Source organism: Antechinus flavipes, chromosome 5, assembly GCF_016432865.1.
Source record: "Antechinus flavipes isolate AdamAnt ecotype Samford, QLD, Australia chromosome 5, AdamAnt_v2, whole genome shotgun sequence".
In the NCBI taxonomy this organism is placed as follows: Eukaryota; Metazoa; Chordata; class Mammalia; order Dasyuromorphia; family Dasyuridae; genus Antechinus; species Antechinus flavipes.
Window position 1 is genome coordinate 74,947,590 of NC_067402.1, and position 72,089 is coordinate 75,019,678.

The window sequence follows — 72,089 nt, forward strand, 5'->3', positions numbered from 1 at the left end:
TGAAGAGTGAAATGAGGAGGACCAAGAGAATATTGTATACAGTAATAGCAATTGTTCCAAGAAAAATTATGAACTACCACATTATTCTGAGTTTTAAAAATATTCAAGTCAACCACAAAGGACCTATGAAGGAAGATGCTATCCACCCCCAGAGGAAAAAACTGACAAATAGAAATATGCAAAGAATAGTTTTACAAACATATGTTTGTATATGTGTGTGTGTGTGTCTGTTTGTGTTCCTATGAATATATTTGTCAAATTGTGACCTTTTCTACTGGAGGTGGAGATGGAGGAAGGAAGACAGTTTAAAACTTAAAATGTAGCAAAAAAATATCAATTAATTTTTTAAAAAATCCATATTTTTTATTGCTTTTAAATTTTGTCCTCTGTGGCCACAGGTATTTATTTTTTGAAAAGAACAAGTTGTATGATTTTTAACACAAATCCAAACACTCTGTAGAGTATAAAAATTTATCTTCACAGATCTGATTCTCTGTCTTCATTTAACACTTACATTAACATTATGCTTTTTTTTTGTCTTGTTTTTCTTTTTTCACCTTTATTAACTAGAAACGCTACAAAATGTAGGATATATTTGGTTTGACTCCCCTCAGTTACCTCTAAGTCTCCAGTACCAATGGAGGAAAAATCAATCCAGAACTCTAACCCACTCACTGAAATCTGATATATATATATATATATATATATATATATATATATATATATATATATATATAACAAAGCAAGATGATAAATATCACATGAAATCTAAGCAAAAATATTCATTTTTTAAAAGGAACAAAATATAGAAAAAATAAATAAGAAATTAAAAATCTCTATATATATATTATATAATAAATACTTTATATGAGACCTAACATGAATTCAAAGCAAAGAAATTTAATTAAAATAGAAAAGTAACATAATAATGAAGAATTGGATAAGGTATTAAAATACTCTCAGCACCCATTTTCAAATGGGTGCCAATCCCATACATCTCTTCTGAATGCTAGCTAACTGCCTATTAATCTGTCTGGATCCTCAGTATAGTAGGAAAGTGCTACATTAATTAGCTCATGGGAGTGTACTAAGGAAACTCACCACAGGAACATTTTGGGGAGTACTAACTTCTCAGCTTAACAAGTATAGACTTCTCCTGGGATCCCAAAAATGTGCTCAAGAATGTGCTCATCTCTCAGATTACTATTATATGGAATACATTGACATCTTCCAGTGCTTCAGTTGCTTCTGTAAGCCTTGCTCGTTCTGATATGATCTAAGTTTGGTTGTCATATTTCTTCATCTCTTCTCTCACAGTTTAGTCCCATAGAAGATTTTCAACTCTTTTAAACTATAAATGTGAGAAACATGCCTATCCAAAGGGAATAACATTGTTAAATTATAGAACCCATGTAAAACTCTTGGAGGGTATAGTCTAAAGTGAACTTTACACACTGAGTAAGGTTTTATGGAATCAAAGTGTTATAGTCCTATGGGGTCCATATACAAGACAAAAGTATAATAACATTTAAATAAAATTTTATTTTGTCTCCATGTGGATAAAATAAGCAAGAATGGGTGTTATCTTATTGGGCTAACAGAAAAGAGATTTAAATGTTTGAAATGGACAGAGAAGAACTGATGAAATCCTACTGTGTATTCTCCATCATAGGCATTCTCACAAACTAAAAATGATCTGTAAAAAGCAGAGCTATATATCCACAAGAAGTATCATTTCTTGGTTCTTATAGCATATTTATATGGCTTTCGATTGCTCCTTAATTAATTGAAAGATATAGTGATGGCTTTAAAGATATAAAGGATCTTAGAAACTTTTTATTCCAGCCCTTTCTTTTTACCTGTAATGGACTGTGACTGAGAGAGATAGCAGCAAGTGATTTGCCACACACAAGGAGTGGATAGCTAAAACTCAGTGTACTTTAAACCACACCATCACTTATTTTTTTTTTTTTTATTGTATTGTTGGCAAATTTAGCCCACTGATAGTTTGGGAACCAATTCTTCCTAAATGACTTGGTTTCAAAAGAGTATAAAGCAAATATAATTGGAGAGATATTCTTGGCCTGAAACATACATATATAAACACACACACACACACACACACACACACACACACACACAAGCTCCTTCATCTTTTTTTTTTCATAAGAGGATGTCCTTCTTGCCAAGGCAAATCCTGTCTTCACCGATTATCCAATCTCTTCTTTATCTAGTGCCTCTTCCCTACTACCACAATGACTTCTCCATCTACAAAAAAAGAAAAAAACAAAACTTCATTTAGCTATTGATCCTCACTAGTTTTTGCTTTGTATCTCCTACCTTTTATGACTAAACTTCTGTAGAAGGCTGATCACTATTAGTGCCTCTCTACTTTCTTTCCTCTGACTCTCTTCTTAATTCTTTGCAGTCTGGCTTGCAAACTCATTATTTAATTAAAATCTCTGTTCCAAAGTTACTAAGGAACTCTTAACCGCCAGATCTAATGGCTTTTGCTTAATCTTCCTTCTTAACCTGTCTGTAGACTTTCACATTGTCAATAGTCCCCTTCTTCCTGATACTCTTTTATCTCGAGGTTTTTATAATACAGCTGTCTCTTGGTTCTCCCCCTACCTGTCTCTCTCCTTTGTCAGATTTTCATTCATCTTATTATTAAGAATAGGAGTACCATGAGACTATGTCCTGGGCTCTTTTATTTTCTCCCTTTATGCTTTTTCATCATCAACTCTGTAGTTTAAGTTATAAGTTCTATGAAGATAACTGACTCTCAGATCTATTTGTCCAGCCCTAATCTCTACCTTGACCTCCAGTTTTGCATCGCCAACTACTTTTTAGACATCTCACACTGGATATTCTGTATTCATTTAAAACTCAACATATCCCAAATAAACTTATTATCTTGCCCCTCAAGCCCTTCTCTCTGCCTAACTTCCTTATGTTTGTTGAAGATCTACCAGTCTCTAAATCATCCAGGCTTACAACTAGAAGTTATCCTTGAAGCAAGCTGGTATTTCACGAGGCATATGTGAGGATGTGAGGAGGAGAGTACTTGAGATATGGAAGGCAAAGAATTGCCTCTTGCTAAATCAGTATGCTCTTATCTGATGTGTCATAAATGTCTGAAGACCATTCCTGACTCCTCAAAAGTAAGAAGACACTAAACATAAGATAGAAATTCCACTAAAAAAAAAGTTAACTTATGTGATCACGCAAAAGACAGTGATTTCATATTTCTAGCAAGGATTCAAGTTTTGGAAGTCTATGTAACTTTAACCATACAAAAGTATAGGGGCTTAAAAGTTTACAAAGTTCTTTCAAAACATTATCTCATTGTTTCTTTAATCCTATGACATGTAGTAGTATTCATGATATTTTATATCTCCATTTAATAGATGAGATTCAGAGGAATTGAGAAAGAAGTTAATTCCCATAATCATATCAGCTTGAAAATGGCATAATCAGAACCACGGGATTGTAACTTCAGAATTCTTTCTACAGGATGAAGTTACCTCTAGTATTAGAATGTTGTCACTGCTGACTCTAGAAGCTGTTACTCATTATTACATTTTTTAAAATATAAAAGTATGAGATTCTCCAACAGTATGGATGTCTGAGTGAGGATTCAAGTCAAGAGAACAATGGTATCTTGGGCTTTTCATGTCACCAGTCCTTCTGACACAAGGGTTACATATATTTCCCCACCTGCCAACATCCTTCCTACCTTAGGAAAGACACAACATGGTTCAGCAGGTTGAGCACTGGAGTGGAAATGAAAGAGGTGAAAGTTCAAATTCCAATTTTTCTATCGACCTGTGCAATGATCCTCAGCAAGTCACTGAAGCTTAGTTTCCTCATCTGTCCTGCTCATTCTAATTGAGCACAAGTGAATTTGAGTTCACAAAATTTGAGACTCCATTTTAGTCCCATTGCTTTCTTTACCCAATGAGTGAGAATTCTTCAGTGTTAATATCATATTTTATTAATATATAATAAAAATAATTATATAGTCTCTTACATAATATATATTTATATTAATATAATACCAGATAAGAAATATAATAGTATGAACAGAGCATGGAATCAGGGCACTTGGGTTTGAATCTAAGCTGTATCATGTACTACCTATATGACCTTGGGCAAGTCACTTAACCTTGTTCTGTAAAAATCAGGAGCTTGGACTCAATAACCTTCAAGTCCCCTTTCAGTCTTTAATATATGAGTTTTCTTTATTTGTATCATTTTTCATTGATTTTTGTGCCTCAGATAATACTTGTATAGCTTAGGTACAATTAATAGCCCATCTACACACAACTACATCTGACTTAACACTTACAATGAACATTATATGGTAGTAATTTTGGTTTTATCAATTAGATGACTCAGGTATCTGATTGCATAATGACATCTTCAGGAAAAGTGTATAATTTAAATTATCATAAAATATAAGTGAGTGATGAGAAATACTATTAGCTAATGGTGCTCTTGAAAATAGTCATCTGTTCACTACTGCTCAAATGGAATATGATCAACAAATGAAATGGTTTTCTCCTTAACACACAGCCGTCTGTCTGCTCCCATATAAATTGCATCCAATTTTTCTTCACATAATGGTTTCCTCTTTACATAAAATGAGCCTTTTGTACTTATGACAAATGTGTCTAATTTCAGCTCTGGGCTTAGATAACTTAACAACTTTTAGATTCAGTTACTGTCATAGTGCATGTAAAACAGCAACTAGTAATTAATAGGGTATCGATTAGCTCAGCCTGGGTCTAATCATAGCCTGTGTAATAAATCATAAGGGATTTTACAATTAGGAAAATCCATACTAAATAACAAAGTACTGTTATCTTTGTAACCTCAACAAGGATGGAGTAATGCATCACAGAGTAATTGCTACTATATCGGTGTACCTGTTAGTATGACTTTCCATTTATCACCTGTAACTAGCTTCTTGTTTCAGAGAGAACAGTTGCACTGACTAAAGGTCATTGGTGAAATACTTAGCTAATATCCCAAAGATGCTTATTCCTCCCTAAGGAATTTTCCTTAGTCTCTTTGTATTTTCAATGCAAAAAGAGTTTCTTCCCCTCCCCTGCACACCCCAACCCCTTCCCCTTCACTACACTGGTAGTGATTAAAGGCTCCATTATTATTGCAATAGCCACTAGTGTCAGAGCATTTATGGTGCTTTCAGCATTTCCATTACAAACCCCTAATATATGATCAGTTGTAAAGCAAAATTGAACCGGCTGGGGGAAAATTGGCATAAAACGTCTCAGCTTGAGAGTAGATATTGTTTTTGTGAACAGATTTTCCCATATAAAAAAAAAAAAAACATAGATTATTTTCATTTACATTTACCATAAATTTTAAGGAAATGTACAAGGGAAGTATATTATTCATTATAAGAGATTAAATTATATATATTCTAAAACTCAAATGATTTTGATCTTGGGTTACATATTGCTTATTTAAGAGGTCCTATTTCATTGCATGTTCCAATTGTTTTCTACTAAAACTTTAAGGCAAGATGGATTATGCAGCTTATTGGTTTTTTTTTTTTTTTTAAGTATGGATCTATGATTAGGAACTCCTTTTGTAGAAAATCATTCCACCAATTCCTCTGTTATACCTAGAGAGTTTATCCAGGATACATAGAGGTTGAGTGACTTTGATGGTCATTGTTAGTTAAAAGTCAGGACTTAATCCAGTTGTTCCTGACTCTAAGGTGGGAATCACCAAATCATGAATCAGATCCCTCTATAAACATAATCTGACCTAAAAGGGAATATGTGATTAACCTATCAAAGACTAGGAAGATGCATTAGATCCCCACCCCCATCCAGTATTGAGTTTATCTCCAACACAAAATCACTGTCTCTTTCACTCATAACAACTAACATCCCTCCAATCCATTCTTCTCCCAATTTTCCTGTGACTATATCATGCATCAATCTTCCTGGGACCCAAAGTACCCCCAGCAATTGTACAGATAGTATTTTGCCAATACCTGGCCCTTTTCCTTGATCCTTAAGGTAGATCACATCATGGCTGCTACAGCCATACTTAATAGGCTGTCCCTGTGCTCTGCAAGAGTGGCCAGTGGTAAGGCATCACCTCCCATTTTATTGCTGTTTTTCATAGTGACAAGTATCACGAGATGAGAATAGATAGATGGATTGCAATGAATTTATTATATTTCCTTATATATTATTTTGCTTTAAACTCACTCCTCTCTTATATCTCCCTATTTTCTTAAGAATACTACTATCCTTCCAGCCTCCTAACTCTTAATCTCCTTTTTATCCATGAATCGTTGCTCAACAGAAATTGATTTCTTCAAAGTTACTATGCTTTATTAAAATATAAACCTAATGGTTCTTTTTTCTCAGCTCTCAATGTTTTTTCTTCCTTGTAACATTGATACTGTTGACCATCTTTTCCTACATACAAACTAGCTATTATACCCTCTTCTTGATGAATTGCGGAAAACAATATAAACATGCCACTTATAAAAATTCCCATATTGTACATTGAAAAATATTGGAAAAGTGAATTTTCCAACTTCAAATCAAGAGTTTCAGTGGGTTTTCAACACATTTGCTAAAAAATATAATAGTTAACAAATAATTTACCAGAATGATTGATATCAGGGAAAATGTAAATTTACTAATTAAATTTCAACCCAAACCTTAACATGATTAGTAGATAGGCTTGAGATCAAATATATAAGATAGTCCATAATGGACTTCTTCCGTTATTATAATGTTCTGAACACAAAGCTAGATATTTAAAGCACTATATCACAAAGTGGTAAACCAAAAAAATTTTATGTCTATTCATTACATTTTTCTCACTAAAATATCATCCTAAATATTTTATTTATAATAATTTTAGTTTATGTAAAATATTTATACATAAAATATATACTATTAAAAATAAAATTATTTTGTTGAAATTGGAGACACTGATACAGGATTGCCTGAATCAAAGAAGGCATTCTAAGAGCAAAACAGAATTGCAGCAGCTGAAAACAAAGAACAAATTTAGAGACATCTCCACTCCAAATGGTTATGTGGACTATTTGTGCCTGACCTGTAGTAGAGCCTTTGAACACATATTTGTGTTATTAGCAACAATTGGACATATTATATTTTGTCCCTAAAGTAGTGGTATCATTTTGGTCCTTTTCAAGAATGAAGCACAACAGCTAACCAATAATCATTATCTATAAAAATATAAAAGATTTATTTGTAAATAACATTTAATGAAACCAAAAGAATCCTTATATTAAAATATTTTCAAAATTTCACCAGATCATTATCTTTTCCTTTAAAAATGTTTATTTTAACACAAAGCTTTGTATAAACTTTATAATGTACACAATTACTAGGATAGTCATTTTTCAGGCATGTCTGACTTTTTATGTCTCCATTTGGGGCTTTTTTGGCAAAGATATTGGAGTGGTTTGCTATTTACTTTTCCAGCTCATTTCACAGATGAGGAAACTGACACAAACTGGGTTAAATGACTTGCCCAGTGTTAGGTTTAGTATGTACTTAGTACTTAGCTGCTCAGTATAGAACTACAGGTATGTAATATATATATAAAATATATAAATAAGTAAAAGCATATGCATATATGTCTATAAATACACACACACATATATAGTGACATATATACATAGGTTTATGTGATTTAAAAAAAATTCTAGGGATAACTGCCTCTTGTCAGACCCTCTGTTTTTTCAGGCTACTGTAGTCATTACTAACACTCATTTAAAATGTTTTTATGTCCATGATAGATTTAGAAGGTCACCTAGTCTAGGTATTTCACTTTATAGACAAAGAAACTAAGGCACAGAGAAGTTGTCCTTGAAATCAGGACTAAAATTTCATTTTAGTTTCTGATTCCTTGGTGCTTTGCATAGTGCCTGGCAAGTAGTAGGCTCTTAATACATACAATTAAATGAATGCAGTGACTGGGATATATAGGGTGCATGCATTTTTAAAAGTCACTTGTTTAAAGTAATATAGTTAGTGCTAACACCCATATTAGGAACCCCCTCCCTCAAATCCCTAGACTTTCAGAAGATTTTCTTTCCCCTATATTTTCCTATTTTAATTTTCTTTTTCATTACAGTGGCTTAGGAGGGGTTTTGCCTTAAGCATAATAATGGATTAAATGACTCTTAAAAGTACTTTCTACTCCAGTGACCAAGATTACATAGGCTAGGTAAACTGGGAGACTAGTGTTAATGGCTAAAGTCAAATTGAAGAACAAACAAATATATGCCTTAATTCTTCACATATTTCATAGAAAAGCATTTTGCTTTAAAATCTTATACTTGTTTCCCTTTAAATATTTGTTTTCATTGATTTGATCAATTATTTTGACATTGTGTAGATGCAGTCTTAATTATCCTGATGATTCCTTCTATTTTTTAATTCCTTTTATGTTTAAGTGGAGACAACCTATGAAATTGATTTTAATATAATAATGTATATTAAACAGAGCCTATATTACTGTTTACATGACATAATATGCTTAATGAAGAACTGGCATGTAGGGGCCACTCTTTATTTCAACTGGCAAAATATGTCACTCAACATTCACTCTTTCCATCAGCTCAATATGAATATATTCATCCCACTGTTAAGTTCTAACAACTGAAGACTATTTCCATTGGGACAGATAGTGTTCTCATTAACACCAATTATCTTTTACAAAGAGATAATTACTTTGAAAAAGCAACAATATAAAATAATAGTCTTCCTCAAAAAACTTCAAGGTTTTACTCTTCCCCCCTACTATCATCATGAGGAATGGAGTCAGTTTTAAAAATTTCTACAAAGTATTGATCACATCAAGTTTATATCCAATTGCAGCATTGCCACAAGTATGTATCTTTGTCTCAACTACTGATGGGCTGGGTTTGATTTAAGTGTGCCCTTGAAGTTTTTTGGAGGGAGACTGTTTTTGGTGCTTGCCAAATTTTCTAAGAAAATATTATCAAATTTATATAATTGATATTAATTAGAATATTAAACTGTCCCAATGGAATAGGCTTCCCCTCCAAACAATAGGGAATGCCTTGCTCCTTGAGGCATCATTGCTGAACTGTCATTAGAACCCAAAGTGGATTCGACTGCCAGACTTGAACCTCATAATTCCCTTAAACTTTCAAAATAAAACTCACAAAGCTTTAGCCTACAGGATAACCTCCTTCACCCATTACGAAGAACAAATACCAAAGAAAAGAACTGAAGCTCATAATTATTGAATTGCATGTCAGCCTTAGTAGAAGACCCCAGATCTCTCCCCTTATGCCAGTGTCTCTCACCAGACATCAAGATTACCCATAGTGAATGATTGTGTGTGCCTTTTAGATTCACCCTTAGTTATGGTACTGCAGAATATTCCAGATATCTCTAAGACACTTCCCTTATTCTTCATCACACCTTTCCTGAAGCAAGCCCCTCAGCTTCCCTCCTTGGGGAACTGGATCCTTAGCTTTCAGCATGCTCATAAGGACTGGGATCATTGGCCATTCCTCTATTATATAAGTATTTCCCTATCCTAAGCAACTACTAAAGTCATAAGATCAGTCCCTTTTATGAATAATAATTTTTCTACTACATATACATATATATTTCTCTTTGCCTCTTCTCCCTCACTAACCTTTTTTCATATCTGTTTTCCTCTTCTATTCTGTCTTTTTGTCTTATTCTTTTCTTTCTACTCTCTCTGCCCTTTTCTCTTTTTTCAAGCTTTTCTTTTCTGCCTGGAGTACTTATCATCTTCTCTGTTTTACCTCTCCTATCTACTACCTCTTATCTGGTCTTAATCTAGAATTGAAGTACAACTATATGTTCCTAATATTTAATTTTAAAAAGCAGATGTGTTTGCTGCTTTATATAATTTTTAATTAAATAAAAATGCTTTATTTTGTTTTTATGTGTTTTCAAAGGATTTCCCCCACTGTGGATACCTTATTTAAAAAAAAAAAAGATTTTTTTCATTGTTTCTAGTTTCCTTTTTAAATTTTTTTAAATTAAAACTTTTTATTTTCAAAATATATACATGGATAATTTTCAACATTCACCCTTACAAAACCTTGTGTTCTATTTTTTTTTTCCTTCCCTTACTCCTTCCCCTTCCCTAGACAGCTAGTTTTCCTATATATGTTAAGCATGTGTAATTCTTCTATACAAATTTTCACAAATATCATGCTGTACAAAAAAAATTAGATCAGAAAGAAAAAAAAATGAGAAAGAAAATAAAATGAAAGCAAACAACAACAAAAAGAGTGAAAATACTATGTTGTAATTTTCAGTTGATGAAATTGAAACTATTTCTACTCATATGAAAGGGTATTCCAAATCACTATTGATAAGAGAAATGCAAATTTAGACAACTCTGAGATACCAACACAGATTGTCAGATTGGCTAAGATGACAGGAAAAAATAATGATGAATTTTAGAGGGGATGCGGGAAAACTGGGACACTAATGCATTGTTGGTGGAGTTGTGAATGAATCCAACCATTCTGGAGAGCAATCTGGAATTATGCCCAAAAAGTTATCAAACTGTGCATACCCTTTAATCCAGCAGTGTTACTACTGGGCTTATATCCCAAAGAGACACTAAAGAAGGGAAAGGGACCTGTATATGCCAAAATGTTTGTGGCAGCCCTATTTGTAGTGGCTAGAAGATGGAAAATGAATGGATGCCCATCAATTGGAGAATGGTTGGGTAAATTGTGGTATGAATGTTATGGGATATTATTGTTCTGTAGGAAATGACCAGCAGGATGAATACAGAGAGGACTGGTGAGACTTACATGAACTGATGCTGAGTGAAATGAGCAGAACCAGGAGATCATTATACACTTCAACAGCAATATTGCATGAGGATGTATTCTGATGAAAGTGGATTTCTTCGACAAAGAGAAGATCTAATTCAGTTCCAATTGACCAATGATGGACAGAAGCAGCTACACCCAGAGAAGGAACACTGGGAAATGAATGTAAACTGTTTGCATTTTGGTTTTACTTCCTAGGTTATTTTTACCTTCTGAATTCAATTCTTCTTGTGCAACAAGAGAGTTATATGGTTCTGTGCACATATATTGTATCTAGGATATGCTATAACATATTTAATATGTCATCTAGGGGAGGGAGTGGAGGGAAGAAAGGGAAAAGTCGGAACAGTAGTGAGTGCAAGGGACAATGTTGTAAAAATTACCCATGCATATATTCTGTCAATAAAAAGTTATAATAATAAAAAAAATTAAAAAAGAAAATACTATGTTGTGGTCTTCATTCAGTTCCCTTAGTCCTCTCTTTGCATATAGATGACTCTCTTCATCACAAGACCATTGGAACTGGCCTGAATCAACTCATTATTGAAAAGAGCCATGTCCATCAGAATTTATCATTGAATAATCTTGCTTGTTGCCATGTATAATGATCTCCTGGTTCTGCTCATTTCACTCAGCATCAGTTCATGTAAGTCTCTCCAGGCCTCTCTAAAATCAACCTGCAGATTATTTCTTATAGAATAATGATATTCCATAATATTCATATATTGTAACTTATTCAGCCATTCTCCAACTGATGGGCATCCACTCAGGTTTCAGTTTCTTGCCATTACAAAAAGGGCTGCCACAAACATTTTTGCACATGCAGATCCCTTCCCTTCCTTTATGATGCCTTTAGGATTCAAGCCCAGTAGAAACACTGCTGGATTAGAGGGTATGCACATTTTGATAATCCCTTGGGCATAATTCCTTATTGCTCTCCAGAATGGTTGAATCAGTTCACAACTCTGCTAACAATATATTAGTGTCCAAGTTTTCATATATCACTTCCAACATTCATCATTATCTTTTGCTGTCATTTTAGCCAATCTGAGAAATGTGTAGTGATACCTCAGAGTTATCTTAATTTGCATTCCTTTCATCAATAGTGATTTAGATCACCTAAAAAAATGATTTTCCATTTAAATTCTATCTACACAAAATAAATCAATGGGTCATGGAACCTCCTCTTTTCAGTCATCTGAGTCACAACATCATTACTTTATCCATTCTTTTGATTACTGCAGAAACATGATTAAGAGAGCAACAAAGCCATCTTTCAATTGTAAAAGCCAATTCTGTGATGTATAGACATGAACTAAGAATAATAATCATTTCAAGGTTCTATGCCCATTAACTCCAGCACTCACTACTCTTGAGTGGTCCTACTCTGATAATAAGTCTAAAAATGCTTTCTTTGCCTGAGACTAACATGTTTTTGACCTTTGAAGAGAATGTATTTGGACTGCAGGCCAACTACAGTTTTTGTCCCTGTCATTTTCACCTATCTACACGTGCTTATGGTTAAGATTTCTGGATTTTTTTTTTATTATTTTTACCACATCAATTTTTCAAATAGCATAAATGGATTCTCAAGTGAGAAATGACAAAAAATCTTTTCTGAAACTTTCTTAAAGAAGAATGAAAATGGAAGGTTCAGGATGCAGATTCAGCATGTACTAATGATAAGTTAATTAATTACCAGTTTTGAATTAAGATGGGCTATATCATTTAATAAAATACACTAGTTGCAGAAAATTACCACATCTAAATGACTAGTTTTCAAGGAATTAGAATGCAATAAAGTGAAATGAATTCTAAAACAAAACTTAAAAATATTAAGTTAGCTTTAATTTAAAAAAAAGTACTGAGGGATATCTTAGTGCCTTGTTTATATTTTATTAATAGGATTTTAATAATAATCTATATCATTTCTATCAGGTTTTAAAGTTTATAAAATTTTATCTATCTACTCTTTGAGGCAGATAATAAAAATTCCTGCTATTTTACTAAAGAGGGGACTGAGAGACTCAAAAACATAAGGGGTCTTTCCATGGTCACAACACTTAACTATGTGACCCCATAAGATCAGCTAGAGAGGTGTAACCCTATGCTTTGTTAAAAATCAGGGTAAACTGAGTTGCATTAATCTGCCAATTTAACATCTTAGATGAAAATGGGAACTGGACTTCAGAAAAGCCTTTCTAGATAGTAATTAGATATCAATAACTCTAAAATCTTTTATGTAGTCATGATGGGCACTCTCTCCACAAAGCAGATTTTAGCCCTTCTTCATCTTAGTAGATCAGTTCAAGGGTTTTATATGCAAAAAAGTCAATTGAGAAGGAGGTCACAATGATCCTTTCTAAACTTCAGTGGGTCAGCAGTTTCCTCCAACTACAAATATTTAGGATATTGCCAAATGTCTAGTTGAACTTTTTAGAGTTTTGGTAGGAACTAGATTCTCTTCTTCACAAGAATAGCCTTCCAGAACTCAAGATCAACTTTGTACTCTAACAACTCTTTGGAGTAGGACTTTATGAAAATGAGTTTTCCTTTCCAATTTATGGGCAAAGAAGCCAAGGTCCAGAAAAGCTAAATAAATTGATTAAAACTATACTGATACCCAGTGTCAGAACTCATACCAAAATTATTCCTAGTCCTTTACTCTTTAACAGGAATGGGGAACCTTTTATTTCTATCCAGGGTCCCTTAAATTCTGGAAAAATCAATTGAAGGTAATATTTTTTAAAAAGAAAAGTAATTTAATTTAGGAACCTAATATAATTTTCACTTGCTAAGTCCCCTGAGCTGAAGGTAACATCCATTATCAGAAACAGTCAGACAAAAAAAATCCCAAAAAGGGGAAATTGGGGCTTCCCTGTTATTGCTATCACTACACCAATCCCTGAAATCAAATCCATCTCAGTGGATTTTAAAAGTATTCACATAATGCACACGATTAATTGAATTGAGGAAGAAGCAGAGCTTTAGTCTTCTTTCACACATTAAGAAATTCAAAATTAAGTAAAACAGGGAACATAACTATAATATAGGGGGTTTTGAGTGGTTGTTTTAGATCTGTACTCAGGGGTGTATTATCCTATTGAATAGTACACATAACTCCATTTAATAGTAATGGAAGTCATGTGTATGTGGGGGGGTATTGGAAAGGGAATTTTCCCCTTTAGAATTTGCACAAGGAAATCCCCAAGGGAATAATATTTTCTATAACCCAGTCATTGCCCTACTAGGGACCAAGAAGTTACTCTGCACAGTAATTAAGTAAGCACAACAGGCAAATTCAAATTTCAAGAGTCTGGATTTTATGGTTACAGATGTTCTTCCCAGCAAAGTCTGCTCAGCAGTTCCTTGGGTCATAAATGTTTAATTTTTAATCTATTTTTTATCGGTTTTGTGTAATGCAAGCTGCTAGTGCACCAAAAGAATTTTTACAAGTACATTTTATGTTCAGGAAGTTTGCAATAATAGCAGCCTTAGTAGAGTAAAATAAGATATATCCCTTAAAAAAATAAAAGCATTGCCCTTAACTCAAAACACAGGTTAATGCTCTTTTTATAGGACAGGGACTTATATACCTCTCATTTACAATAGAGTTTGCTATTGACAGTCTATTTGCAGACTTAATATTACCCTGGGAAATCATACAACTTACCTTGCAAATGTATTATTGAGGACACATTGGTTTACATCATATATTTGTACTAGAAATGTCCTTTCAGATGATTCAGGGACTTCAAACAATAGATATTTCAGAATATATTTATCTTCTTTTACTCAAACAGCTGCCCTTCTTCTCAAAAGACCTTGTGATATAGACTGTTTTTGAGTTAGCATGTACTGACAAAAGGTAAATTGTTGTTGAAAGCCTAGAGTTAAAACACCGTAAAAGAGCACCAATGACATCACATGTTTATATATCTACCTGAAATTATAAACCAGAATCAGAGTTGCTCTTCAAATCACAATAACACATCCTAGTATAGAGTGTATTTAAATAAGTGAGATTATAAACAAGAAAAAATATCCAATGTTCAGTTAAAAAATAAACCCACAAAGGTACTGAAGCTGATAATTTTTGGTTGATTTTTCATTCTTTAATTTTCAAAAATCTCCTTAATAAATATATTTTGGAACTCTACAGGACAAATCAAACTCTCCAGTACTCCTGTGTCATGGAACCAAAACATGAATGCAGTCAGTCAAGGTTGAAGAGGACTAATTATTGACGTCAGCAATATCAACCTTTTGAAAATGAATAGAAGTGAAAAGTTCTTTATTCACTTGGAGGCAATTCTGGCAAATGAGGCAATCAGCATTGAAAACAGCCATGAAAGAGAGAGCTGCCTGTAGCATAAGTGATGAAAGGGAAAATGGGACATATTCAAACTGTATTCCAAACTCCTGGAAACCATGGACCCTGGCAGTCTTCTCCTTCTCTAATTTGGACTCTTATAACATTATTTCCAGCTGTCTTATTCCTGGACCTGACTTGGGAAAACAAACTGAATTCCCATGTCTGTGACCCCTGAAATATCTCACTTGACTACCATCCTTACCTTCCCAAGAAACTGGGCCTATTTTCTCTTTCTTCTAACTCATCTGAACATTTCATCCACTGGCCTTAATCCAAAAACTGTCTGCCATTGCTGAATAGTATCCATGTCAGCCCTAGCCTGATGAATCAAAATCTGAATCTTTTTCATACTAGTTTCTTTTCCTCTGTTTTCCCTTAGAGAAGGAGGGTAGCGAATAGAATTGGGATCTGGGTGCAACAAGATCATTCTGGGTTGGAGTAGGGTGTGAGGGATGATTGGGAGAAGTAGGAATGTTGAGGTTCCAAGTCAATATTTAGAAGCCTGGAACAGAAAGAAATGTATTTATATGGCTCCAGGGGGTTGTGAACATATTGGTCAGCTGAAAATAGCTATGTGGTGGATGTGGGAGGAGAGGAACCTCATTGGAAGTGACGCAGCCTTAAATATTTTGGGGCAGGACAATAAAGATAGTTTGCGTTCTTTAATGGCTTCTGGATAGGTCAGGATAAACACGAATATTTTTGTGAGTTTTGTACAAGAAATTATGTGTATATTTTGTATATATACATACACAAGTTTTACACACACACACACATTTAATGTATAAAATGTATAAAAATGTGTTTATGTTTAGCTTGGATATAGGCCCATTTTTTCCCTAATCTTTAGACTGTGTCAAGAAAAGTTTTCCTGATTATCTCAGTTCTTTGTGCCATCCTTACCCAAATTATTTTGTATTTATGTATACATGGTACCTCAACATTTGAAAAGTCCTTGAGAATCCTCCCTCCCTTTGTTTCATCCTTCTTTCCTTCCTTATTCAATTCATCCTTTCATTCCTTCCTTCTTTCCCTCCTTCCTTTTTCTTTCTTTCTTTCCTTTTTCTCCCTTCCTTCTCTTCCTCCTTCCCTTTTTTCCTTTTCTCCTCCCTCCATTCCTTACTTCTTTTCCTCCTTCCCTCCTTTTCTTTCCTTTTCTTCTTTCCTTTTCCTTACTTCCTCCCTTTTTCTATCCCTCCCTTTCTCCATTCCTCCTTTTCTCTCTCCCTCCCTTCTTTCCTTCCTTCCTTCTTTTCTTCCTTCCTTCTTTCCTTCCTTTTTCTTTCTTCCTTCCTTCCTTCCTTCCTTCCTTCCTTCCTTCCTTCCTTCCTTCCTTCCTTCCTTCCTTCCTTCCTTCCTTCCTTCCTTCCTTCCTTCCTTCCTTTTCTCTTTTAATTTCATTTTCTTCCTTCCTTCCATCCATTTGTTCATTTGCTTATCTAGGTACTTGTTTGGTCTTTATATTCCCAGTGCCCCCTGGCACATTAAAAGTATCCAATAATTGCTTTTAAAATTGAACTGAAACTAATTTTCAATGGCTTTATTTTTTCCTACCTTTTCAATTTCTTTCCTAATGAAGAACTTGTTTTCAAACTATTAATTTGGTTTAGTTATGTGATTCTTTACCTTTTTTGGTATCATAGACCCCTTTGGAAATCTAGTAGAGCCCGTGTATCTCTTATCAGAAACATTTTTAGACGTATACAATAAAATACATAGTATTAAAATGGAAACCAATTATGTCAAAATGCAACTATCAAAAGAGTAAAACTTTCACATTTATAGACTTACTGAAATTTATCCCCAGACCTTTTAGTATGGTCTTCAGATTAAGAACACCTGGTTTAGTCAGTACCACGATGGTTGGTTGAGTTTAATTGTTTTTTTTTGTTTTTTGTTTATTGTTGTTGCTTTTTTTTCTCATGCATTTCAAGTACTTAATAGATTTTAGTTCATTGAATGATTGATATGCACAGCCCTGACTATTACTTTTCAATTCTGATGTAAGATAAATATTAATCATTATTTTCAAATGAATATAACTTTTACTGAGTTTATATAACCAGATAGTGGTGGAGGGAGAGGTATTGTGAGCAGAGAATTCTATAAGAAATAGATCAAGTCTGACCAAGTATTTAAAAGATAAATTGAATTATATATTGAAAACATCATACTATTTAAAAATTTTAATTTTCTATTAATTTGCAACAGTATTTTAAGATCACCACCATTAAAGTTATATTCCTTATTTCAAAGATTTTCACAAGATGGGAAAAATCCAGAATTTAATCTGGGTTTCTTTTTTACTTTTGGGGGCTAATAATTTGTGTCTAAACTGTGGTAGAGCATTCCAAGCTCATATTGGTCTGTTCATCCAGTCAGATATACTGTAACTCATCTCTAACATAGTGATGTCATTTTGTTCCTCTTTGAGAATGAAGGACAACAACCAACCAACAAAAAACCCACAAAATATGAAAACTTACCATATGATTTTACTTAGTTTGTTGCTATGTATCCCCCTGGAAAGACACAGTTCTTAAAACTCAAAGGAGGATTCTTTTATTGACATGGGAAAGGAAACAAAATAAAACTTAAAATTAAGCTTGTATGAGTAAAGACGCTCTTCCTTGAGTAACTCTCTCTTCCAGAGATTCTATGTGGTATAGGATGTCAATCATGGCTTAAATTCATGACTTGGCTAGGCTCCAAGTGTGCAGCCCCTCTGGCATTTCCTTAGTAGAAGATTGTAGTTATTTTTGCCGTATAGGCCTTTTGCCACCAAGCAGTATCTACTTCTGCCTTCCCAGTACTTGAAAGTGTGATATTTCACTTGCCTTATATTTCTTCTTTTCAACTTAGCCATCATATTTCAGGCACCTCTAGCCAGTTGACAAAAACCTCTGCTTGGGGTGCCATACTGTCAATGTCCACTTTTGACTACAGCCTTAATGCTGTGAGAAGTGCTGGACACCGTAAAGGAAGGAGGTGGGGATGATGGAGATGGGAAGGTTGAAGAGCATTATCCTTTTGGCCTACCCCACTTAAGAATGAAAAGATGAGTGGGTGGAGCATTTTATTAGTGAAATCCCTGGGGAGAGGAAGGGAGGAAGAGTAACTATTGTTTCCCAAACTGGATAAACTATCTTTAGAAGGAGTTACATGTTAACAGATTAGCCCCCATCAGTACCTCAATGGGGTTATTATTGCTTACCTGGGAAGATGATATAAAAAGAACAAGGCAGTGAAGTGGAACAAAAATGGGCACAACTACCTCTCAATTCAAGTTGAGGACTATAGACATCTGGACAGAAAGATTAGGAATGGAAGAGGCAAAAAAAAAAAAATCAATAGAAAGGAGAATGGGGAAGGAAAGCCAAAAAAGGATAAAATTGTCTTTTGCTTCATATTTATTTCAGTTTTGCACAATATAAATGCTACCCTCCATATTCCAATTTAACACATGTTGTACTGTGTAAGGAAATAGTGCTAAGACTGAACAAAGAAGGAAGATTTGAAAAGTCGTTTTTGCCTCTGCATTCTCAAGTAAAGAACATCTGAAATCTGCAAGCTTGGGAGAATGCTGATCTGGCTGATCAATTATTACACTTGGGAAAACCCTCAAAAAATAATGTAGCTGTCACAGGATCCCACAGAGTTCATTTAGTGCATAAAATAGGATGTTCCTTGTGGAATAAATCACCCTGCCTAGAGAACTGAGTTTACAATTCCCTACTGTTGCTAACAGGACTAAAGTGTCTACCTTCCTCTGTTCCATGCTGAAAATGTTCCTTTTGTGTGTTTCTAGAAGGCTCTTACTTAAACAGATGTATTTGGAGAAGGCAATCTCTTTGCAGTTAGTTTTCTGTCTTACTTGGTCAGGCTTTGTTTTGGTCTTTCTCTTGATAGGTAGTTCAAACATCTATTAATTTAAACACTCAATAAATTTCCTTATTATTATTGCTATTATAATTATATTTTGTTATTTCTATTGTAAACATGAATTTTGCATACAAAGACTGTACTTTGTGAGGATTTTACAATAAAGATGAATAGAGAAAAACAAAATAATAAAATAACAAAAAACTAGGGTGGTTCGTTTTACTCACTCTCCCTCAACCCCCAGCCATTCCCCCACTGTTGCCTCTTCAATAGTAATTAACTAGGAATTCTCCAGATGTATTTTGAAAGAAGAGAGCAACGGGCCTCAATTCATTTAGTAATTTTTATAAGAATCATTAAGTCATCAAGTTAGACAACTCTACAAATGCTCTCCTGTCTTATTGCAAATATTAAATTATACTCAAGAAAGACATGCAATCGGTCAATTGTGTCTGACTCTTTATGACCTCATTTGGGATTTTCTTAGTAAAGATACTTGAATGGTTTGTCATTTCTTTCCCCAATTTATTTTACAAAGGAGGAAACTGAGGAAAATAGACTTAAGAACTTTGCTCAGGATCACACAGCCAGTAAGTGTCTGAGGGCAGATTTGAAATGAATTCTCCTTGATTTCAGATCCAGTGCTCTATCCATTGTACAATATCTCTAAGCCTTATTCTTCTTTGAATTCTCTGATACCTTGTATATAGTAAGTTCTCAATAAATAGTTGTTCTTGATTTAATACTGTATTTATTTGACAGAGAAAATCTTTTATGTTTATCAAGTTAGGGAACTAGAGGAAAAATAGAAATATGGCAGAGAAAATAATAGGATAAGAGTGGAAAGCAAAGAGAGATCATTGTAAATCAATGGAATACAGAGGAAAGAGTGTGACCTGGGTTCCATTGGCAAAGTTTACTTGCATAATCTTGAACAAATCATTGAAACCCTTTAGGTCTCAGTTTCCTTATTTGTAAGATCTGAGGATGAAGCAACTTCCCTCTGAAGTCTATTTCACTCTAGATCTGTACCCACATGTGGAAGATGGAGCGCTAGCATTGGCTTGAAGAAGAGCTGGGTTCAAATCCTGCCACTGACATTAATTAAATGAATTTGAACAAATCATTAATTTCTTAGTTTCTCCATCTGTGAAAGCTAGCTAATAAGAGAAGTTGTATTTGCCTCCAATATTGTCATGGGGTTCAAACACAATAACCTATGTAGAACATTTCAAAATTGTAAAGTGCTATATGAATATCATTTTTATTATAAATAGTTCAGAAAGTTGCATAGTAGTTTGTTGTGTTGGTTATGAATATAGTAACTACCTTAGGATATAGGAAAAATGAGTTTTCCAGTAACCTTTTAAGGATTGTGACTTGTCCAGAGTCACATAACTAGTCATTGGCACAGTGGATATAGCACTGGGCCTGAAGGCAGGAAGATCTAAGTTTAAATGTGTCCTCAGATACTTACTAGTTGTATGATCCTTAATATCTATTTACTTCAGTTTCTTTATTTGTAAAATGAGTATAATAACAGCAACACACAGGGTTGCTGTGAGAAGCAGATAAGATAATATTTACAAAGTGCTCAGCCTAGTGGCTGGCAAATAATAGGCACTATGTAAATACTTATTCTCTTCCCTTATCAACAGCAAGACTTCTGCCCAGGTTTTTCTGACTTCAAGACCAATCAATTTTTAGCATCAGTAAGGTGAAGCAGAAAAATCAGGAGAAAGATACTTCCTAAGACTACCAAAAAATTTCTGATTTGTGAGGTGGTGAATTCTGGAATACTAAAAGTATTCAAATAGAGTTTAGATTGTTTTTTATCAGAAATATTGTGAAGAGTGAATTCCTTTCTAATGTTAGATATTGAATTATAGACTCCAAAGGAGTCTTTCGAATCTAAGAGTTTATGATTTTCCGAAACCACGCTATCCAAGAAATTAGACAGCAGAAAGATGTGGACAACAGGACTAGAAAAGAAAGGGTGGACTTTGGAGATACTCCACAAATTTTGCAGAAGACTGCTGAGACTTTAAGGAAGCCAAGAAAGCCAGGAAGTGGAGATGAAGAGGGAGAGAGTTACAAGTATAGAAGGCAGCCAATAAAAATGCTTGTAATTGGGAGATGGAGTTTCAAACAAGAAGGACAGGATTGCCAGATCACTAAATACATGGAGGGATGACAGTTGTAAGAAAGAAAAGCTAGGAAATAGCTAGGTGATGGAAGACTTTGTAAGCCAACATGAGAATTTTGTATTAAATCCTGATGGCCAATAGATTTGATTAAATTAGGATACAGTTCTTGGAGAGGGTGATATGGTCAAACCTGTGCTTTAGAAAGATCAATATGATAGATACATTGGAGGATGTATTGGAAGTAGGAAAAGGCTTTAATGTAGGTTAAAAAAAAAAAAACTACTGCAGTAGTCCAGCTGTTGAGGATAAAGGTCTTATGGAGCACAAAGAAGAATGTGAATCCCTCCCAATACAAATCTTATTTTCTATTTGTTGGGGATGGGGAGCAGGAGAGAAGCACAAACGGGTTACACATACCTGCGATAATTAGCCATCAAGGTGGGTTGACATCATACCCTGATATAATGAAATGATTAATTGTACTGCACAGACAATTAGAGAGTAGGGCAATATATAATAAACTGCTCATTTTAATTATGTAATTGGCCTACTCTTATAGACAGCAAGTGTGTGGTAAATAGATTGATTTCAAACCATAAATAAAAGATGTCTATGCAAAAGAAAACAGAATCACTTTTCAGAAAAGACTATAAAACATAGTGGAGTTAGCTCTATATTTGGAATCAAGAGATCCAGCTCTGCCACTAAGTAGTAGTGTATCCTTCAGGAAAGCCACTCCTTCCTGGACTTTAGTCTCCACATCTGTACAATGCAAACTGGAGGTTTACTGATGACTCTTCTCAGCTTTACATCCTATGATTCTAAGATGCCTTGAAGGAAACCAGTGGAATCTATTAAAAGTAAAGAACCAAGAGAATAGCACTTACTAAGAAGAGATTGCATGATTTGCTTCCAGATTCAAATTAGAAAGAAAGAGAAGTCATTAAAAAAAAAACAACTATGGGCAGAGTATACAGCAAAGTAAGAAAAGTCAAGTTAGGCTAATACTTCAAATAATAAAAATCAAGGTGCTTTTTGAGATGCTAAATCAGGCTAACTGAGTATTTTTGGCAATTCATTGTGAAACTATGTCCCAGTTTCACAAACTATGTCAAAGGATGTTCCACTCAACCCTTGAGCCCAAATAAGATGGAGGACAGAACTAGATTTCAAATGAATAAAATGTAAGCTTTATCCTTATCCAGTGCATATAACTTTGATAACAAAGTAGAAGAAGCTAAACTATAATGACAATTTAATATTCACCATATTGTAAAGTTAAAGAGGAATAGTTATACAATCTGGGGAAAATGATCACCCAATATAATCTATTAAGATATTTGCTGGTAGTGAGACATAAATTAACTTCTAAATCAGTGTTCATCTGTAATGTTCTGGTTGCTTTTCTGGAGGTCTCTGAAGCAGCTTTCGTTTCAGTAGAATAATCACAAGAATAGCCAGGGATAAAGTCCAAATTCCTTATTATCTCCTTCACAGTCTATTCTCCTTGCCTGGGGCATGGTCTAGCTTTCTGGAGGTCTTCCAGAATGTGTCTTGATGGGGGAGGCAGGAAGACCACCACAAAGCTCTCTGTCTTGAAGTCTGTCTCAGTCTGATAGCTTGTGCTCCAGCCTCCAGCCACCACAAAGGTGGGAGATGAAATGAATGTCTCTTCTTGGCTCTGAGAGCTTGAGATCTCACCTCCAGTCTTCTGTCTTCTCTGAGTCTGACCCTGGCTGAGTTTGTCCCAGTTTATATGTTCTATTATAATTAGATCATTTACAGTATACTGAGTATAAACCAATCATTATGTCACTAGGGAACCATTATTTGTTGTAAGATTAAATCAATTATACTGAACTAAAGAACTATTAATCACCATGCTAAACTAGATAACTATTGTCTTATCAATCCACTGAGTTAACACCTTATAAGAATCTTTGTTTCAACCACAGAGTTCTGGCCCATAACATCTCCCACTTTCTTTTGTTTTAGAACATAGGTGGTCACATCCTTCCTGACGTCTCAGGGAGGTGAGAACCCCAAAAAAGAGGTGATCATGCCTTCCTGACTTCTCAGGAAAAGGGGTGAAATACCAAAAAAAAAAAAAAACCACCAAAAATTAAAAAAACAAAACAACAACAACAACAACAAAAACAGTTCCTGATGTCTCAGGAAAGGAGATGAAAACACCAAAGGGAAATGGGAATTCAAACCAGATTAGTGGGTTTGTGAAGGATCTCGCTTGAAACAGGTATACATAAATCCATCAACATAGGAGGTATAACAATATAACACAAGCTAGTAGTGATATAACAACCAACATGAATCAACATGAGGAATTGAACATATTCATAAATCCTAGAAATAGTCCAAAACCAATCAATTGTCCATTACTTCATGTGTCAGGAAATCCAATGATTCCTGCAGATTTTCAAGTCCTGTATCAGTACTTATCATGTCTGAGGGAATCCAATGATTCCTGCTGGTTATGAACTTGTGCTGCAGTCTTATCAACAATTTTTCATCTCAGGGAATCCAAAGATTCCTGCAGATTTTGAAGTCCTGTATCAGTCTTATTTTGTTTCAGGGAATCCAATGATTCCTGCTGGTTCTGAAGTTCTGCAACAATCTTATCAACAAATTTTTATCTCAGGAAATATAATTATTCCTGCTAGTTTTGAAGTTCTGTGACAGTCTCATTATCAGCCGTGCTCTTTCAGTGTCAGATGTTTCTTAGGTCTTTTCCTTTGTTTCAAGGTTTTTCTCTTTTTCTGTCCCTCTCTGATGGACAAGGCAAATACAGCTCATTGGCACCCATCTGATTCCTTCTCTATCTGTAGAATTACAAGCAAACCCTCTCCCCCAAGCAGTTAAACCATCTAGTTCCTTCCATTTACCATTTTCTGGATCTCTCCACATCACCCGGAGATTATATTGGAGCTGCTCACACTGGACATTGCCCTTCTGTTGGGTTAAAAAGCCTGTATTCTCTTCAATTGTAATCCCTTTCTCCCATCTGATTGCTTCTCTGCTGATTGATCATATCAGAATATTGAACTTCTAAAGACTCTCTGGGTGTAACCTTGGATGCCATTATGCCCCACCTGTTTTTTATTTGAGGTCTTGGAGCTGGGTCTCGCCTCTCATTTCCCTGGGTCAATCTACATTCTAAGGCTCAGTGGAAACCTCTATTGCATTTTGGACATGGGGTTTGGGGTCTTGTTCTCTCACCCAGTCTTCTCACTCTATCTCTATGCCTACATTGAGCTTTCAGATGCCTGACTTTATCACATTGAAAGCATTGATGAGTCTCTCTGGAAGTCTTTTGTTAGGAGGGACCCTTTCTTCCCATGTTCTGCATCATAGCCTGGTATAAAAGGCATTTGTGCCCACTCTGGCATAGCATCTTATGATGTCCTCTAAAGGAGCATCTTTGTGTAGTCCTAGAATAATTCTTCTACAAATTGCATTAGCATTTTTCTCTAGGAAGTTGTTTGATCATTATTCCTGTTGCTGAATTTTCACCAATAGTTCTTGTGACAGCTGTCTACAGACATCCCACAAAATCAGCAAAAGATTCATTTGGACCTTGCTCTATTTTCCTGAAGGCTTTCCCTCGATCTTGTTTTCCTGGTTGGAAGCACCATGCTTTGATAACAGCAACAGCAATTTACTCATATGCTATCAAAGGGTAATTAATCTGTGCTAAAGTGTCTGTATACTGACCTTTACCTGCCAGTTGGTCAAAGGTGATTTGTATATTAACTCCAGTTTGCCTATTTCATTGGGCTTGTATTCTCCATAGTTCACTATACTCCAAAAGCCACAACAAGTTTTGTCCAGATTCTAAACATGTCCTTACTATAGATTTCCAATCACTAAGGGTTAAAATTTCATAAGCCAAATTCTCTAATACTATCTTAACATAAGATGATGTAGCCCCATAAAGAATGCAATTCTTTTTAAAATATTTGATAATTTCCAGATCAAAAAGAATGTATCTTCTCCTTTCTTGACCTGAAGAGTAAAACCCTTCAATAACAGGGTATGCATTTATTAAATCAGATATATCCTGTCCTTTTTTTTTTTTTTTTAGCTTTAATGAGTGCCTTCTATAACCATGTCATAGGCTGTTTCATACATGATGCTGATTAAGTCACTGCCCCTCCCCTTCCTCCTTCTCCCTCCATCCATGAAGGGTTAATTGAGGGAGGTAAGTCAGGGGATAGGGAATGCCCTAATGGCTCCTGCTGTGAAGCACCACACTCTTTAATTTCATCAGAATTGTACTTAACTCCTTTCTTGTTTAATGCTTTTCACCTAGTTTGTCAGTATCCCCTTTCTGCTCTTTCTCCTTTTTCCTAATTCTATAACTTATGTGATTTCCTAAAGCCAATTGTATTAAGTTATATGTATAGAATGTTTCTTTAGGAATTGAATCAGGACCATTATCATTGTAATATTTACTTAATTGCTCTCTGACTAGTTTCCACTTGTCTGGCTCTAATTCTTCTTCCTTTGAGAACCAAGAAGATGAACACTGTGATGTTTCTAAAAGTCTAATGATCTATTCCCAAGTAACAATCAAACCTTTTTTTTTTTTTTAAATCTATCTAACTATGCTTTTGACATATTTTCCTGGTGGTGGAGAAAGCTCCTTTCTAAACATTTGTCCCATTTCAGCTAAAGCACTATTTTAGCCCCAACAGTTTCCTTCTTGTCTATTTTTGTACTCACCCTAATTTCTGGGTCACAGATGTAGGTCCTTAGCCCCACATTTGGATGCCAAAATGAAGTATTCTGATTGATTTTCTGGAGGTCTCTGGACCAGCTTTCGTTTCAACAGATTAATCACCACAAGAGTAGTCAGTGTTAAGTCCAAATTCTTTATTGTCTCCTTGCCTGGGGCCCAGGGTAGCTTGGTCTTAGTGGAGGAAATGCAGGAAGACAGGCCAGATATCATGGTGGTGTGAGATGGAGTGAATCTGGCTGAGTTTGTCCCAGTTTATATGCTCTATCATAATTAGGTCACTTAAAGTATACTGAGTATAAACCAATCATTATATCACTAGGAACCAATATTTGTTGTAAGATTAAATCAATTATACTGAACTAGAGAACTATTAATCACCATGTTAAATAAGATAACCATTGTCTTATCAATTCACCTTGTAAGAATCCTTGTTTCAAGTACAGAGTTCTGACCCATAGCACTCATCCGTGGTGATATTGTTTTTTGTTTTTGTTTTTTCTCAACTTAACCTCTTTTGGCCTTACAAACATATTGGTATATTGGAATATTTGAGTTGACATTAGTTTGGGAAAGAACCATTTTCCTATAATTTTTGATGAGAAAGTAAGGAACATAAGTTGTAGTCCTAGCTCTCCCATTTCCTGTCTATGTAATAGGAAAAGCACTCCCAGAGACCTACCTTTCTTTCAGGAAATCCTATAAAATTCAGACAACACTTATTCAATTTGCCCTACAGAGTTGTTGGGAGTAAGCAGCTTGCAAAATGTTTTTGCTGGCTCAAATTATTATAGCATCACAGACTTAGATCTTTAAGAAATCTGAGTGCCTCTAGACAATTGTCTTGTTTTATAAATAAGGAAATTGATTATTAGTGAGGTAGATCTAGCATTTTACAATTTTTGGAATACCTTTCCCCTCAATTAGCCTCATGGCTAAATAGCATAAGTAATCTTATCAACATTTTATAGATGAGAAAATTAAAATTCAGAGGCAGCTCACATGGATAGCAAGTTGGCCAAGCAGGGATTGCCGTCCAGTTTTCTGACTGAGTTCATTGTAGAGTGTTCTTTTCATGACACTGAGGAGAGAAATAGTATTCACGTTGTTTTGACATTTCCAGAGTAGCCCCAAGAATTTCTCATCTTCCTAATTCTGCTTAGGACCTGCTTATGCTGAATCAGGGAATGTATGGAGCAGGGGAGTGAGGGAAGAATATTCCCCTGGGATTCTCCAGTACTACTACTGTATCCTACTGTCATTGAGCTGTCAGTCATAAGAAATTTGGGCCACTCAGTACACCATCCAATTAAAACTCTTGTGTCTGATACTAATTGACAGTTCAGAGAGCAATTGACATTCATGGGCAGGAAAAGCAGCCATAGTCACTTCACCCTATGCTTTTATTGCCCATAACTTTTTCTTGCTTCCTACTAATACAAAATCCCAGCACTAAAACCCAGGTCTCTCTTTCCTTATTTATTTAAAAATGGGAATTTGAGAGAGGGGCTTAACTAAGTGATTTCTTTGTCCTCCCACCTCTAAAATTTTATTATTTTCTTTGGCTATGATAAAATGCTATTTTTCATTCTGGACTAGAGTACTCAAACATGTTACAGGGCTTTGTGGCCCAAGAAATTCCCAAGTGGGGACCAGATTAAGATTTAATTAGGAAATATTTAGCAAAATAATTAAAAATACTATTAGGCAAAGATTATATTAAATTGGTTTTCTAAGTCATATGTGGGCTGCAGAGATCCTTATATATGGTTTAATGGTCCCTGTTTCTATTTTAGTTTGACAACCTATACTACAACATTGTTTCTTCTTGCTCTTCCCCAGCCATACTTCTAATTAACCCCTCTAAAGCACTGAGATGCATCCTCAGAGGATTTTACATATTTTCAGGATGTTAATGCTTATCAATTAGAAGTTGACTTTGTTAAAGATTGTTTCTAAAGCATTCTTAACATTTATATTTGCAAAAATTCAGATCTTTGATTTGCTTTTTAACAGATATTTTTCATTCATGTTTAAGACAAGTTAATCTTTTGAAACATTTCAAAAGAAATGTAACAAATAGAGCAAATAGAGTAGGACATATCCAAATTTTCCAGCTTCAGACAGGACCAGAAATTAAGGTCATAAAGATATATACTTTTTTTTAACCAGAGTTGTGATTGGTATGAGAAACTATCAATGAAGAAATATCTTCCACCAATATAGTGTAATTTCTCAGAATTAATAATCTGAGAATTACCAAGATCACTGAAAATTTCAGTGATTTGCCCAGGCTTATATAACAGTTATGCATCAAAGGTAGTACTTGATCCCAGGTGTTCTTAACTTTAAGTCCAAGTCTCTATCTATTAGGCCTTTCTATATAATTTCATGCATAAATATATGATTTATGTGTTATGAATATGTGCATATGTACATATATATGCATTTGTGTATACCTATACATACATACATTGATATGTTTCCTTTGTTCCAGAGTTATGCAAATGTTTTGTATTTCACAAGGAATCAACCAACACACTTTAAAAAAATTTATTAAAAAAGAAAGTTACGGCTGAATAAATTGTGGTATATGAATATTATGGAATATTATTGTTCTGTAAGAAATGACCAGCGGGATGATTTCGGAAAGGCCTGGAGAGACTTATATGAACTGATGCTGAATGAAATGAGCAGGACCAGGAGATCATTATATACTTCAACAACAATACTATATGATGATCAATTCTGATGGACGTGGCCATCTCCAGCAATGAGATGAACCAATAGAGCAGTAATGAATTGAACCAGCTACACCTAGCAAAAGAACTCTGGGAGACTATGAACCATTACATAGAATTCCCAATCCCTATATTTTTGTCCATCTGCATTTTTGATTTCCTTCACAGGCTAATAGTATACTATTTCAAAGTCTGATTCCTTCTGTACAGCAAAACAACTATTAAGACATGTATATTTATATTGTATTTAATTTATACTTTAACATATTTAACATGTATTGGTCAACCTGCCATCAGTGGGGAGAGAATGGCGGGAAGGAGGGGAAAAAGTGGAACAAAAGGTTTGGCAATTGTCAATGCTATAAAATTACCCATGCATATAACTTGTAAAAAAAAAGCTATATATATATAAAAGTTAATGGATCATAGCCTAAGAATCCCTGTATTCTGAAGGAATCGTTTTTTGTTTTGTTTTGTTTATAAGGAAAGGCCAATAGTTTGAAAGCATAGTGACTTTGCTTATTTCTGGGAAAAGATACCAATAAAGAAAGCATAAATTGAATTTGAAGTGATGTTGGAGTGCAAACCTGAATAAGAATTTTTAGTAGAGGACTAGATGTAGCTAGGTAGGCTCCTGATGAGGCTGGATTTTAAAGTGGGAAAAGTAAGACAGAAAGGATTGATAAAAAAGCACCAAATTGTATCATATCTTACTTCACAATGTAAAATTGTTGTTGCTGTTGTTTGATCTTCGTTTTTGAAGAGGATCATGATGTCAGGGAGGTTCTGCCATGACATGTGAATGAATTGGATTTGAGCATGGGAAGACTGTGCAAAGTCACAAATCTCACTTTCTCCTCCACAACCATCAGGGTCCGATGACAAGATAAAAGTCAGGATGGCTGGAAATGGCCCTGGAAAATAATGAAAAAAACTACCCTAGAAATGAGCTACAGTGTTGCATAGTAATAAAGAACTAGCCTGGAAATCAGGAAGATTAGCTTTCTGTCTCATTCCAGGAAGTAATTTCATTTTCTCTGATCTTCAGTGTTGTTCTTGTATAAAATAAAGATTATCAACTCGATTTTCTGTGAGTCTGGACCAGTTAGAAGAATGTTGATTTACAGTCAAAGGACCTTGGTTCAAATTCTAGCTTTTCTAAATACTACTTTTTTGACCTTGTGCAAATTATTTTTTCTCTGGGGCTCAGTTTCTCCATCTATAAATTCAAGGGATTGGGTCACATGACCTCCAATGTTCCTCTAGCTCTGGATCTAATTCTATGATCTTCCAGCTCTAGGACTCTACTACTGTATTTAAAAAAACACTGGAGAAAGTTCTTTATCATTATATGGGTCATCCTTACTGAACTCTGTAGATGAGGTAAGTGTTTATCTCATTTTATATATAAGCAGAGTGAGTCAGAAAAAGTATCAGTAAATAGTATATCTAAGGCTGGAGGTTTTTAACCTGAAGTCTATGAACTTGTTAAAAAAACATCTTGACACCCATATCTTAATATAATTGGTTTCCTTTAAAATCCTCTGTATTTTATTTTGTACATTGGAAAACATCATGCTAATGTGGGGTCTGTAGTATTTACTAGACCATGAAAAAGGATACATGACACAAAAATGATTAAGAATCCCTGCTCTAAGTTAGACTTTAAGAAAAAAGAGGAAATATTGTTTCTAGAAAGACATAAGATTTTCTTTAGCTTGGCTTTTGAAACCATCCTCTACTATGATAAGCATAGACCCCTGACTTTATTTAGGAATTCAGTAAAATTCCACATCTCAAACCTGGAATGAACCTTTAAGTTTGATATGGTCCCACTGCAAATTTGAAGACTTTATCTCTCCAAAGAAATGAATAAACTAGTAAAGACTGATTTGAAACCGAAGAAACTATAGATTTCTGAGCTCTATGAATCCATAATGACTTTTCTTCTTTCTGGGAAAAGATAGCCATAAAGAAAATGTATCCTCTAATGTACTCATCTAATAACAGCTGAAAATCTTTTAGTGGATGATATTTATATGGCTAGACTTGGTACATGACTCTGATTTTTGGCAGCAGAGACCCAACACTGTGCTGGTTGGAGTTGTGAAGAACAAAAATAGACCCTCTGCTTTTAGCAGTGCTTTTCATAAGTCAGAGGCACTGACAATTTCATGTAGGAGCCAACATTTTTTCTCTTAAGTCTTTGGGAAAATAACCCTTTTAAAAAAAGGTTCATCTTAATTCTTCACAACTTGGATACTCTGCAGGGGAATATAATAAAAGGAAATCCACAGAACTAAGATAGATTTTCTAACTATCTATTTCATACTGCTAAGTTTCTTCTACCCTGCTCAATCTATGGTTATGTGGAAATCCATGACTTGTTTTCCCAATTACATTTCAGTCACAAATTTGACTCCTAGTTTGGAGTTTCATCCCAATCTTCTTGTCCCTACACGAATGGAGCTTCAGTGATTTCACTGAAGTCAATGGGAATGATACCTGCACAGAGACCACTGAGCAGTACAGGCTATAAGTGAAAGTTACCTTCATGTTAGACTCCATTTGTGAATTGGAAACAAAGTCTTTTGCCTTGACATATTAGTCATGCAACATTTTGAAGTTCTGAAAGAGTTACAATATTCTTTAAAGAATTATTTATATATAGGATGTTTTTAACTTTTCCTCAATGAAGAACACATTATAGTTTGTTTATATATAAATATAAATGTATGCACACACACACACATACACACTCACACACAAACACACACAGAAGCTCTATCCCAGGATGTCAACATCTACATTGTATTTTCATCTTATAAGAAAACCAGATGGTACAGTGGTTAGAGGACTGTATCTGGAATCAGAAAAAATCTGAGTTTAAATATTCCTAGCTGTGTGACCCTGGGCTAGTTGTTTAAACTCTATTCCAGTTTCTTCAGCTGTAAAATGGCAATAGCAATAGCATCTATCTTCTAAGACTTGTGAAAATCACATGAGATAATACATATAAAGAGTACAAGTCCTTAATGAGTCCTTCTTCCCTCCCTCTCTCTCTTCCTTCCTTCCTTCCTTCCTTCCTTCTTCTTTTCTTCCCTCCTTCCTTCATTCCTTCCCTTCTTTTTTCTTTGTTTCCTTCTTTTTTCCTTCTCCCACTCTTCTTCCTCATGCTAATTATTTTCATGGACCTAATCCCAAGCATTGCCTTTGTGTCCACTCTTTCTGGATACCAGAATTCCTGTTATAATTCTGCCTCCTTGGCAGAGAAGGATGGTATCTTTCTGATATTCCCTAAATATCAGGGGAGAAATATAGCTATAAAGAAGAGGAAAAAAGTAGTAAATTTAGACACAACGCTAAAGCAATATACAAAGGCTCCATTTCCCTTCTCCTTTTCCATGCTCTTACCCTCATACTTCTTTCTTTCTCTTGTTCTGATCTAGATCTAAATCTACATATAGTCTAGATCTCTTTCTGCTTGACTCAGAGTCTTTTTTCTCAGTAAGAAATGAATAGTTCTTAACAATTTCAAGATTTTACTCTGTGGTGAGAGGGGAAAATTATTCCAAATCATCAGGAAAATAGAAAACAAGTAATTATAGAATCTTGTGTGCTTTTTATGTCGGATACTTTGCTAACCTCTAGGGAGATACAGACTTATAAAAGACTGGTGAGATAAAAAATGAGCATGCTCTGGTGGGAAAAAAAAAGATTTCTTTCTCAGAAAACCTGGATTCAGGTTCTGCTATTACTGTTTTTGGTTTTTTGATCCCAGATAGGTTACTATATTGACATATTATTTTCTCAGCTCTAAAAGAAAGATAATAATGGCCCATCTGTTATCATTATTGTGAGGAAAGCATATTGTAAATCTGAAAATATGATCTATTATCAGAACAGCAAGGGGTTCCCAGAGATCACCTAGTCAAGTCTCTTTATTTTATGATGAGGAAATGGAGGCCCAGGTTTAAGCAACATGGTTAAGATCACACAACTATTTAGAAAGTCATCAATAGCTGGCTTCACCTCCCAACTCCTATCTAGCATGTGATAGTTTTATAAATCTGGATAAATTAGTTACTCTGTGACTTAAATTCTTCATATATTAAATCAATAGGTGAAATTCAATGCCTTCAAAATCCCTTCCAACTCTATGTTTCTAAGATTCCTTCACCCTAAGATCTCTCAACTTTGATGGATGAGGGAAAGGAGAAAAGATGAGAGAAAATGGTACTATGGTCTTCAGTTTGATTAAAAACTCTTAGTACCTCCACAAAGTCCTCTATTGTGGCCTGAAAATTATCCCTAGGTTCTTAAAGGTTATACAAGCTCTGGCAAATGTTGAAAAGCCTTAGAGTATCACCCTGGTCATGTACTTATTTTATATTATAAGGACTAAGCAAGTTAACTATATAGAAGCCTGATACAGTGGACTATCTCCTGTAAATATTCCGGTCATGACAACTTATGAAACAAAGATAAAATAAAAATGATCCTCCTTCCTATGCAGCCCCCTTCTGCTTCTTCAGCCATGATAATGATGGTAAAAAAGAAGACAGAGGGAAGTAAGAACTATAGCTTTTATTCTCTGATAGACTTTTATTTTAGTATTTGTGTTCTTAATGTGATCTCCTTGTTAAATCTATCTTTGCACCATTTTCCATATTCAGCTTTTGACATTACTGCCCCCCTGGTGCAAGTCCTTATCTTTTCATTGCCTGAACTATTGCAATTCTCACAAGATTGTTCTCCTAGACTTGACTCTTTCCCATCTTTACCTCTTCCTTGACTTATCTATCAAAGGAATCTTCCTCAATTAAAGTTTTGATATGTCACTCCACCACCTTTCCAGTTTAATAAACTGCATTGGTTTTCTTTTTTCTAGGGTCAAATGTAAAATCCTTTACATGGCTGCTAAAACTTTTCATAATTAGGTCCCTTATACCTTTCCAGTTTTGTCATGGCTCACTCTTTTATCCCATACTCTATGATATAGTGACAACAGCCTCCTTGAACAAGACATTCTATCTCCTATCCCTATATGTTTTCTTTTTTCTTTTCTTTTCTTTTCTTTTTTTTTTTTTTTTTTTTTTTTTTTGCTGAGGTAATTGGGGTTAAGCAACTTGCCCAGGGTCACGCAGTTAAGAAGTGTTAAGTGTTTGAGACCAGATTTGAACTCAGGTCCTCCTGAATTCAGAGTTGGTGCTTTATCCACTGTGCCACCTAACTGTCCCTAACCCCATATATTTTCACTGGCTTTCCTCCATAATTAGAATTCTTTCTCTCCTTGTCTCTGTCTGCTAGATCTCTCAGCTGTCCTTAAATCCTACCTTCTACTTTCTGTAAGAAACCTTTTTTAGGTCCCTTAAAGGCAGCATCTTCACTCTATTAATTACCTCTAATTTTATATATGTATGTGTGTACAAATATATTAATTTCCTTTATTCACTACCTCCAATTTACGATATATACATACATATATTATAAAATGAAGATTTTTTATATGTATATGTATATATTATTTGTACATTTTTGTTGTCTTCCCCATTAGAATGGAAGTAGGGAAAATTTTTGTTTTTCTTTATATCTACAGTGCTTAGCACAATGCTTGGTATAAGACAATATTCAATAAATGTCTATGGATTGATCCTGTCCTGTGATCACTAAGTGAACATGCTATTGAAGGAGCTAAATCATATCAGTCTTGATATTCTTGCTCTAAATGAAAACAAATATAAAAAGGAAGAAGCAGATAAATGGTCAGAGGATTCGTAGGTACTCTTTGGAGGGGCAAGGAAAGGAGTTAGCAGAATGGATTTTGCATATGCCCAAAGGCAAGAGGAAATGTTATTTCATAAGATAATCCATGGGATATTTGTGTCATCATGTATTTTAGTATAAATAATAAACATTTCTGGAACAGGTAGGTGATGCAGTGGATAGAGCACCATCCCTGAAGTCGAGATGACCAACACTTCCTACCATCACTTAACCCCAATTGCCTCATCAAAAAAAAAAAGTAATAAATGATAATAATAAAAATATTTCTTTAAAACACTACCATGAAAATAATGATAACTTCTGTACCAGTGTAAGTTGTTAAATATAGAATGGTAAATAAATTCTATGAAAAACTTGATAAAAGCCTCCATATTAAATCATTGTGTATTCTGATGCTTAATGATTTCAAAACAATGATGGGGAAATGTGAAAAACATCTGAAAAAGTATGTTTCAGGAAAAGGACTACGGTCATAAACTCGTAAATTCAACAAAAGCATATAACCCCTTTATCAAAATACCTTCCAAAAGAAAAGTATTACTGGGCTCTAGACATGATAAAGCATGTAAATCATAAAATCATAAATCATAAAAGATAAATATATAATATTTTAATAGACAAGAAAGTACTTATTGATGCAGGAGTTTATTATTGAGTCCGTTGTATGTATACATTATTTATCTGAACTGAGACCAAATTAGTTTTTTTACAAAAGTAAATAATGATGAGAAAAATATGTGACATATAGTTGAAATACCTTAATCTAGACCCATTTAAACAAGCAATTAAAATAGGAAAAATGACAACAGAAAGTTTAAAACATGCATGGAATAGGAAGCTTTATGTGAATAAAATGATTACAGTTGAGAGACTAGTATGTAATTCTTGTTGGGGTCTTTACAATTAAGCGACTCATTTGGTATTTTCAAATTTTGGTATTATGGTATTATGCTCCACTGAATTCTATCTGATAAACACCAAATGGGTTCCTTTATTTCAGTTTTCTCACTCTGTGGGCAATTTGCCTTTAGTCAGTTTGCCACTGTAACTGTACCAATAGTTAAGACTCTGATACTTAGATGGCCAAGAAAGTGGGAAGACCTCAGCTTTTCTTCACTATCTCACAAAGTCCTGTGTTGAAAGAAAAAAAAAGACACAAAAAGGAGATGTCTTTTCCTAGACATAAGCTTGCTTTAAAAAGTAATGTGCTCCAGGATCTATTATGCTTCAGGTGAAGTCAAAAAAGCAAGGGTAGCCATTCTTATCTCAGATCAAGCAAAAGCAAAAATTGATCTAACTAAAAGAGATAAGGAAGGAAACTACATCTTGCTAAAGGGTACTATAGACAATGAAGCAATATCAGTATTAAACATATATGCACCAAGTGGTATAGCATCTAATTTCCTAAAGGAGAAGTTAAAAGATTTGCGAGAAAAAATAGACAGCAAAACTATAATAGTGGGAGATCTCAATCTTGCACACTTAGACTTAGATAAATCAAATCATAAAATAAATAAGAAAGAAATTAAAAAGGTAAATAGAATATTAGAAAAATTAGGTATGATAGATCTCTGGAAAAAACTGAATGGTGACAGAAAGGAATATACTTTCTTCTCATCAGTTCATGGAACCTACATAAAAATTGACCATATATTAGGACATAAAGACCTCAAAATTAAATGCAGGAAGGCAGAAATAGTAAATATTTTCTTTTCAGATCACAATGTAATAAAAACTACATTCAACAAAAAGTTAGGTGTAAATAGACCAAAAAGTAATTGGAAACTAAATAATCTCATCTTAAAGAATGATTGGATGAAACAGCAAATTATAGACACAATTAATAATTTCACTCAAGATAATGACAACAGTGAGACATCATACCAAAATTTATGGGATGCAGCCAAAGCAGTAATAGGAGAAATTTTATGTCCTTAGGGGCTTACTTGAATAAAATAGAGAAAGAGAAGATCAATGAATTGGGCCTGCAACTTAAAAAGCTAGAAAAAGACTAAATTAAGAAGTAATGTGCTCCAAGACAAAATAGTCAATAACTATAGCAATCTAGTGTTTGACAAACCCAAAGATCCCAACTTTTGGGATAAGATTTAATTATTTGACAAAAACTGCTGGGAAAACTGGAAATTAGTATGGCAAAAATTAGGCATGGACCTACACTTAACACCATGCACTAAGATAAGATCAAAATGGGTCCATGGTTTAGGCATAAAGAACGAGATTATAAATAAATTAGAAGAACATAGGATAGTTTATCTCTCAGACTTGTGGAGGAGGAAGAAATTTGTGACCAAAGATGAACTAGAGACCATTATTGATCACAAAATAGAAAATTTTGATTATATCAAATTAAAAAGCCTCTGTACAAACAAAACTAATGCAAACAAGATTAGAAGGGAAAGAACAAGCTGGGAAAACATTTTTACAGTTAAAGATTCTGATAAAGCCCTCATTTCCAAAATATATAGAGAATTGACTCTAATTTATAAGAAATCAAACCATTCTCCAATTGATAAATGGTCGAAGGATATGAACAATTTTCAGATGAGGAAATTGAAACTATTTCCACTCATATGAAAGAGTGTTCCAAATCACTATTGAACAGAGAAATGCAAATTAAGACAACTCTGAGATACCACTACACATCTGTCAGATTGGCTAAGATGACAGGAAAAAATAATGGTGAATGTTGGAGGGGATGTGGGAAAACTGAAACACTGATGCATCGCTGGTGGAATTGTGAACGAATCCAACCATTCTGGAGAGCAATCTGGAATTATGTCTAAAAAGTTATCAAACTGTGCATATCCTTTGATCCAGCAGTGTCACTACTGGGCTTATATCCCAAAGAGGTACTAAAGAAGGGAAAGGGACCTATATGTGCCAAGATGTTTGTGGCAGCCTTGTTTACAGTGGCTAGAAACTGGAAATTGAATGAATGCCCATCAATTGGAGAATGGTTGGGTAAATTGTGGTATATGAATGTTATGGAATATTATTGTTCTGTAAGAAATGACCAGCAGGATGAATATAGGAGGCTTGGAAAGATTTACATGAACTGAGGCTGAGTCAGATGAGCAGAACCAGAAGATCATTATACACTTCATCAACAATACTGTATGAGGATGTATTCTGATGGAAGTGGATATCTTCTACAAAGATCTAATTCAGTTCCAATTGATCAATGAAGGACAGAATCAGCTGTCCAGAAAAGGAAAACTGGGAAATGAGTGTGAACTGTTTGCATTTTTGTTTTTCCCCCACGTTATTTTTGCCTTCTGAATTCAATTCTTCCTGTCAATAAAAAGTTATTAAAAAAAAGAAGAAGAAGTAATGTGTTCTTGGAGTTGGATTCAGTAGAGAGTGAATACTCCTTTACCAAAGTTCCAGAGCTAGTATACTTAGCTTTATATGTCAAGACCAGCAGGAGAAGAGGAAATGAACTCAAAAGACACTTAATATGAGTCCTCAAAATTAAAATGAACATTCAGAGATTTTTTGTATTTTTCTGAAGTAGTAAGTTAGAAAAAGACTTTTCCAATATTTATCCAAAAAAGAGGTGCTGTATGTCATATTTTAAAAGTAAGATTCAATCTGTAAGAAGACTCCAGACTTAACCACCATTTTAGCTGCCTTATCCATTCACCTGTATACTTTTCTTATTGTGAGTTCTTCCCAGAACTTCCATTTTAAGGAAGGATCCAAACCAATGATCTTCATTCTTTAGACTTTACTACCATATTCCCCAACCAGATATGCCCCCAAGTTCCTTGACAGCAGGAACTGTCTTTCTACTTGTATTTATATCCTCATTACTTAGCATAGTATCTTATATATAGTAAACACTTAATAAATACTCATCAAACCCTATAGGAAGAGATTCTCCCTCCCTCCACTTCCAAACAATCTACTTCAGGTGAAAACATCTTTCATTTTCTCTGTATGGGAAAATATATATCTTACTCTATGAAATGAATTATTTTTAATAATGATGAACTGAGAACATTTTTATCAATAAAAGATGAGGATTTATTCTCTTCAACAAGAATCTTTTCATTTGGTGATATAAAAGACTTTGTTTTCTGATAATAGGCTGTGATTATTTTCCTAAAATAAAAAGACAATCATTTTCCTTAAGCTTGGATTATATAGCATTTTAATGGAGTGAGTGTACATTTCCTTTCCTATACCTTTAGAGACTATATCCATAAATATAATGTAGAGAATGTTTTTTCACAAAGTTAATTGTATCCTTTCCTTAGGCTTATTATAATAAAAATATGAAATGTTGGGTTTTTTTTTTTTGTTTCCCTGAGCTGGTTTTTAAAAGCAAGTCTTTTTTATTCTGCTTGGGAAACCATTATAAACAATGCATAAACACCTGTCTCTTAGGGTTTTTGCCTAATCTCTATTTTTAAAATATGTCAGTCTATTAAAAATATTAAAAGTATTCTACCTAGAAAATGAAAAAATACATGGAACAACGGACTTTTAGAATCTATTTTTGCCTTATATACATTTCTCTTCAACTGAAATGAGTTTGTAGAATTTCTTATTTTATAATGCTAAACTGTTTATAAATAGAATATCATCCAATATATAATAAACCCAATTTGGACAAGATAGCTGTGTGCAGGGGAAGTCAGACTCAGAGAAGTTAAGTTAAGAAGAACTGGAATTAATGGTCTTTAAGCTCCTTTGTTAGAACTACATCTTTGATCTTAATATTTTAATTATCAAATTATGTACTTTTTCTTAATTTCTTTTACTGTGTTCAGTAATCCTAATGAGAAGGTTTATTTTGGTATTGAGGCAACTCTTCATTGTCTATAATAAATAGAATCCCCATTGGAGCCAGAAAAACCGAGTTTCAAGTATCACCCATGTCTCTGTAATTTAGTATTGGCTATGTAACTGGGGAAGTTACTTCAATTATCAGTATCCTAAACAACTATAGTATGTGATTATAAATTTCAGAGAAGTTTCAACTCTGCCCTAGAAGAAAGGGTTTCTTTACCAGTACTTTCTTATACTGATGACATCATAGGTCATAATCCCACAAATGTTGGAGGATGATTATCATAGAATGAATATTGTGTCTAGATTCAAATTTGACTATTATATATTGGTGTGACCTTAATCAATTCTTTAACAATTCCCTTCTAGTTCTAGTATTAAAAAAAAAAGTATTCTGAGAAGTGTTCTGTAGGCTTTAGTACATTTCCAAAAAATGGTTTATGATTCAACAAATAGTAATAATTTCTGATCTATACACATTTATTTGATTATTTGTCAGTGGCACCAAACATTCTTGTAAGTGATAAACAGTAAGAGTCTGCACTCATATCTATTTTACACTAGCTAATTTTTCAATGATTTCCAAAAATACATTGAATGGTGAAGGTAAAGACCACTTGCATCTCAAGTTAAAAAAACGTAGTTATGACTCTTGGTTGAAATGTGCTATAGTAGATAAAGCACTAGACTTAGAACTACTAAAACCTAAGTTCAAATTTTGTTGCAAGCACTTAATGGACATTAGCAAGCCATTTAACTTCTCATTACCTTAGTTGTTTCATCTGAAGAATAATAATATCCTATGAAAAGGCATGCTATATAAGATTGTTGTGAAAATAAAATTAAATGATATGTGGAAAGCACTTTATAAATCTTAAAGCCATATATAAGTATTAACTATTAACAACATTTCCCTGAAATTTGGAAGAATTATGACTTCTCCTCCAAGTTACTTGATTCATCTTGGAAGCACACAAATGAAATAAATTCACTGAAAGAGTCTTTCAATATCACAAATATTCATGAATCTCTTTGAGTTAATGAAAAAGAAAATTGAGAAATTTTGGGTCATGGAAACAGCAAAGTGATAGACTAGGAATTTTCCTTTATTCACCATGATTCTCTCCCCATCCTGCCAAGAAGCATATGTCAAATATAGAGCATTTGCTGTTGAATCAAAGTACAAAATAAAGAGAAAAGTGACAAGTTAAAAAAAAAAAAAACCTTACATATTAACACAATAGTCACTACTTCCCCACTAGTCTCCAATTTCTGGGTATGCATATCATATCAATCTCCTTCTGGACTTTTGCTTCTAGCATCAAGGGTAGTGAAATAAAAATTCCACAATATGGGAAAAGGCTGAGGCAGCTTTTTAGTGTAACTACAGAAAAGGAAGAGGAATCAGAAAATCAGTGGTGGGGAAATAGATTATTAAGCAACTCAAGTTTAAAATTGTTCTAACACTTTCAGAACACTGTTTAAGAAAATAATGTTGAACCACTAATGATTTCAAAAGGGAAAAAAAGAAAGTTAAAAAAAAAAAACAATAACCCTTGACACAAGCAGATAAGTCAACAGAGATGATCCTAAAACTGAAAAAGTGAGTAATAAACATTCAGATTACATTATAAAATTCTCAACAAATATTGTAAGTCAAAGGAATCATTGTCTGATGAAACACCAAATCCTTTGGCATACAAAGAGATATGGAATAACAATAATAAATTTCAAATAGTTCAAAAGGAAGATGAAATCCATATGAGAAAAACACCAGAATTAATATCAGAATTTAAACTCTCAAAGGAGAAATTAAAATTAATTTAATGGGTTGGAAAAAATTGACTTTAAGGTAGAGGGTATTTTCAAAAAAAGTTAAATATCATAATGAAATATCATAGCACAGAAAATAATGTGGAAAATCTTCCCAAATTTTCTGAATAATAATAATAACAAAAAACTCCTACCAATCCACAGATTGCCTTTTGGGGGCAGGACTGGGAGTGAGATGCATTTCTAATTCCAAGATATGCTTTAGATAAATTTAACAAATCCAGTTGCAAAGGACAAATTCTTCAAGCTGCTAAGAAGAAAGGTTTTAAATATAAAGTGAAGGAAATTTGAATAACAAGATTATTCCACACTCCTAAAGGAAATAGAATAGTAAATTCTGAAAAGCAGTGAATTTCAAGTTGCAACTTAAAATGACATAATATAAAGAAATAGATATAGATGTAGATGGATAGATATACATATGTATGTATGTATTTGAATAAAATATTAGCCTTGCAAATATACCAAACACACACACACACACAAAAAAAAAAAAAAAAAAACAGAAGAAAAGTAAGTTAATAAAATTGTTAAGAACTTATAATGGAAATGTAGGATTTAGCAAATTAAAAACATTTAAAAATAGTGTGGAGAGCAGAGTTTGTGACAGACAATAACCTGTTGCCTCTTAAAAACATATATATCCACGGTATCACCTAGAGGATTTCTTTAGATGAATTAGTCTTTAACATCAGGTGCAAGGTCAGTCCCCCATATTTAATGAACTTCATTTGATTATGTCAAGTACCCCAAAATCAATGGTGCCAGCCAAATCTCTACTGTTTTGGAGCACCTGGAAGCTTTCTTCTGTCCATATGTTTTCACTTAGGGCAAACTTACACCAGAAGGGCTCAAACAAAACTTCCTAAATATATTGCTGCAACATGAAATTTATCAATCAGAGTTTATTGAAGAATTATGTAGACATTTCATGTGATCTATGTAAATCTGTTATTAAACTTGTCACTTGTTGACAAACGATTTGTAATTATGGTATTTGCAAGATTTTTACACATATGCTGCACTGACATGCTCCTTACATTACCACATTGAGTGAGATTAGTGAGGGAAGGAAACTGAGCAGCATTCATAGGTACAGATCAGCAAACAAATCAGAAATCTGAAAGGGCTTCATTTAAATGACAATGGTGTTATGTACATTATGAATATCTATGAGGCACTGAAAAAAAAACGCACAGATTTGATTCCTAATGTACAAAGAAAACTTCATACTGGGTTGTAGATGGCTCGCAGCCATTTCTAAACATATAATAGACATCCAGATAAGGGGAGGAGCTTTGCAGTATTGCAGGTTGGCATCCTACCAGCCTTCCACAGTCCTCTTTTATTTAACTAAAGAAATATAGCAACAATGGCTCCATTATGGCCATCGTGCGCTTACTGTATGGAACAGCCTTCACTCTTTCGACTGTAAGATCAAAATGAGCATAACTAATGGGCCATCAAAGAAATAGGTTTAAAGTCTTAATTTGAAAACACCCACACATTGCACATTCCTCACCCAAGAGTCTTTCCCAGGGGAAAAATGGTCAGGAAAGGAGACAAGAAACTCAGAGCCAAAAAGGCCACAGGCTCCTCTGTTTCAGGTCGCCCTCTTCTAACTTTCATCCCCCTGAGCTCTCCATGGTAGGAGATGGGTGATACTGAAGGGGAGGGGATAGGACTGTGGAGAGCCAGGATTTCTCAGATATTCCATAGTACAGAGTGGCAGCAGTCCCATTGGTTACATTGTGACATATCAAGAGCTTGAGAGGAAAAACTACAATCCAGGGTTTCACAGTACAAAAGAGTACACAAAGGAAGGATGTAGGTTATGATCAAAAGAAATTCACATTCAAATTAGGAAACAGTATCTAAATGGAGCTTAGGAGTCAGATTCCCACCCCCATATACATCTACGGATGAATTCAGTTTTGGAAAGGGGTGGGGAAGACTTGTAACTATGCTTTTCACAAGGACTTTAAATATCTGGCCTGGGGAAACTAACTCTGGGATGTGTTCTTGAATGTGTAGTGGTGCATTTACCCAGAAGTGTTAATAGAGTCCCTTGTGAGAGAGTCTAAGCTAGCAGCAGTGTGACTGTTAAAATCATATCCTCTTCTGGAAGAGACCCAAATGCCAACTAATTCAGAATGGAATTCAGAAGTTGAGAATTTATGGGTAAATTGAATATATCACCAAAAAAAGAGAAATGTTACAATTATATGGCAATATCACAATTTGATTCAAATGACCAAAGATTAGTATGCTGTAAAAATAGCAAACCTTGACTAAAATTTGGTAAGAAATTACTGTTTTTAAAAATTACCCTAAAAGCCAAACATCCTTCAAAAATGCAAATTTATCAACTGCCCTGATGGATTGAATGAACAAGCTCTAGAAATAGAGTTTTTTTTTCCTAATGAATAAACTGAGAATATTCCAATTTGAAAAATCTAAATACCCCTACTGGCATTATTGACTTTATAAGTTGCATAGTTTTTAGATATCCAGGGGAAATGAAAGTAAAATATTAATCAATATAAAGATTGGAAATCACTGGGAAATAGCAAAACACTTTACCAAATTCTAAGTTGTATTCAAGTGCCTTCTTATTCAGAGTCTGAATAAGATTTTTAACCAATAATAAAACAGTCAATCCTGAAAATTCAGGGATATGATATGTCAGTTCATTCTAAGGCACACTTTCCCCCTAAAAAACCATTTTTTCACATTCTAACTAATCCTGCCTGATTATTTTATTTTAAAGTATCTTTATTTTTACATTCTAATTCTGTCATGGTTATCACTATGACAATCCTATGTTATCTTTACATCTTCATAAACAGCAGGAAAGTACCATATGCTGAAAAATATTTTTTAAGTTTCTCTATTATCATTCATCCTGTTATATGACTAATGTCCCTTTATATTCAGGCTTATAAATTCAATAACCAAGAACTTTACATTTTCTTGATTTTTTTTATATTTTATTTTATTTTGTAATAACTTTATATTGACAGAATCCATGCCAGGGTAATTTTTTTTACAACATTATCCCTTGCACTCGCTTCTGTTCCAATTTTTCCCCTCCCTCACTCTGCCCCCTCCCCTAAATGGCAAGCAGTCCTATATATGTTAGATATGTTGCAGTATATCCTAGATACAATATATGTTTGCAGAACCGAACAGTGCTCTTGTTGCACAGGGAGAATTGGATTCAGAAGGTAAAAATAACCCGGGAAGAAAAACAAAAATGCAAATAATTCACATTCATTTCCCAGTGTTCTTTCTTTGAATGTAGCTGCTTCTGTATATCATTTATCAATTGAAACTGAGTTAGGTCTCTTTGTCAAAGAAATCCACTTCCATCAGAATACATCCTCATACAGTATCGTTGTTGAAGTGTATAATGATCTCCTGGTTCTGCTCATTTCACTTAGCATCAGTTCATGTAAGTCTCTCCAGTCCTCTCTGTATTCCTCCTGCTGGTCATTCCTTACAGAACAATAATATTCCATAACATTCATATACCACAATTTACCCAGCCATTCTCCAATTGATGGGCATCCATTCAATTTCCAGTTTCTAGCCACTACAAACAGGGCTGCCACAAACATTTTGGCACATACAGGTCCCTTTCCCTTCTTTAGTATTTCTTTGGGATATAAGCCCAATAGAAACACTGCTGGATCAAAGGGTATGCACAGTTTGATAACTTTTTGGGCATAATTCCAGATTGCTCTCCAGAATGGTTGGATTCGTTCACAACTCCACCAACAATGCATCAGTGGCCCATTTCTTGATATTTTGAAGGTAATTAGAATAAAATAACCAATGTTCTCTTTAATGATCAACCTTTTAGTTTAAACCATCGGAATTTATTTATAAACATATTTCACAGTGTAATGCTAGAGAAACTGAGGCAAGATAGAGATTAGAGAGTTTTTAATATTTTATTTGAAAGGGAGAGATTTACTGGTACCAAATGGATCCATAGTTTGGTCCCAGGGCTAAATGAGACTATTGTCTTCAAGAATCCAGCAACCTGTGTGAATTCTCAATGACATATATATATATATATATATATATATGCACATGGCCCAAATACAGAAATAGACTGAGTCAGGGGGAAAGTCAGGGTGCTAAGAGTGGGAACAGGACTATGGATCTGGTTCTAACAGAGTTGGGGAAGGAGTGGGGGACATCTGATAAATTGGGATTATAGAATGGGGAGAGATACCCAACATTCTGATAAGTTGGAATGGGGAGAGGTACCCAATATTCTGATGATGTCTAAGATAGGTCTTTCTACTTATCTGGATCATCATTATTAGGAGGGAGGGTAGTATTACAGTATTGACCAGAACAATTAGGAACTGAGGCAGAACAATTCAGGAAACTGAGGCAGGACAATTTAGGGAAACTGAGTCAGGGTAATTAGGGAAACTAAGTCAAGATAATAAAAGAGAACTGACACAGCAACAGGAGCAAGAAATTTTCATGATTTTCTAGCATTGATCTTTTTTTAAACAAAAAATGACACTTTAAGACATTTAAGAATAAAATACTCCTAAGAGAAACTTTTAAAATTTTATTACATTTCATCAATTATTTTCAATTACATTTTAAAATTTTAATATTAATTTTAAATCGAGTTCCAAATACTTTTTCTTTATCCTATTTTCCCCTACCCTTTGAGAAGGCAAGCAATGTATCTAATACATGTGAAGTCATGCAAAACATATTTTCCTATTAACTAGTCATGTTGCAAACATGAGAGACAGATAATAAGGAAAGTGAAAAGTATGCTTCAATCTAACCTCAGAGTTCATCAGTTCTCTCTCTAGAGGTAGATAATATTTTTCATTATGGATTTTTTTTGTAATTGTCATGAATCATTGTCTTAATCAGTGTAGTAAAGTCTTTCACAGTTGATTATTGTTATTATTTCACTGCTCTTCTGTACAAGATTCATACATACAATTCACATAAGACTTCCTGTTTTTTTAAACCATCCTGCTCATCATTTCTTATCACACAATAGTATTCCATTAAAATCATAAAATTATGCACCACAACTTATTCAGCCATTCCCAATGGATGGACAAACCCTTAATGTCCAAATCTTTCCCACCAAAAAAGAACTACTATAAATAATTTTATACAAATAGGTGTATTTATTTTTCTTTTTGATACAGTAGTAGTATTACTGAGTCAAAGGGTATGCACAGTTTTATATCCCTTTGGGCATATATTCAAACTGCCCTACAGAATGGTTGAACTAGTTCATAACTCTACTAACAAAGCAGTAGTGTCTCTATTTTTCCACATTCACATTAACATTGTCACTTTGTTTTCCTTCATGTTAGCCGGTCTGATAAGTTTCTCAGCATTGTTTTAATTTGCAATTTTCTAATCAATAATGATTAAGAACATTTTTTAGTTACTTTGATTCCTTCTTCTGGAAACTGCCTGTTCATATTTTTTGACCATATGTCAATTGAGAAAACACTTAATTTTGTAAATTTGGTTCACTTCTCTGTATATTTGAGAAATGAGGCCTTTATCAGAAAAATTTACTGTAATTTCTCCCCAGTTTCATTTTTTCCTTCTAATTTTGTGTGCATTAGTTTTATTGTTCAAAAGCTTTTTAATTTCATGTAATCAAAATTGTCTTATTTTATTTCCCATTATCATTTCTATTTCTTCTTTGGTCACAGGCTCTTTCCATACCCCAGTCATGTAAAAATTTCCATAAAGAGCAACTTCTGAAAATGAAATAAATTTTAAGGTATGATTTTTACCCTTCTCATCAACAATTAACTGTTAAAATTTATCTCCAGACAGCTTTTCACATAGACTTCAAGTAGAAGTTTCCTTTGTAATTCACTCCTAGATTTCTTAATTTAGAATCAAAAACATGTACATGATTTCAGTGCTTCACAGATTTACTTGGTGTTGAAAGTCCTTATAGGTAACATCTTTCTCAACTATTAATAGCATCTCTCTGTTACATTAACAGGTAGTTTATTTGTTCTATTTGACTCTAAGGAGGATGTATCTAGATAGTTGTTCATACATTTGCTAATAATTTTGGATAATTATCCCTTAGGCAAACAGCAAAATCTTTACCAATAGAATTTGGACTTGCAAATCCTAGTTAATATTAAAAAACTGAAAGGCCAGCATCTCTTCCAGATTTGTAGACATTGTAGACAATACTTTTTCTTTATCCCATTTTCCCCTACCCCTTTGAGAAGGCAAGCAATGTATCTAATACATGTGAAGTCATGCAAATGTTGTAGACATTGTACCCTATTGTAGACAAAAATAGCAAAACTAAAATAAAAGTCCTGTTAAAATGGAGCTATACTATGCTTTTAAAATAGCAACATCATTACACATTCTTTTTTATTTTTTTTTATTTTAATGGTATATTATTTTCTGAATTACAAGGAAAAATGGTTTTCAAAATTCATTTTTGGAAGGTTTTGTGTTCCAATTTTTCCCCTTCTTCCCTTTCCTTCCCCTCCCCAAAATAGCATGCAAACTAATATGGGTTATACATGTGCGATCAATTTAAAAAAATCATTTTCATATGAGTCATGTTGGAAAAGAAATATCAGAACAAAAGGGATGAACAACAACAAAAGAACAACAACAATCAACAAAGGTGAAAATAGTAGCTACAATCCACATTCAATCTGTATAGTTTTGCAACTATATGGTTTTCCATCCAAAGTCTATTGGAATTGTCTTGGATCACTATATTTCTGAGAAGAGCTAAGTCTATTATCATTATACAATCTTGCAATTACTGTGTGCAATGTTCTCTTGGTTCTCCGTATTTCACTCAGCAGCAGTTCGTGGAAGTCTTTCCAGGTTTTTCTGCAATCAGCCTGTTCCTAACTTCTTATTGGATAATAGTAATCCAATATATATATATATATATATATACACCATAACTTATTCAGCCATTGCCCGATTGATGGACATCCACTCAATTTCCAATTCTTTGCTAGCAGAAAAAGGTTTCTGCAGACCATTTTACATATGTGAGTCCTTTTCCTTCTTTTATGATCTTTTTGGGATACAGTCCCAGTACTGCCATTGTTGTCTCAAAGGGTATGCACAATTGTATAGCCCTTTTGGCATAGTTCCAACTTTCACTCCAGAATAACTGGATCCACCAACAGATCCTTGCATCCCTATATATTCTTGAGCCAAATTCTTAATGTGTTTTCCATACTTTGACTTCAGTTTTTCAATTTTTAATTTTAGAAAAAAGACATGAGCATGAGTCAGAAAGAAGAATCTTATATCTCATGTTAAATAATCATAAAGTTTTGAATATTTCTTTTTAATGCATTAGTTATTAGGAGATTTAGACATAAAGGCAAAGTTGTTTACCAACTGAGGACAGTAAAGGGAAAATTCCTGAATTTTGTTTTGGAACTTTGTACACTCCCTAATTCCCTATCACAATGACAATAGTGATGAATCAAAATTTCTTTTTTTTTTTTCTTAGCTAAGAAATTGAGTTATCCAAATCAGTGGCAAAATAGATGTTAGAGAAAGTTTACCTATGAGAATGCATACTAGACAGCACAGAGTAAAGTAACTCTATCATTGTATCAAGGTAAATGAATCTCAGTCGAGGGGAGATCCAAGATATCACCCATAGAAAGTTTCTGTAATCTCTTACACAACAAGCTGGATCTAAGGACATGATGAAGCCTATGAGTTCCTTTAAAGTCAACATCTTCCTAGTACATTTAGCATATTCCATTTTCTTTCACAAAGCTGAAAGCCAAAAATATTTAAAACAACTGCAGAACCCAAAGTGACTTGAAGAAGACTCCAGAAAGACTGAAAAGAATGAAGGTCTCACCAATACCACTCCATCCCTCAGACAAGCATGAGACACTGATCTCTACCAATAAGCAAAAAGTCCTGCCATATGAGTAAACGTGAATCAAAATTACAGAATTTTGAAACACAGTTACTTGGAAATAAAGCAATAGTATAGATTGCACCTAGAATCTTAATATAATCTTTGATGCTACTACGACTTTCACCCTTGGTAAATTGTTACCAAATTCAGCTCCCTTCTTTTTAGTAAGAGCCCTCAATTGCTCATTGGTTCCTTTCCTTCACTATTAGTCCTTTTGACCAAATGCTAGTTTCCTTGTGCCTGGGCTTTAGTTACTTCCTTTTTTGCTAGACTCCTATTCTCCTTTTTTAAGGACTTAGGACTATGATCTTCCATGCCATTTTTCAGGTATCCCACTTCCAAGCCTTTTTTCATATATGTGGACCCCATCTATAAAAGTTCATGAGCTCCTCTTTTAAATCATCACAGGGGAATAGCTTTCTTTTGGAGATAACTTTATAATTGGCACCTACAAGTGTATAGTAAGTCCAGTCAGTTCTGTCACTATCTATATAGTTAAATTTTTCACGTACCTTTGAAACTAACCCCTTCTTGCAATTTCCAGTTTGAAAACACCACTATACTGCCAGTCATACAGGCTTGGAACTATTTTCCATGCCTGAAATGGAATAGAATCTCTATCTTCATCATTCAAAATCATTATTTTTCTCTAAAGCCCAGAGCAGTGTTGTCTCTTCCATGAAGTCTTGCCTCAATTTCTCTAGTGAAAGATTATCTCTCACCATTCAAATTTCTCCTGGAACTCTGCCAGGACTTCTTTGAGCTAATCTGGTTTTGACTTGGATCACACTAATTCCTGCTCATATTTTATCTCCCAGTAAGGTGTAAATTTTTTATTTTGGGAGATGACGCATTTTTCATCATTGTATCTCTATTTGCTAAAATTTCCTAAAATAGTAGGTGCCAAATAAATGTTTATTAATTTGAAACTGATAAATCCTACACATTTTTGAATCTGCTAATACAAAAACTATTCTTTCCTTTCTGAAATTCTCACAAAATTCTAGAACACATTATTAAAGAAATGGTTAGTTTAGTTAGTTCTTAACGGGGGAATAATATACCTTTAATAGAATAGAAGACTTCCAAGCATTTCTGTTGAAGAATTAAGCAAATATTTTGAAATGCAAATAAATGTGTCATAAGAAACATCGAACTGTAATTGCATTTGCACAAATGAAAGAGGACTATACTTATGAAGACATATTTATATTCTAATGGGGAGAGAAAAAAATAAACATTTCCTCATGACACTAATGTTTAGAAGGGTCCAAAAGGGAATAAATAGGACAAGAAATGGGAGCTATTTTGTTATATTTTGATGATATTAATGGTGGGAAAAAAGAAAAAGGAAGGGAAAATGAATATTTTTGTAGCAGAAGTGGGAAAGGAGTTGAATATCTCACAAAACTGAAATGCACAAAAAGAATACTATAGAAATGAGAAGCATAGGGTCAGGGATGGGTAACATATAAACTTCACTGAATAACACACACATGGACAAAAAGTTTTTACTTACTTTTCCCCAAGAAAACTACTCATCTTGGTGGCAAAATATGACCCAGGTTTATGTATGGACTTTTATGTTGTGATTATTATTGATTTACATTCAGTTAATGTTTTAATAATAATAACAGCAACTAGCATTTATGTGGGCAGCTAAGTGACTCAGTAGATAGAGTGTTAGAACTGGAATCAAGAAAACTTATTTAAGTTCAAATACAATCTCAGACACTCACTAGTTATGTGATCCTGTCATACATATCACTTAGCCATAGTTGCCTCAGTTCCATCACTTGTAAAATAGCAGAAAGAGGAAATGGAAAACCATTTCAGTTTCTTTTCCAAGAAAACCCCAAATGGTTCCTGAAGATTTGAACATGACTGAAATGACTGAGCAATGACAAAGCATTGTATAACATTTTGTGGTTTGCAAAGCACTTTTAAAATCTATCTTGTTTGATTCTCACAGAACCCTTGTAAAGTAAGTGGTGTTTTTATCGATTTTATCTGTAGATAAGACTACTGAGACTGAAAGAACCAGTCCTGGGGCCATATGGTTAGTAAGAAACTGAGCTAAAATTTGAACTCTGATACCAAGTTCAGCATTCTGACCACTGTTTACTTAGCTACTAGGGTCACTGCTGTCCTCTTGAATGATTTAAGTAGGAACTCATGGGGACCCAGAAACTACATCTGTAAATAATAGTTATATAGCTCTTTGGCTTGCCTCTAGGACTGTGGCCATCCTAATCTGGGAGGCCCCAATCTATGTGTATGAGTGTAGATTGTGTAAGCAAGTCACCAGAGAGGAGAAAAGAATTGAATATTGCTTTTTCAGTGCTGAGCCATACATTACTTTTTTTTCAGCTCAAATTCAAGGTTCAAAGTAAAACATACTGAGACTTTTGGCAGATTTGCCCAGCATACATTAATTGGTTATTTAACAGTATGTGGTAACAAAAGTATGAAATTATTTTAAGAAAAAAATAAGCTTCTCCCTGTCACTGTTAGTTAATGTGTTATCAGTTTTAAAAATAATATGTTAGCCCTAAAAGAATGATCCTCCTAATATTTATACTGTCAGATCTTCTCTTGTGATAGGGAAGTTTTTTTTTAGCCTGGGGAAAATGTTTTTTGAGGAGACATATTTTTGCTTGACATACTTCAGTATTTTTGAAATTATACAGTCAGACCATCATATTTTTCATCCACTGTTAAGATTAAGCATGTCAATGGAGTTAAATTTGGAGGGGAGGAGGCTGTGCCATAGAACTCCACACTTGAAGTAGCACTTCTTAACCTGGGATCTGTGAAAGTTTTTCCATATATTAATAACTATATCAACATAATTGATTTCCTTTATAATCCCGTGTATTTTTTTAATATAATTTTGAGACAAAGTCCATAGGCTAGAAAACCAAAGGGATCCTTCAAACCACACATACCCACCCTCCCTCCCAGAAAACCCCTGTCTTAAAGAGCCAATATTATTTGAAGTTGTATGATTTATAATAACATGAAGATCATCAGAGAAATGTATGATCAAAATATATGAAGTCAGTCACATACAAAGAACAAGATATGATCAACAGAAAGCTTTCCCATGCCACTCATAACTTCCTAATATTACAGGAATGTGAGGAAGGCCATGAACACTGTAGGAACTCCATCAAGTGATCTTGGGGGAGAACATGACCAAGAGGTGCATAGAATACTCAGAGATGGATGGGTTGTGATCTTCATGACTCAAGAAAGTCATCACATCAATTACATCACCATTACCTTGGAGGGAGCTCAGGGAAACCCCTCAGGGAGGTCAAGCTAAGCTACCAAAACGACTTCTATGACCACATGGCCTAGGAGCAGAGTATGGGAACCAAAACCATCCTTTGTACCTTAAAAGGAAAGGCACGGGAGGAAAGAACTGATGTCACTAAGAGTTCTAAAGGTAATCCTGGGCTTAATAAGAATCATTCAAAGAAAACCTAATGTGATTAAAAACTGCCTGTGAATTGTCAGAGGGATTTTTTTTTTTTAAAAACATACTTTGACCTAGTAGGAATACAAAGAAGCTGCCTACACAGCAGATGGGGAGAAAGGAAGTTGAAGAGAAAATTCATTCCTGAACCTAGATACACAGTTTTAAAGGTGAAGAAAAGCACTGAATAATGAGATTACTCAGAGATACTAATGATCCTGATTCAGTCATTTTTTCCGCTTAAAGGGGCACTCCGACCTTTTCCAGCCCCCAATATACCTTCCTTAATGGAAGGCAATCCCTTAGCATCAGCTGCTGAAAACTCAATTTATAATAGCAACGTGGACAGACCAACCCCTCCCACCCACCCACCCAGCAGCAAAAAAGGCATGCTCTCATTCATTGAGTAAATGATCTATTTGAAATTACACACAGTACTATATGTATATCATATAACACATAAATTACACAGAGCAGTTTCAGCATGGTTAATGAATTTGCCCTAAGGCTAATAAAAAAGTGCCTAGCTCTGTCCTTTTTTCTTTTTTTTTTCTTTTTTGCATAACAGCATTTTACTTAATAGCATTAATCAAGCTGAAGGACCATCTGTATTAAAACTTAAAGAACTTTTCCAGGCCCTGTGTATGCATAAAATAAAGACTACAGGGTATAAATCAGGGTTAAGATTGCCCCTGAGATAGTTGGACTAACATGCAAGATGCATGTCTCTGTTAGGAGTTTCTTTTATGTAAGAAGAATCTAAATGTGAATAAACACTTCAGACACTCGGCTTTGTCACTATTTGAATGAAATGCTGTTTTTTGAAGTCATCCTGCTTTGACCTTGAATTATTCTATGGCTGCCAAATAATCTTAGAGCTAAAAGAAATCTCTCCCAAGTTCATTTCATTTTACTTTGACCTGAACAGGAATCCTTTTGTAGCATTCCTGAAAAGTGATTGTCCAGTTTCCACATTAATCCCTTTAAAGGAAACACACACAGAACTTCCCAATAGAACTTATTTCAATACTACATAGGTATTCATATCAGGAAGTTTTTCCATATGTTTCATGATAAAATCTTGGTCACCTTCCTCTGAATTTTTAATATCCTCAAAATGTCCAAAAATAAGTATACTTTCTATAAATTCATATATATTCACAGCTGCAAAGGACATTTGAAAAAACAATAATAGCTGACACATATTGTGCTTAAATTCTAGTCTCTCTGAATCCAACTCTAAAATTCTGTTCATTATACTATGCTGCCTTTTATAAAGCACTTTACATGTATTATCATAGGTGACACTGTCAACAATATAGTCAATTATTTTACCCATATTACAAATTAGAAAAAAAATGATGTTTATAGAGCTAAAGTGACATTATTTTGGGTCATACAGGAAATAAATGTCTGAAATGATATTCAAAATCAGGTCCCTCATGACTCCAAATACAATGTTTCTTTCTTTCCTTTTGGAAAATGAAGAAATTGAAGATTTGAAAGATCATTTTCTTTCCAAGACCATAGGTAACACAGACCACAAGAACAAAGATTTGAAACATTCATTCCAAAGCTAGAACTCATTTCATTATGATCTGACCACTATACAGTCTGGAGACACTAAACTCCATTCTACACACTATACTTCATTTAATTCATCCCAGGTGTCCATTAGCTTTTTTTGGCTACCACAGTAAACTTGAAATATTGGCTTTGTAGTTGAATTTTTTAAAATGTACATTTTTTCCTGTGAACCATGATCTAACTTTCTTTATCCAAATTTACACTTGAGCAGTTGAAATTAGAACTCATATGAATTTAAATCTGTTCCTTTTAAATTTCACCCTATTAGATTCAGTCTATCATTTCTTTTTTCAACAGAACCAAATACAAGAAATATGTAATAATCTTCTAAACTCTTCCATCCAGTTTGAGGTTAATCTATTAAACAGCACCTTTTGACTTTACTCATTTAACTAATTCCAAATCCACTTAATTGTATCCCAACTTTCCCCAAGGATATCATAGGAAACTGAAATACCTTGCTGAAATTCAGGTGTGCTAAAATGTTTGTGTTATTCTTTTAATTTACAAGGCAAGTTGACTGATAAAGAAAGAAAGAAAATGAAGCTACTCTGGCATGGTTTATAATGAACCTATGTGGACTCTCAGTAATCATTGCTTTCTTGCTAAATTCTGATAAACATTGTTTAAATAATGCTTTCTAGAATTTTACTAGGTATTGAAGTCAACATTCAATTCTAAGGTTTCAAAGAACCATTTTGTTTCTTTATTTTATATAAAAAAATGGCATATGCCTATCTAAAATTATTCAGCATCTCTTTTATTTTGTTTGTTTTGGTTTTTAAAGATCACACATGTCAGTTCAACAATCGTGGCACCAGGATCTGGGCCTTATGACTTGAATTTCTTTAGGGTAGTTCTGTGTTTTCATTACTGTATTCTTATTTATTGCAGGTTTCACTTGTTTATTGCCTATTTTGGTTCTAATTTCTGTCTGAAAATTAGTTTCTCTGAAACAAGAACACAAACATAATAATATTTAAATAGTTTATCCAATTTGTCATTTTCCATTATCATTGTTCCATGAACCTCAAGAAGCAAATAAGCAGTCACCTTAATCTAAATGTGAATGAACCTTCAGACATTTGGGTTTATCACTGTTTCAATGAATTTCTCCTATTTTTTAAAATTATAGCTTTTTATTGACAGAACATATGCATGAGTAATTTTTACAACATTGTCCCTTGCACTCACTTCTCTTCCAACTTTTCCCTTTCATCCCTCCACCCTCTCCCCTAGATGGCAGTCAATCTTATACATGTTTAACATGTTAGAGTATATCTTAGATACAATATATGTGTAGAGATCCATACAGTTCTCTTGTTGCACAAGAAAAATTGGATTCTGAAGGTAAAAATAACCTGGGAAGATAAACAAGAATGCAAGTAGTCCATCTTCATTTCCCAGTATTCCTTCTCTGGGTATAGCTGGTTCTGTCCATCATTGATCAGTTGGAACTGAATTAGATCTTCTCTTTGTCGAAGATATCCACTTCCATCAGAATACATCCTCATACAGTATTGTTGTTGAAGTATATAATGATCTCCTGGTTCTCCTCATTTCACTCAGCATCAGTTCATGTAAGTTTCTCCAGCCTCTCTGTATTCATCCTGCTGGTCATTTCTTACAGAACAATAATATTCCATAACATTCATATACCATAACTCATTCAGCCATTCTCCAATTAATGGGCAACCATTCAATTTCCAGTTTCTAGCCACTATGAAAAGGGCTGCCACACACATTTTAGCATATACAGGTCCCTTTCCCTTCCTTAGTATCTCTTTGGGATATAAGCCCAGTAATAACACTGCTGGATCAAAGGGTATGCACAGTTTGATAACTTTTTGGGCATAATTCCAAATTGCTCTCCAGAATGGTTGGATCCATTCACAACTCCACCAACAATACATCAGTGTCCCAGTTTTCCCGCATCCCCTCCAATATTCATCATTATTTTTTCCTGTCATCTTAGCCAATCTGACAGGTGTGTAGTGTATCTCAGAGTTGTCTTAATTTGTATTTATCTGATCAATAATGATTTGGAACATCCTTAATGAATTTCTCCTATTTGAAGTCAACCTTGAATTATTCTATGAAATAGGATCAGAATATCATATATACTATCTTGGAACTAGAAGAAATCTCCAAGTTCATGTCACTTTGATTTTATGTCTAAGCTTGAGTTCCAAAAGAGAGATAGGAGAATGATCCTTCTTCTCTTTTGTTTAGTGAGTAGGAAGTATATACTCTTCAACTTGCTTAATGTGTTTTTTACTTTTGCAGAATTATTTTCCTTTAATTTTATTCTTTGTTTTAGGGAATAGTTCTCTAGATGATAGAAAGGAAAAGATATTTGAAGAATAAAAATCATATAAAACCAGAACATATCAATAAAATATAAAAGAAAGAAAATTACTCAAAATCTAGGCTATGTGTCAAATTATGCTTGGCCCTCTGCTCTTGTGATGAATTTTAAGAAAATATGATAGTTTCTTCCCAGGATTTTACATTTTTTAATCATTGATAAGAATAAAATTCAGAATAGTGTTTCCCCTTGTTGCTTTTCACACTTTCTGAAAGCGAAATTATCACAGAATCACAGAATTTCAGAGTTTGAGGAGACCTCAGTTGTTATCTATTTCAACTCATACTTGACAAAGAATTCACTCTTCAATTTAGCTAACAAGTAGTCACCCAGACTGTTTTAAAATTTTCTGAGAAGAGGAACATATCACCTTCCAAATATAGTCAGTTTTATTTTTGGATAATGCTCATTATTAGAAAGATTTTATCCCCCATATGTCAAACCAAAATTCCATAGGATCTTACCATCATAGAATTAGAGCAGGGAGAAAACTTAGGTATCATCTAGTTCAATCCCCTTTACTTTCCAATTGAGAAAATAGTTCAAGAGAAGTTAAATAACTTGTTTAGGGTCACTTAATGAGTGTCTGACTTGGAATTTGAATCTAAAAAGTTGAATGAAGCTAGAGAAAATCAAAACTATACTCACTGAGTTTACTAAAAAAATTTTTACATAATCTCAACTGTACTCTCATTGCAGCAAGGCAAGCCTTTTTATACTTCCCTAATTGATATACTATTCCACTCATTATAGTAAATTCCAAAGATTTAATCTCATATTTCATTTAAAAAATGAATTTCTGAATTGAGAGAGCTGCTGCTACTCCTCTCCTATCTACTCCATGTTACTCTGATGCCTTAGCTAACTCCTCTTTCTGACATGAAGAGATTACCTACTCCTAGCCAAGGAAAACCTGTTTACTTGCTATTTTACCCACTCATTTTTTAGGATTAGATTATTTAGTTTCCAATTAATTTTTGGTCTATTTTCCCCTGGTTCTTTATTACATGTAATTTTTATTGCATCATAATCTGAAAAAGATGCATTTTTTTTTATTTTGAGATTTATATGCACTAACACATGGTTAATTTTTGTGTAGGTTTTGGGTACAGTCAAAAAAAAAGCATATTTCTTTCTATCTCCTTTCAATCTTCTCCAAACATCTATCATATCTACCTTTTCTAAAATTCTATTTACTTTCTTAACTTATTTATTTTGTGGTTCAATTTATCTAGTTATGATAAAGCAAGTTTGAGATCCCCCACTAATATCATTTTGCTGTTTATTTCTTCTTGCAGATCTCTTAACTTATATCTAAGAACTTGGATGCTATACTACTTAGTGCATATATGTTTAGTATTGAAATTACTTCATTATCTATGGTACCCTTTAGGAAGATATAATTTCCTTCATTATCTCCTTAAATTAGGTCTATTGTTGCTTTTGCTTTATCTGATATAAAAATCATTACCCCTGTTTTTTTTTTTTACTTCAGCTAAAGCATAATAGATTCTGCTCTATCCTTTTATTTTTACTCTGTATCACTCTATTTTAAATGCATTTCTTATAAACAACATATTGTAGGATTTTGGCTTTTAATCCAGTCTGCTATCTACTTCTTTTTTAAAGGAGAGTTCATCCCATTTCCATTCACAATTAAAATTACTAATTCTCTGTTTCCTGCCATTTTATATTCCAGATATATTTTCCAGATTATTTGTTTTTCTCTTGAGGTATTTTACATTTTTTCTATTTCTTCATTATTTTGGTTTTATTTATTTCTTGATGTCTTGTTGAATCATTCACTTCCATTTTTTCGATTCTAATTTCTAGTAAATTATTTCTTTTAGTTAGCTTTTTAAAATCTCCTTTTGCATTTGGCCAATTGAACATTTAAATGAGTTTTTTTGTTCATTGGATTTTTTTTCCATTTCAGAAATTCTGTTTTTCAAAGAATTGTTTTCTTTTTCTATTTTGCCAAAACTATTTTAAGGAGTGATTTTCTTCAGACAATTTTTGTGTTTCCCTTTCCAGAGCTCTTATTTCCTTTCCCCATTTTTCTTCTAATTCTCTTTTAAGATCCTTTTTGAATTCTTCCAAGAGAGTCTAATGAGATGGAGACCAACTTATATCACCTTTTGAGGCTTCATCTGGAGATGTTTTGCCTTTAGTGCCCTCAGGGTTTGAAGTCTATTCCTCTCTGTCTCCATAAAAGCTCTCTATGGTCAGAGGTCTTTGGGGGTTTTTTTGCTCATTTTTAAAGCTTGAGGTCTGTTCTTAGGGCAAAGGAGAGGATTGGCCCAAGCTTCCTCTACAGGTAACAATAGCTTCACGCTGCCCTGGGGCTAGTGCTGCAGGCTTCCTTCTGGTGCTGGGTGAGTGTGACTAAGTACCACCTGTTATTCTGGGATTCAGGGGTTCACTATTTGCCTTTTGTAGTTGTTTTGAAGGTTTCACAGCTAGTCAGCTGATCCACTGGTTTCTCAACCACAACAGAGTAATAAATGCTGCTGTATTTTGGCTATGAGCCTCCCACTAGATCCTTCCAACACAGGAAGCCTCTTTGCACTAGGTCTCCCTGCACTGCACTGCACTGTTATAGTGGGCCTGCACTGACCTGCAACACCTTCTCCCTCACTGCCCGATTGAGACAAACCTTTCCTGAAGTTCTTCTAAAATATCTTGTGATGGAAATTTGTTATACTTCAAATATTTGTGGGTTCTGTCCCTCCAAAACCTGTTTAGAGGTGTGATCTGGTGTTGATCTGATGGAAGTTAGGGAGAGCTCAATGACCTGTCTATTCTCTACCCTCTTGACTCTGCCTCTTCAATCTGTTTACTTGCAGCTTTGATTGTATTCCCTCTCATCTTCTCCAACATATTGTATCTTCTAACATTCTCACTTTCTCAGCAGTCTTCAAGCTCTCTTTATGTTGCTCCCTATGGCTGCTTCCCTGCCAGAACCATGCTTATACTTTGCCCATCTTTAAAAAGTACTCATTTGATCCAATTATACCTTTCCATTACCATCCTATATAGCTCTCCTCCCTATTGTGGCTAAACTCTTTAGAAAAGAGTTTACATGCAGTGTCTCTACTGTCACAGTAAATGCTTTGCAATCTGCCTTCCAACCCCAATATTCAATTGAAACAGCTCCCTCTAAAGTTGCTTATGATCTCTTAGTTGCCCAATCTGATGACCTTTTCTCAGTTGTCATCCTTCTCTCTGCAACCTTTGACACTCTTAATTATCTTCTACTCCACACTCTGAGAAGTCACTTAACCCTGTTTCTTCATCTGTAAAGTGAACTGGAGAAGGAAATGGCAAGCTGAATCCAGTATCTTTGCCAAGAAAACTCCAAATGGGATCACAAAGAGTCAGACATGACTGAAATAACTGAAAAAAAAAACCAAACTAAACACTCTTTTCTCTCAAATTTGGGGTTGCCTTTTTTTCTCCTGCCCATATGACCACTTCTTGTCAGTTTCCTTGATTAAAATTTCATCAAGGTCACATACACTAAACACTGCTTTTTCTTAGGTGACTGTGATGGGCCTTCTTCAATTTTCTATCTATACTAACTTACCTGGTGATCTCATCAACTCCTGTGTGTTCAATTATCTCTTATATAGAAGATTTCCAGAATGATATATATAGTTCTAACCTTTCTTTGAAGCTCCAGGCTTATATCACCAACTGCCTCTTAAATTTCTCAAAATGAATGCTGTGTAGGCATCGCAAACTCAGCAAGCCCAAAAGAAAACTCGTTTTTCTCCACAAACATTCCATCCCCACTTCTGTAGTTTTCTATTACTGTCAAGTGCATCTTCTTAATAATGTAGGTTCCTGATTTTTTCCCATATTTCACTTGCATTCATCCCACATAACCTACTTTTTGCCATCTCTTAACATTTCTATTTTCACAATATCTCTCATCCACATCTCCTCTACTCACACTTAAAGTACAGTTTCTTATTACTTTAATTATTGTAATAACCTTCTGGTTGTTCTCCTCATTTCATGTGTTCCTCCCCATCAATATGCCATACAACTGTTCAAAGGAAACATGGGACCTGACTATCTAGTTTTTGAGCAAATGATCTCTTACTGTCCCATTCTCTTTGCTGAAGAAAAATAGCAGGCTATCAGCTTCTGTTGACACTAAGGTATCTCCCAAATGTTCACTGAAAACAACTTGGAAGATAATTTAGGTCATATTAAGAAGCTAATAAAGAAAATTACATCAGGAGAGGTTTTCTTGCAGATTGGACTAGCTTTTTATCTGGGCCTATTAATAACAAATTATAATTAATAATAAGGAAGAAGGCAGTTAAAAATAAAAATTAAAACCTGTACCTAGGCCACATGAATGGGATTAAGACAGAAATGGATGAACACCTTAACAAAGAATTTAGCAGGATCGTTTTGGGAAAAAAGTAATACAAAAACATTTCATGAAGAGCCAAAATCCTGAAGAAATAGCAGAAAACATAAGGGAATATTCTCAAAAGTGAACATTAATGTTGACAAAAAAAGATGAATCATTAAGTCATGTAGAAAACAGAGGAAAGCTTTCAGAAAGCCTTTAAAGAACATGAGGCATTCAAAGTGAGTGAGCTTGTTGTTTTTGTTATCCTCATTTTATATTTGAGGATACTGAAGTAAATAGAAATCAAGTGACTTGTCCAAGATCACATAAGAAGTAAGTTTCCAAAGCTGAATTTGAATTTAGCTCTACCTGACTCCCAGGCTAATATTCTATCTACTGTACCATCTAGCTATAGAATATGATGTGGGAAGATTGGGGGATTTCTCAAGTTTGTGGCCAAAGAAATCGTATTGGTCTTGGACCTGGATGGTGATTAAAAAGCTAATTTTGTTCATAATTCCAGTGCATACAATTGAAAACCAACAGTAAGATTTTGAGAAATATTTGGAGCTGTGAATGAATACAGTATTTCAGTGAAGCCAAGTAGGTTATTACATTATTTTGTTCCAACAACTTTTTTTTTTCAAATTTATTTTTAAAAAGCACTTCAGCATGGGGGTAGAGGAGAAGATTCAAGTTGGCTTCTGCACAAAAAAATTCATATGGTCCCTATTACCTTCAAAATATAACATAATCATTTAGTTTTTCTTTTTTCTTTTTCTTTTTTTTTCTTTTTCTTTCTTTCTTTCTGTAGAGGGTTGGAACTCTGGAGAAGTATACTTGAAACAAAGATACTTACAACAAGGTAACAGTGGAATTGATGAGATGATGGTTCTCTATATATACTTAGTTCTCTCATATATATACTTAGTACTTAGTATGGTGATGTAATGGTTCTCTAGTTCACACATTGAAAGAGTTACTCAAAAACCCTTGGAAATATCAGTTTTTGAACAAAAGAGGCACCCAGAGCAGTCCTTCATCAAGAAAACAGTATGATAGAGAGGTGAACCTCCCAGCACAACCAGAATAAAGAAGGACTCCTTATCCAGTGCTTGTGGCTAGAATTTTATTAAAGACTATTAAGCGAGCAGTACAATTATCTGGGATAAGATCTGACGAGATATATGCCTTTTATACCAATGCAGAAATTAATGTATATTGTGAAACCCTCCCAGAGTGTCAAATTGTATTGGCCACAGCTCCAAATTTTACACACAGGTCTCCATTAAAGATAACTCAGTTATTTCATAATTGGCAATGGATTTTTGAAGAAAAAATTCCTAAAGTTCCTCTTAAAGGACCAATTATCTTTACAGGTACATCCAAACATTTTCTTTCTTTTCTTTCTTTCTTTCTTTCTTTCTTTCTTTTTCTTTCTTTCTTTCTTTCTTTCTTTCTTTCTTTCTTTCTTTCTTTCTTTCTTTTTTCTTTCTTTCTTCCTTTTTCCTTCCTTCCTTCTTCCTTCCTTCCTTCCTTCCTTCTTCCTTCCTTCCTTCCTTCCTTCCTTCCTTCCTTCCTTCCTTCCTTCCTTCCTTTCTTCCTTTCTTTCTTTATTTCTTTTTTCCTTTCTTTTTCTTTCTTTCTTGAGAAAGTATACTGATATTTTATTTTCTATGATATTTCAACATGAATTAGTTTCTTTGTTTTTCTCTTTTTAATCATGTTTTACTGTCACCTTACCTAAGATCCAGATTGTCATTCTTTTTTTGGGAGGAGGGAGAGATTCATCTGAAGTAAAATAGGATTTTACTCCATTTGTGTATTCTAAATCCTTGAGTCTTTATATTTTGAATATGTTTCTTGCAAACATCATATTGTTGGATGCTGCCTTCTAAATCAGTGGTGTCAAACTCAAATAGAAATTTGGATTAAGAAAGTGTACATAAGAATCCCTCACAGTGCATATGAACCTAGAAAAACCACATATTAACATGGTAGTTTGCATTTTTTTATTTTTGTAATTTGTTATATTTTCATTTATTTTGAAAAATATTTCCCAATTACATTGTAATCTAATTTGTACCCGACTTGGGAATGTTCTCAATCAAATTTTTATTCATTCTATTGTAAAAAGGAGTCCATTTGGTGTTTCGATTTGATCATCACCATTTTGATTATTGTTTTATTCATATCATTTAGTGACTTTTTATTTTTTTGTCTTGACTTCTTTTGTAAAGAAAAAGAGTATGATTTAAAAAAAGAGGAATTGGGATTAATACCAATTATCCATAATTAAAATGATCTGAACCTAATCATTTACCTTTTTCTCTTTACCTAGCCCAGATATAAATTGTCTGATTCTACTTTCTTTCATTTTAATCCCCCATAGCTCTATCCACTGTGATTGATATTTGTTTTGCATTTGTTTCCCTTAAAACCTCCTTTTCCTCTCTGTTCTGCCTGTTTCCCTTATTTTTAACCTAATTTTTGCCTTGTTCAGATGAGACTGAAGAGCATGAGATGCTTTTTCTCCTTTCTTTACCTGCTTATACATCTTCTTGTTATACATCTAGATTATGAAGAAAGCTAAACCTTTCTTTTCATTCATATTCTAAGGCAATTTTTCCTTCTTCTTTTTCCTTTTCTTCTTAAATCAAATAAAGTAGCACAAAATTCTACTTAGGCCCAGAGTTCCTATTTCCAGACTTTTTTGAAGGGACAGTGATATCTTTCCCTCCCAATTAGGATATGAACACTTAGTTATCCTTTAGTCCTTTCAAATTGTTCAAAGAGAATTATTTTAATATTCTGACTAAAATTGGTTCTCTCAATAGGAATGCTTATAAGTCTTTTATTAGAAACTTATTTTCTCCCCTTTAGAATAATATTGTTTTGCAAAAATATTTAAGCTTAATTATAAGTCTTTAGTTATTATAGTTTCTGCTAAAACTCACATGATCCTGATTGTGTTTTCTTGGTCCTTTATCTTTTCATTTTAGCTGCTTGAACTATTTTTTCTTTTGGTCTGATTGCTTTCATTCCAGATATATGGCACAAAGAAGATTGTTAGTTCTAGACAACTCCAAAAATGCATTCTGAATATTGAGGCAATTTCTCAGATAATGGTCTCTGGATGCCACAAGCCTATAGAAAAATTTTACTATTACATGAAACTTATTAATGAAGCTCCTTCTCTCTTAAATCTAGAAACTTTTAAAATAGATTTCTCTTTATTTTTCTCCTTTCTTCCATATGCACTATTCATCCTGTCTTTAGCAACTGTTTGTCCAGTTTCCAGTACTTACACCTCAAACCCCTGTAAACCATTGGGTCAAGGCTACTAAAGGAGGAATCATTTGCATAAGAGTCTGAAGTGGAAAATATTAATATAGGTCAAGTATTAGAATGATTGATACATTTGATTATTTTACATCCAGATGATTTTGGTTTAAAGATATTTAGGAAAATGATAGTAAATTGGATTGAAATAGAAAAAAACAAAGAAGTTTGGTTTGTTTTTGTTTGTTTTTATGTGGCAGAGGCATAGATCTGTATCCTAGTTCACTCTCTCTTGAAATATTAAATTCAATTTCAGTTCAAATCTGTACATATTTATTGACTACTATGTATAAGACATCATTCTAGACACTAAAGAGGATACAAAGAGGAATCAAATGAGGTCCTGCCTCTATAATTTATCATTCAGTAAGAAGAATAAGGCTAAAATACAAGTATTTATGTAATTCAAAATAGAAAATGAAAAAAATACTAGAAATATAAAGAGGAAGAAGATTTATGGATTGCATCAGGAATGGAAGAAAGCATATTTGTTTAGCATATTGAATAATATGGATTTTGAATTGGTGGAATTATGAGAGAGGAGAGTCTGGCACCATGGGTTATGAAGCAAGAATATAGGGAAGGTTCAATTGTTAGTTCTCTTTAAATCTGCGACTCGGTGATCAATGTTTACTTTCATGGTAGGCAGCCAGCTAGCTCTTGACCTAAATAGGTAACATCATCTACTAAGTATCTGTCACTATCACTTATATCCATTGTCTGGAATTCCCTATGCTCCCAGAACCTAATAAGGGAAAATTCAAAGGGCCTTTCTCTGTCCAACTTCCTCACATGTATCACTTAGTCCTCTAACTGATCTGTGCAGACGAATCACCTTTGATAGTATATAATGGGGAAAAACACTGAGCTGAAAATCAGGAAATGTAGGCTGTAATTGGAGATTAATCTGATCAGGAAACATGTGTGCTAGAGGGATCATGACATCAGAGTGAGCAATGGCATACATACTAAGAGATTTGGGTTTGTCTCCAAATTCTGTTAATCTGCTGAGGAAAGTTTTGAGCTTCACCATGACGCAAATTCATAAATAGGGGAGAAATAGCATTCTAGGTGGAGGGTAAGGAATGGGCATAGCAATAGTGAAAAAAGTGAGGAGGAGCATTTTGAGCTCCATGTTTAAAGAAAGGGGTCAATGGGTATGTGTCTCCTCTAATTTGCTGAAGCCAAATCATCTGCATCTATATCTCTATCTTTATTTTATGTGCTATATATGGATATATATATACACATACATACATATATACTCTTGGGAAGGAGTAAATAGGATTACATTTTTTTTAAGCATAGATGAAAACTGACATTTTTATTTTATTTCATTTTGCAGAAAAATTAAAAAAATATTTTGAGTCAAAAAATGAAGAAATAGTTTGTTGTTTTTGACTAAAACAACCCTCAACATTTATTTGGACATCAGCTAAGTATTGCACAATAATATGTTGATGAGTTAAGTGTAAATGAATCAGAAACATGTGGATAAAATTTCTTTTTGAGTACACATGATTTTCAGCATGAAAGGAAAAAGTTTTGGCATAGTGTGTTTTGCATTTTCCTGAGCCTAGAATATTTGGAAAATATTTTGACAAACTTAAACCACCACTAAGTTCAGCCATCCCTACCTAAACAATTTGATTGTGTGTGATTCATCCATTAAATGGATGTGTTTTCCCAAGGAACACTCAAACACCTTTTTAACAAAGGCCATGTCTTTAAAACTACAGTGAAATTCAATAGGACAGAAAGTTTATCAGTCAGTGTGTCAAACATACCCAGGCTCATTAAACTACTCTTGCCAAGCCATTTTACTGAATTTCTTGGAAATTCTAGAATGCAATCCTAGACTGATAGAATTGTATAGAAGGACACAGCAGTTTAGATGATCTTACTCTTAAAGTATCACCCAATTCTGCCATGATGATAGAGCAGAAACCAAAATGTAAATAATGTTCTCAAACTATTTATGACAGCCTTGTTGGAAGGAAATAACCAGTAAATAATAGAATCTTAGAACTGTAGATTTAGAAGTAGAAGAAGTAACATATAGAGTCAGAAGATCATATAGATGGAGATGGAAGTGTCCTCTACTCAATTCTGTTGATCACATATATTCCTAAGTCCTCTGGAGGGGTTCTTTGAAGAAAACAAAACAATTTATTGAAGTCTCTTGTTTTTCACATTCTATTTATTTTCAATAATTCCACCAAGTCCCATAGAACTATCCCTTATAAGAAAGAAAAAATAATTCGCTAAACCAACTGTTTGGTTGTTCTCTGTTTAGAGAAGCAAAATCCTATATCTTTAATCTACTATTTCTCAACACCAAAAAGGAAGGATGTTTAGTCATCAGTCCTCCTCAGTGGCTATGATTATCTGTTCTCTTTAACTAGAATTCTAATCCTTTTTTCATATTAAAAAAAAGATTTTTTTAAGGTCATTTGTTTTGTATGAAATAATCTCTTAATAATAATATGTCTTCCAACAAAATTCTTCCTTGTAACAATTGTCAACTCCTTCCAAAAAAAATAAAATAAAATCACACCAACTAATATGGCAACATTGCCAAATAATGTGTACAGTGTTCAGTATCTGTAGATTCCCTTGTCTCCCATACTATGAAGAATAAAGACTTGTGCTTCATCACGTATTCTCTGGAAAGAATATTGACCATTGCATTTGTCAAAGGGGTACTCCATGTGCCAATCCCAATTAAAGTAATCAACAAGGTACTCTAAGCCCAGAGAGGTCTTGTTTTTTTTTTTTGGTTTGTTTGTTTCATGGATCTATTTAGCAATCTAGTGAAGTCTGGGATCTTTTCTTAGAATAATATATATATACATACACATACACACATATATATGTACATATATATATATTTATATATAGCACAAAATTAAATAGATAGAATTACAAAAGAAACAAATTATATCGAAATACAGATATTAAAAGATTTAAAAACAGAAATGGCCAAATGAAAAAGATATAAAATCTCACTGAAGAAAATAAATTTTTAAAAATTAGAGTTGAGCAAGAGGAATCTAATGATTCTATGAGGATGCATATTTTCCATGCATCTTTTCAGCATGGAAAATATGCTGAAGAGAAATAAGAATTATTGAAGGCCTAACAAAAAGCTCAGATATTCTAGTTCAAGAAATTATCAATTAAAGCTACAGTAAAATCCTAGAACCAGAAGATAAAAATAGAAATTAAAAGAATACATTGATCACCTCTTTTAAAAATCTCAAAATGAAAGCTCCCAAAAATATTTTAGTCAAATTCTAGAGCTCCCAGGTCAAAGAGAAACTATTTCAAGCAGCAAGAAAGAAACCATTTAAATGTCATGAAGCCACAGTTAGAATTACACAAGATTTAGCAGCAATCACATTAAAGGAACAGAAGGCTTGAAATATGATATACCAGAAGGCTAAAGATCTGGGATTACAACCAAAAATAAATTACCAGGCAAAATGTGGTTATAATCCTTCAAGGAAAAAAATAAAAGAAAACTTTAAAATATTCCTGATGAAAAGATCATAAATGAATAGATATTGGAGAGGTATAGGATAAAAGAGTGATAGAGTGAAAGAAAAATGAGACAGAGACAAAAAGATAGACTGACCGAGACAGAATAATAAAGAAAAGAAAATAGGATGGAGAAAAAGACACTGTAAGAAATCAAAACTAAGAATGTAAATGAATGAATTCACCCATAAAATGGAAGTAGATAAAATGGATTAGAAACAGAACACACCAATATGTTATTTATAACAAATATACTTAAAACAGAAAGGCATGCCCAAAGCTAAAATCAAGAATTGAAGCAGAATCTATAATGCTCAACCTAAAAAGTAAATAAGAAAAGTGTAGCAATTCAGACAAAGGAAAAGCAAAAATAATTAAATTTAAAAGTTATTAGAGGTAAATTAAAAGTGATAAGAATGTGAATTACATCTTGTTAAAAGGACCTATAGATGTAGTAATATTAATATTAAATATATATGTACCAAACAGCATAGATCCAAATTCTTGGAGGAAAAGTTATATGAATTACAGGAAGACAATAAAATTATACTAGTAGAACAACTCAACTTTCCCCTTTTAGATAAATCTAACCATAAAATAAATATATCAAAGAGATGATTGAAATAATAGAAAATTTAGATATGATAGATTTTTGAGGAAAACAGTGGGAATAAGTCTTTTTCTCATCTATACATGGTTCTTTTATAAAAATCGACCATGTATTAAAGGACAAAATCTTTCTAGCCAAACACAGAGAAGCATAAATATTAAATATACCTAGTCATACCATAAAGCAATAAAAATTACATGTCACAAAAAGTCATGGAAATTTAGATTAAAAGTCAATTGGAAACTAAATAATTTTATTCTAAAGAATGAGTAGATCAAAGAATAAATCATGGAAACAACCAGTAATTTCATTAAAGAGAAAGACAACAATAAGACAGCATTTCAAGATTTGTGGGATGCAGCCAAAGAAGTAATTAGGAGAAATTTTATATCTCTAAATAAATATATATAAAAAAGAGAGATCAGTGAATTGGGCATGCAGTTAAAAACTAGAGAAAGAACAAGTTAAAAATTCCCAAAAAAAAAACACCCAAATGAAAATCCTCAAAATTAAAGGAAAGAGGAACAAAATTTAAAGTAAAAAAAAAATTGTTGAACAAATAAATAAAACTGGGAGCCAGTTTTATGAAAACATAAAATAAAATATATTACTGGTTAATTTGATTTTACAAAAGAAAGAGGAGATCTCAATTTCCAGTATCAAAAAACAAAAAACAAAAATGATTGTACAATCAATGAAGATAAAATTAAAGTAATTACTTTTCCCAGTTATATGCTAATAAAACTGACAATCTAAGTGAAATGGATGAATATTTACAAAAATATATAATGCCCAAATTAGCATAAGAGCAAATAAAATACTTAAATTACCTTATCTCAGAAAAAGAAATTTAATAAGCCATCAACAAGTTCCTTTAAAAAATCCCCAGGGCAGATGAATTCACAAGTGAATTGTACTGAACTTTTAAGGAACAATTAATCCCCAAACTATGTAAACTATTCAAAAACAGAAAAAGGAATCCTATCAACTTTCTGTTATGACATAAATATGACTTTGATATCTAAAGCAGGAAGAGAAAAAAAAGAAAATTATAAACCAATCTCCTTAATTAATGTTGATGTAAAAATTTTAAATAAAGTAGTGATAGGAAATTACAGCAAAATATCACAAACACTGCGCATTATGATCACTAGAATTAATGCCAGGAATGTAGTGCTGGGTCAACATTAGGAAAAATATCAGCATAATTGATCATATCAATAAAAATTATTTTAAACCTATATGATTATATCAATAAATGTAATAAACTTTTGACAAAGTATAATACTCATTCCTATTAAAATCACATTAGAATATATGTGATATAATCATATTATTATGATTTTTAGAATTAGAATTAGAATTAGAATCAAAGTAGTATACGAATCAAAGGAACTTAGGAAGACTCATCTTCATGAATTCAAATATGACTTCATACAATTATTATCTGAATGACCTGAACAAGCCATTGAATATTGTTTGCCTCAGTTCTTCATCTGTGAAATGATCAGAAGTAAATGACAAACTATAGTACCTTTGCCAAGGAAATCCAAGACAGTCTTATGGGAAACCAGACCCAACTGAAATGGCTGAAGAACAACCTCTCTAAAACCATCTGATAGATGCACTGCTTTCTCTGTTTACTGAGTTCTAGGAATAGTTTAGTTAAGAGCACTTCTATTCTTATTTCTACATCAGCCATTGTAGGAATTCATCTTTCCTATAGAGTTTATTCTCTTTTCTGTGTAGAAGGATGGCAAATATTCCACGAAGTGAAGAAGCTAATGAGTAAGATATATCCCTGCAAAATGGATAGGGATTCTGGGAGAAGTCAATGTCTAGACAGTTTTTTTTCTTAGAAAAAAAATCCAGTTCTATTTTCTGAATCAGTGTTTCCTTTATATCATTTACATGAATAGGTTTTCTCTGTCAAGTGATTTCAGTTCACTCATTTGCAGTATTTGGTTTGATATTATTGTTATTCTTCTTTCCCTGTCACTGAAGAAAATGTACATGAGATTTTGTCATTTGCTTAGCCCCTTTTCATTTTCTGAGCTGACTTATTTTTGACAAATATTCCTCTTAATTATTCATTAACATTTATTGCTTTTTCTTATCAGAAATAGAGAAATGGTGATTTTAAATAGTTATTTTCTGCAGAAAGAAGCCACTAGTCTTGTCCTGTCCCTTCTTGTGCTTTGTCTATGTTTGAAACAAAATCAGAATTTGGGGGAGTAAAATTGCCTTTCACAGTTGTGCTGAAAGAAAATCTGCCTGGATAGCAAGAGTGATTCATCTTTAAAAGGGTCTTAAATCCATATACACAACTATGTCAACAAAATACTTACTGTTGAAATGTCAAAATAAAACAAAATTAGAATTCATCTGATCCTTTACAAATTCCCAAATCCTTCTAGGAGAAGAAAGGGTTAAGTTACTTCTAATGCAGTTTATTTAAGTTTCCTGTTTATGGATAACTTGTCTGTAATCTTCTATTTATTTAGGCATTATTTTTGTATTGTACATAAGTACAAATTAGTCTCTCTCTCTCTCTCTCTCTCTCTCTCTCTCTCTCTCTCTCTCTCTCTCGGTGTAAACCAGAAGTTTCTTATAAGTACCTAAGTCTATATTCCTTATAATTATACTTTCATCCAGATGGCATTTTACCCTCTTCTTCTTTCCCCCTCATCCCATTAATCTGTATAATAAAGTCTGGTTCTTAATCACATTTTCATTTATTACATGCAAACCAGAGTCTCTTTTCATGTCAGGGCCATGAAACAACTCCCCCAATAATAGAATCACAAGACTGATATACAAGGTTACTCATCTATATTAAAGGCCATAACATTGTTTTGTTTTGTTTTGTTTTGTTTTGCCACAGATTGAAGAAAGGTTTTCTTATTATTTTTATAAGCCTGTCATGTAATAATGTAGTTATTTTAATTATAGCTACTACCTGAAACCATAACCATATGGTTTAAAAGTCCATTCAGGCAACAAAAATCATGAGTGGGCAGATTTGATAGTCTAATTTTATTCAATTATTAGATTTATGGAGAATACTTCCTTACATACTTTAAAATATCACCCTATTAGTCTGACGATAATGCCATAAAACAGAGAAAGTAGTTGGAAGAAAAAAGAAGAAGCAGAAGAAATAATTGAGGCTCAACACAATCATACCCAACACACACAATCAATGTGTATTTTTAAAAATATGTTATACCTATCTAGTAACCCCAAACTCCTTTTTTATATTTGTGTTTGCATCCTTAGTCTAGCACAGTTTGGCATTAAGCATTAGATGCTTAATGAATGAATGCTTGTTTATTGACCCTGAAAACAGGAGGAGAGGAAGCTCTAGAATCACTTTCTCAAGACTATATAGTCTGCAAAACAATAAATCAGACTTTGATTGTAGCATCTGCCAATTTCTGAGATATAAAAGCTCACCTTGAAATTTTAATAATTAGCTGTCAACAGTCATTTAAATGTATCTCCAGCACACCCTTTAATTGTTGTCCTCAGTGATGTCTACAGAGCTGGGATATAAGCCAGGATTGGTAATCTAGGAATCATTGTTCTTCCCAAAATGAACAAACATATAAAATTCC